The following is a 72,089-nucleotide window of genomic DNA, read 5'->3' on the forward strand; positions in this document are numbered from 1 at the left end:
AGGTGAGGTGGAGAGAGAGTGAGGTGAGGTGGAGAGAGATAGAGCTGAGGTGGAGAAGTATTTTGCTTTCCCCTAAATAAAATTGTCAAACAAAATTGACCAAGTCTTCACACCCCGGAAACTAATTAGCTTTCCCCAAAGCGCTGGCCTTTTGTAATAATTGCAACTTTTGTCTTCCTTCAATTCTTCTATTCTCTTCATTGGGTAAATTGTTGATCAACTTGAACTATCAAACACATATTAAGTTCACCTGGGATTCAACAACTGAAAATAAGTGTAGTTCATGGAACCCGAAAGATCCAAGAATTTCAGAAAAAGGCATCCTATATGAACTCTCTAGCTTATCCATACATTATTGGGAAGTTTTATAGGCGCCTCTTTTAAGTTTTAAAGGCACCTCCTTTCACAAATTCCCTCTCAATATATTAATAAGCTTCAAATGGTGTATTTGGATTAAATGGTTTCATCGGTCAAACGAATATAGGTTGTCTACTAACCTTTCACAATAAATTACTTTGAAGTTTGAACACAGTTCGGTTTCTATCTTAACTGTAAGCTCCTTTATTGGAGTTCCAAAATGTTTGGGATGAAAGATGGCCTATTTCGGCTCATTTTTGCATTTACACCAATAGTTATTCATAGGGTTTAGGTTTATGAACCAAACAAATGATGTGGAAGGTAAAAACACGTCAATGATCTACTTATACACCAATAGTCAAATATCAGAAGATATTTCAGTTTTAGAAGATACACACTCATAGATAGATCGTCCAAACCTATATAAGCATACTAGGTTCACATTAAAAATAATCTAAGGTTCAATTTCTAAACTCAAACTTTGAATTCATTTTCTTATTTACAAAAACACCCTACTGGTTTGAGCGTCAGAATAGTTTTTGAGATTTTGGTAGGCTCTGTTTTCATCAAACTCACAAAAGAAATTCATCATCTGATCGAAGATCTTCACCATGAAGAAGATAACCGTGAGTACTACTATTCCACATCAATTAATGGAATAAGCAAAAAAACAAAAAAAAGAGTTGACATATGAGTGGAAAGCATTATAAGGAGAAGTTATTTAGGATTTGAAACATTAGATGTCAATTATATTTGAAGGGGTTCACCTCCATTTTCCTTTTCTTCACCATCACATCTTTTTGTGGCATGAATCTGTGTCGAAATAGAATTCCAATGTAGGATAGGCACTTCATTTTGGATCTACCTGAAAACCTTACCCTAATTAGGGGCCTCTCTTTGAATCTCTAAGCCAAATTTCGGAAAATATAAGGTTTTTACTCAATATTGAAAAATGAGTTTCTATAGGTGCCTCCCATAACGATTGTAGAGCCTCCGGTCTGTAGGCGCCATTGAAAACTGCTAAAGGGGCCTCCCGAGCACCCCTTCTTCTTTTGCTTCTCTTCTTCGTTACTGTTTTTTCTTCTACTTCATCTCTTATTTTTCAATTTTCAATATGAAAATCAATCAAAATTTAAAGCAACAAAACCAAGTTGGTAAGTGCATCTGCACTGCAATGCGGAGGTCTCAGATGTACAAATCTAGAAATATTGAACGTGGGTATAAATGAAGTAGTTTTTGTAGGCTTTTAGGTCATGTAATCTTAAGCAAACTGAACCCACAGTCCCCAAACCGAGAGTTCTCAAAACCAGACCTTAAACTTGGAGATTAAACATGTCTGAACTTGAAGGTAGATTAATGAGCTAGGTTTGGTTTAATCTTCATTAAGCTCTAAGTTGATTTCCTCAAAAGAGACCGAGAGATAGAGAAATTGGAGACCGCTAGGTTGAAACTAGATAGAGAGAGAACCAAAGGGAATTGACTATGCTCAAACACTCTTGAGAAGTCCTGTATAAATTTTGGGAGGTGACTATAGACGCTCCTTCCACTAAAGTTGTTATGGAACTCATTAGTGATATATCATGATTAATGAGTGAAGCTGTTATATAGATCTCATTAGTGATATATCAACTTGATTGATTGAACATCTGTAGTATGAATAGCAAAACTCAATCAAGTATTCATCAACTCTCACAAAATGTGCCTTTTCTTTTCTTGATGATTACAAAAATGTATCATAAGTAGTTCAAATAACCTACTTATTAAAGTACTTATAAAAGTACAAATAACCATTCATTATCAAATTAAAGTTTTCAAAGACCCTAATTGGGAAATAGCTATATGAATCTAATTTGGTAAATGAAAGTTTTCAAAGACACTAATCCCGATGGGGGGGGGGGGGGGGGGCTAAAGGCCCCCCCAACGAAAATGCTGTAGGCTTGGGACTTCTCATTTGTGTGTAATTCGAAGGCCTACAACATTTTCACTCCGGGCCTTTAGCCGCACTCAATCCGGATAATAATTCAAACTCCCTCCGTCCCATTTTGTTTGGGTGTTATTCCTTTTAAGGAAGTCCCAAAATGTTTGTCCACTTACTTTAAATAAGACTCATTTATTACTAGTTTTAATGAGGTTTCCTAATCTACCCTTACTTTTAATACTAATAAAAAGTTTCTATTGGTTCTACACTAGTTCCAATGTAGTTTTCAATGTAAACTCTAAAGTAAATATGAGCAATTTAGGAAAATACATTTAGTTAGGAAGCAATAAATGGCAATCCTTAATAAATTGGATCTCCCAAAAGGTCAAACAAAATGGGACACGGAAGGAGTATAACCAAAACAGAAACACAAGAAACATAAAATACTTTATTTTTTATTCACACTTCATAGACATCATCCTCAAACCAATTTCAACAAAAAAAAAAAATCATCCTCAAACCAATTTCAACAAAAAAAAAAAAATCATCCTCTAACCAATCCTATTATCCATTAAAACAATATTTCAAATTTCTACTAAATCCAACCAAATGGCTTGAACTTACCACTTTCTCTGCAACAGGACCTGAGTTTTCTTCATCATTATTTAGAAATTTTAGAGAGGAATTCTTTCTTGAATGTTGATTGGAATTCAATCACTAACCAGAAATCCAGCTTTTGGCCCAATTAACCCCAACAAGTTAATTATTTTTTGTAGGAGAATGTGACTAATGAATGATTTCAATTCTTAAATCTTACTAAAACTCTCATTTTCAAGTCCCATTTGAATCTCTTGGACTAACACTATGAAGGAATTCAATCCAATTCCTGAAACCCTAATTCCCAAATCCTCAATTAAACTCTTGATTCATGAGATTGGTAGAAATAATCTCAAATATATGAACATCACAAGCTAAGTCGACCCACATTTATAACCAACCCATTGGATCTTCATCATTTTGGTTCCTCCCTAAAATTTCAGTACCACCAAACAATAGTAATTACTAGTAACCCAAGTTACCATAGACATAGTAAACTAGAAAAACCCTAATTAAATTCATTCATAGAAACTCCACAAGTACTAAAAAAAAAATCATCCATAATCTATAAATAGGCAAAACCCTAACTCTAAAACCCTAAAAAACAATTTTCTCAACTCATTCACACAAAAAACATAATTAAATAGTCCAATTAATTAGATCAAAGAGGTTCATCATCTCTCCTCCCTGAAGATGCTGGAGTAGCTGATAATGATGCCAGTAAATTAAGATGTCCCTGTTCAATTGGAAAATAATTTCCAAGCCTAACCCCTTGTGTTTCCCCAATCTCATGATGATGATGTCTTTGTTGGTTCTGAGAAAACCTAGCTGAAATAAACGGCTGATGAGATGCCATCATAGGCGACGGCAGCATCATCTCCGGTGCCGCCGCCGAGAAACTCCAAACCTGACCAAAATCCGGCCGAGCAGGTACAGCCCAAAAACCACCAGTTAAGGCGGAAGAACCCACCGCCGCCGCTGCCTCAGCAGCGACGCCACTAACAGTAGAAGAATCATTCTTTTCATTATCACCGGAAACATTATCATTATCATCATCGTGATCGTTATGAGTTCTAAGACGCTTACCAAGTAAATAAGGAGTTGAATTGAGAATGTGAGAAGTTGATTTTTGATCTAAAGAAGCAGAAATTGAAGAAGGACGAGGTGATGATGAGAGAGAAGAAACAGATGAGAAACTAGCAGGAGTTGTTCCAGTACCAGTTGCTGCTATAATAGAAGGTTCAGCTTGACGAAGAAGCCATTCAATAGTTTGACCATCAGATTTATGACCTAATTCTCTAGTTAATTGAAAAACCCTAGCTGCACAAATGATAGGCATACGAATACGTCTTCCACGTCCATCAACTTTACTATGACGATCCTTCACCGGTGGTTTCTTAACAGTTAAAGATCCTTGAGGAGGGTCCATTATTAAAGCTCCTCCTCCTCCGCCGTGACCGACGCCGCCGTCGGTATTATTAGTCATCACTCTAGTTTTTTCTCTCTCTCTCTCTCTCTCTTTAAAGTTTGTAATGTTGAAGTGGGGTAGAAAGAGAGAGAAAGTAAAGAGGATAGAGTGGTGGTGGTAGGTTAATATGCTAGCTGTATGTGAGTTTGGAACTGGTGGTGGTATGAGTAGTTGTGAGTTGTGAAAGAAGAGAGAGAGAGAGAGAGAGAAAGGGGGGGTCTAATGATTGAGAGGATAGAGACAGAAGGGAAAGGCACATGGGGAGGTGGGTCCCACCGGACGTCCCAAAGGACCCACCTGACTTCAGGTACTATTGCTGCTGAAATCAGTCTTCGTAACTGACATTTGGTTGACCACTTATTTACAAAGTTGGCCTCATCTTCTTCAATACTGTAATACTCTATTTTATTTTAGGAAGAGACTGTTGTCAATGGATATCTTGTTGTATTCCTATTCAATTTTTAAAAAATATTCAAAATTATTCTTTTATCACATATCTGTTTCTCGAATGCGGGTACACCAGCATCGGATCCGATAAATATTGTATCCAACAAAAAATATATAAAAACAAAAAAATATAAATTTTATTTAATAATAACATACGAAATAGATGGTTGAGATTTATTATTTAGATATAGTGGTTAAAAATTTAAAATATAATAATCGAATATTATTTGATGTTCATTAATGTTATCGAATATCGGATACGGATATGCCTATATAGCCATATCTGATCTGATAAGCTAACGTTTACAGCCCCCGTGTTGTGCATAACACTAGACTTCGTCTTTAATTGGCCAAATCAGGTGAAAGTGTCCTAATAACGCCACTGAAGTAGTCCAAAAACAATGCACGTCTAAAGAGTGATTTGTAAATTTTCAACACCCAAAAACAAGAAAGTAGAGATGTGTACATATGATACTAAAATCTTCTAAAACCAATGGTGATAGTAATATATAAAGTCTTTCAAGACTTAGTCACTACACAAGGAAACAGTATAGTAGAGCACTAGCTTAATTTAAACCTCCAAGCAGGGTTATAATCCTATCGACCACGACTCAGAAGTTCGCGAATAGAACCACCTGCGGCTCCACGTTTCCGAGCCTAACAAACCATTCAGAATAAAGAGCACAGAGTTAGGTACATTCTCGAACAAATAGATAGAATAGGTATATGAAGTTAATCAATTCTTCATGGTTATTACCTTATCATTGTTGAACAAATCATCAGCCATTGCTTCCATTTGTTTTCGCTTCTTTTCTTCTTTTACATGCTCAGCTACTTCCTCGTTTCCATACTCAGATTCTCTGTCATTACAAAAAACATATCAGATACAAATTAACATTTCTCCATTACTGTGGTTTCTTCTGACAAGACAGGTTGAATCCATGTCTGCGAAGGTTGCCTGCACCCCATCCATCCATTCTAAGTAACTAAAATTCTTATTAGTTATTATGTTTTATTGGTAGAATTTGCAATAACTGGAATGAAGAATACCAGCAGTTACCTGTATGGGTATTTTGAAAATGGAATAAGATCTCTGAAGCTATTCCCGGACTCCATGTCTCTCTGTAAGCACATTCCAGAGAAGAAACTAATGAGGAAGATGTATTTACACTTCTAGAAAGTAAACGAATTAGAATGTTAATCAGATACATTTTCATCAATTACGTAATGAAAGGTAATGGCACGGTGAACACTACAAATTTCAAGCATAGATTAAAACAGACACCAATATAACTGCATCATGAAACTCAAAGCATAATATTGCTGTTAAAGGATCTAAATGGTATTTTAGGATACGAAATGAGTCAACTAGGAATGAGCCAAAAGGCAACTCACGTGCCATTACACATTTTGACTGTCATAAAAAAGACTAGATATACATTTTGTTGGTTTTTAATAACAAAAATGCTATAAGTACATAGAATTTTTACTTAATCTTTGACATGCTGACTCATCCGGGTAAAAGAACGGTCCAAATCGTAGTCAATCTTCGAAAAAAACTATTTTTTTAGTGAAAGTGAGTCAACATGTCAAAGATTAAGTGAAAATTCTATGTATTTGTAGCATTTTTCTTTTTAATAATCTGAAATCTGGAACAGAATATAGCATATCTACAATCTTAGTTCTCTTGCTCAATTTAATCTCTCTAATGAGTTAGATCTTAAAAATAGTTTTTAAAAAAAAACTTATCTAAAAAGTAGTTACCGACTCTAATGCATGTGTTTTCAGCTAAGAAATGAGCCTGAATTTGAGAAGAACACTTTTTTAAAGATCTAATTTCACCAGAAAGATAAATGCATTTAGGAATATGCGCGATGCAACTAAATTACGCGTTACAAAAATTCAGATTCAGATCTCTTAAAAGAAACCAGACCCAACCTCCACCTAGATTGTTATATTCGAAAGAGAGAGCTTACCCTGCGAAAGCGTTTGAAATTCACAACTCCTCCAGATGCTGAAGAACGGAATGAGTATGGTGGGTTTTTATACCTAACTATCAAATCTTGACTGTATATAATATCTGAATTTCGAACACCAGATGCATCGGATTCATCATCCTTTACCTTTTTCTCTATAATAATGCCATCCTTAACATTGAAACTTGGAACTCGAAAATTTTCTATTGGGCTTCTGCAATGGCCAAGAGTTGGTATTGCCCCATCCTCACTTTTTATGCCTTCCGATTGCAAAGTTGTACCCCCGCCGAGAGTAGCAACTGTTTCTATTTCCGCCTCAGAGTCTGCTACGATAATTGGTACTGCTTTATCGTCGGTTCTGATTGATTCGGTTTGCCCATTATTATGAACACCATGAGTGGCAGCCGTGTCCATTTCTACATCAGAATCTGCTACAATGGTCTCATCCGTGGAGCATGAAGATGAGACAAGTACTAGAAAGAGGGAAATCAGGTTAGCTAACCACTTAAATAACAGAGTTTAGGAAGCAAATAAAATGGCGTCACTGTACTAGGGAAAATAATTCTTCAAGCATTCACAAAGTAGTTTCCGTTAAGTAGTTAAGAGATTATAAGAGAACCAAATTCCAAAGAAGACGCGTACAGGAGATTTGTCGAATCCGAACTTTTACAATCTATTCCAGAATTCGAACCCATGACCATCGAATTTTGTCTCTGCCAGGCTTCGATTTTTGACCATCCAATCGAAGGAATAACACAAAGAGGTGGTTGCAATCATGGTGAATAATTTAAACTCTGAAACCTAGGCAGATTCTATTTGTGTATATATTGACTTCTGAATACTATTAAAGGCTTCTGCATCAGAGTCTCAGGTATGTGGAGGACTCATCAAGGTAAGCTAAAGCATTCTTTTTGAAACTTCGAATCATGTTCATGCTCTTGAACATAATTCAAAGCATTTTGAGTCATATTCACGCCTCTTAAACCTCACAAGCGGAAAATATTTCGTTACTGGAACCGGTTAATTTAACTATGTGCAACAACGTCATGGTATCGGGTTCTGATACATCCACCAATACAACAAGAAGGCAAGTGAACAAACAAAAAAACTTACTTGGAGGTTTTTCTATGGTAGATGGATCCAGATGTCCAGATAGGATAGCAGAAATCAAATTTACGTCAGTTACTCTTGGTAGCGAACGGAGGTGTTGATAGGAATTAAACTGGTCTTTCGATACTACAGGGATGACTAGCACCATATGATTGTCTCTTCCATCTTCCTGTGTCTGCGAGAAAACAACCATCATTTTGGAGATGAGCAACAAAGAAATGCAAAATCATATAGGGAGCTGTTTCGAGATAACATTCGAACAACTACTAAACTATCTTGTCTAGATAGCTGAATGTGAACTCTCGAAGTTTAAATTTACAGTATCTAGTCTGTATGCACATTAGAATGAAAAAACTTGTTCATGACAGCATGACGAGCAATATGGCAAAAACATGTTCCAGGAAGCACAAGTAGGGAACTACTATGGAGGTTTAGACTTACATAATTTGAAAAAACATCTAGAAGTTATCTCCAAACACAGTTTCTACTAAACAAATATAGTTCCATTCATAAACTTGAAATGAACTCGAACAAACATGATTCTTTGGTGCCTTAAGAATTCAGGTGGGCATTATTTATATATCGAGGAGTGCATCTTTTCCTCCCTTCGGATATCCAATTACCACTTCGACTAAGAAACCGAAACCTAATCAAACTAGGAACATTCTAAAACTTGTACACTTAAATTTAAGCAACAAGTATACACATTTTTTTTTGAAAGATTAGACGAATATATTGAAGAAAAAGGGTTTTGCAAAGAAAAAAGACAAGCTGAAAACTTGGGGGACTTGTTACATCATCCAAGCATCCCAGTTAGCAACCATGTCAAAAAAAGAAACATCCTTGAAATCTTTTAAAATCCTAGACCAAGCGAAAATAGTTCCTTTGATGTCTTCTGTGTCAACTTTGCTTGTCAGGTTAGCCTCCTTGAAGATCTTGTTTTTCCTATCCTTCCAGAGATTCCAAATAATTGTCGCTGGTATTAGTAACCAAATTTTCGTCCTTGCCTTTCTTACTTTCATTCCTGACCATTGCTCCAAAAGATGGTCCAAAGAGATTGGGCAGCACCACTGAATCTTAAAGGTGTTGAGGAAGAAATTCCACAGGTCTTTTGCTACCTGGCAATGAAGGAAAAGGTGGTTAATCGATTCATCCTCTGATTTGCACAACACGCATCTATTAATCAGAATCAGCCCTCTTCTCTTCAGATTATCCACAGTAGGAAGTCTCTGCAGAGCTGCTGCCCAGATTGTGAAGTTAATTCTCATAGGGACCTGATTTTTCCATATCATCTTGACGTCAGCTGAGCTTAACTGAGCTTTCTTGCTAGAAACTCTGATGTAAAAGTTTTTCACACTTAAAGCTTCCTCGTCTTTGACTCTCCAGACTCTACAGTCGGCTTCGGTCGATAAGTACTTAGTCTCAAGAATGGCCAGAAGATCAGCTACCCTCTGAACTTCCCAATCATTTAGATTCCTACGCAATTTGATATCCCAGGTGTTGTGAGTGAGGCTCTAGGATTCCGCACCAGTCTCCTGATTGTTATGAGCGATCAGGTAGAGTTCTGGGAAAGAATCGCACAAAGTGCTATCTCCAATCCAGATGTCATTCCAGAAGCTAATCTTGCCATTGCCGAGCTTCCACTTTGTAAGATTGAGGTACCTTTCGACTTTATTTTGGATACCCCTCCATACGCCACAGCCATATCGCCTTCTGTTTTTGTTTGCCTTCCAATTTGATAGCTGATTGCCATATTTTTTGGAGATGACCTTGGTCCAAAGTTTACCTTGTTCCGTCTCAAATCTCCACAGCCATTTAGAGAGCAGTGCTTTGTTCATCTCCTTTAGATCTTTCACACCTCCTCCCCCTCATTCATGCTGTGACAGATGATGAACCATGAAACCCAATGCATTCTTTTCGCTTCCACCCCACTATCCCAAAGGAAATTACTCATCTTTCTTTCCAAATCCTTGAGCGTACCCAGAGGGATGGAAAAGAGAGGCATGAAATACAGAGGTAGAGCCTGGAGTACTGACTTCAAGAGGGTAAGTTTGCCTCCCAGACAATGATTTTCCTTTCCACACAGCGAACTTTTTGTTGAATCTTTCAATGACTTCAACAATTTGTATACTGACTTCGCCAATTTGTATACTGACTTCAACAAGTATACAAATTAACTATAAAAAACAAGTAAACATATAGTAATTAAGTTGTCACTGGGTGAACCTCACTTCCGTTGGGCAGTAACATGTATGTCTCTCCACTGCAAAGAGCTGTACTTAAATCTTCTTGTTTTAAGAAATAATTAAGTTTTTGGCTTGCTTTGCCAAGTAAGGTGAGGCTTGGGCTGGGTACTCAGCTTAATCATATCATCCATCCCAATTTGGAGGAATTCCCATTAAATCCCATGTATTCACTAGGAAAGCTTGAGTACAACTTCTTTTCCCCACCAATTTGCGAATATTTCAAACTTCTGTGAGTATAAGACTCCTACATTCCCGTAAGAAGTCCTAGATTGGATCTTCCAAATTTTTTGCCGATGGGTGTGTAGGTTGCAAAACCTGTTTTACAAACAGCGGAGTCAACACATCTGTTGAAACGATTGTGTAGTCTTCCGCTATCAAGACTACTTTCTTACAACTAGTTATAGACTACCGCAGGGATTGGTTGGGGTTGCATAATAGTTCTAGCGTGACACACCAGCAGAGGCCATAGTCCTTCCTTTTCTAGGATAACCTGGCTTGCGCAAGGAAGTAGGTGGAAACTACTATGGATTTCACAGTTGGATTAATAAAAGAAACTTCAACTAGAAGTGTTCTCCGAAACACAGGTTATACTAGAATCCAAACCTATTTTAACGAACTTGAAGTAAAACAAACACTATTCATGATTCTAGTTGCCTTCTGAAATTCTGCTCATTTATATAGGGAAAGTAACCTCATCTTCCCTTTACACTTCTAGTTACTTCTCCGTTAAACAGAAATCTAATCAAACTAGGAAACATTCTACTACTTTACTTAAGCAACAACTAACTAAATAAACTTATGAAAACAAAAACGAGTTAAAATAATATAATTACGTTGTTAGGCTAAATCTCGCAGCCAAGCTGGAGCTGGGTCTTTCTACTTGGCTACATGACATTAGATATGATCAAAGATACTTAAGTTCAAGAAATATAGAATAGTGAACAAAAGATTTCTTCGCCCCTAAGAAAATAACTATTGAACAAAGATATATAATATACATTTGGAAAGAACCAAGGTATGTTGATGATGTGCAAGTAGTTCAGTATGTATCCTTATAAATAATAAGATATTCTCTTAGATGTAGCTACACCTCCAGGCACACAATAAAATTTGGATTTATTTTGTTGCATTGGTAGGGAAGTTCAAAGACTTATAATTGTGAATGGGGATTCAAAAATATATGAATGCTTCATTTCTTCATAATTATTACATTTTAAGAAAACGGAGAGTTCATTCCGCATAGAACTATAAAAGCAAGGTATTAAATTCCCACCGAAACATTTACATTTCCGAGCCAACCGAAACGAAATCTTACTTGGATGTTTTCTTTGCATTATTTCCACCGAAATGACCGAAATATTTCTAAGAACAATATGTTTCGCCAAATATTTTGGAGAAAATGAGTAAGAAAATATCAATATATTAGATATATCATATATTACGTTATTCTAATAGAAATAATGGAAATTAAACTTGTAACGTTTCGTATCGGTTAAGTTGGAAATGAAAATATTTCGGTAATTTTGGTGGAAATTGCAGAAAATATAATACCTTGAGTAATAGACATACAGACTATAAATATCTAAATATGATAAGAACAAAACTCATACTATAAGCTTAACATTTCACAACAACGTCTTAACAAAATGCTATTAATTTGCCTTATTACACTTCATTAGTCATGATTAGAGTAAAGTAACAAACATACATCTTGTGCTTCCCTATTGTTCAAAAAAATTAATCTTGTCTTGAAGAATTGCATCATATTCTTATCATCTGCTTAATGTTTTCATCATTTCTATAAATTTATACTTATTCCCACGATGACGGCTACATTTTTACGAAATATTTCCATGTCCACACCTACCGAAATATAGACCGAAATCGAAATTTAATACCTTGTAGTCTTGTAGCATAGCAAGTAGCAAAGTGCTAAAAGTAGGTACTATATCTTAGACACCGTACCATCCACTTAACTAATGGATCAAATATTGGGAAACTCAGTTCTTAAAGTTCAAGCAGAAAGTGTTTGAGAACTTTATAGACAAAGCTCATCATCTAGTGGAATGTAAGCAGAGTGTTGTGAACGAGCAACACCAACAAAGTGACCTGTGCACACGGTAGTAAAGTAATAGATTTTGCAACTCACTTGGCTACTTGAACAAAATTCAGCAACCGAAAGAGATTTTGAGCCAACGATATCCAACAAGGACTGCAGCTGGTCACCAAATTTATACTGCATAGAGATCAAAACATCTGTCAGATCCACCGCTTCCCATATTGTTAACATGCAATGTAAGTGGATCGAGAATATCACCAAGTACAAGTCTCCAACTAAGAAGGTATAAGCCGCCAAACAGTTTTCCCGCGTTTCAGGGCCTACAACTTTTACAGGCAATCCTTCTAGAATCAAGGTCGGGACACAGCTGACGAAGAAGATTACTACCTTTATCAGCTCATTTTTCTGAGATGCACCTTAGTAACGAACTTGTTGGAAAGTAGTAAAGCCTACCTACTGCAAACTGAACAAAAACTTACTCGCCGAAGCTTGGAATATCACAAGAAATGTTTTTCTCTGCAAGAACCTAAGAATCAAGAAATGCGAGATTAGTAAATAAAGGTAAAGAAATAAAATACTAATCAGGCATGAATGAATAATTAATTATGCTAGATGTGGACGTTCAATACTTCAATCACAATTAATATATTTCTCCGAGGGACTGAAAACACTTTGACCATACAAGAAATAAAGTTAAGGTTTAACTTGAATAATTAAGAACGACGTATCAGAAGATGAATAAACTAACAGCTTAAAAAATAACATGACATTATAGAAATTATTATTAACATAGATATTTTATTTTTCTTAATTAATCCTAATTCTTCAAGAATATAAATAGAAGATATATTCTTCTACTTGCGTAACAACAACAAGCTTGTCAGGCTCTGCACCTTGATTTGTATGCCGCTGACATTTGAAAAATATTCATGTCGATGTTGTCCTTTAGCATACTACAGAACCAAGGTATTGGTGGAAATTACCAAACTAGTTCCTTTTCCGGTCAACCGAACCAAAATCATACTTGCATGTTTTCGTTGCATTATTTCCACTGATATGACCGAAATAACAAAATATTTCTAGGAGCAATACATTTCGAAAAAAACTTGGAGAAAATGAGTAAGAAAATATAATTACATTGAATATTATATTGATTTAAACTTAAATATACACAAACAAACATATAAAAGAAGTGTAAGATAGTCAAGTTACGAAATCGGTCTGTAGTCTGTACATGATGTGAATTGGGAATGCTGTTTTAATCTATGTTTAGCTGTATTTGTTTTCTTTTCATTAAGTAAAAACTTGACTTCATTTTACTTGACCGATTTTTTTTGTTATCTACCTCCGCTCCACCACACTTCTGAAACAAAAACCATCACCATTGTACCTCCACAACACCTTCACCGCCAGACAACAACCACTGCAGCTTCACAACCACAACAACCTCGCCCCGCCACCATGCCTCCAACACCACCATGCTTCCACCACCTCCACCACCATCATACTTTCACCACCGCCACATCTTAACCACCACCACACCTCAACCACCACCAAGCCTCCAGCACCATACCTTGGAGGCTCCAACACCACTACAACCACCACCACCACCTCTTCCACAAAAGTCACCAGGAAAATGTAACTTATGCTATCAAACAAACTTTTTAATTTATAAGTAACATATTTGCCAAATGTATATTTGATAATTTATTACTTGATTAAAGCAAAAGTACTTGTACCACAACCAAAATACTCCTACTTTTGGTTGCCAAAGGACACCTTAACTGATGTAGGACAGAAATGGGAAAATGGAATTGAAGAAGAAAATAGCTTGATTATATTATAGATAGGCACTAGCATCAGACTAGTACAAACTAGGAATCACTCCTAGAGCCCTTAGGCATCACACCTTTGGGGTATTTGCATCACACAAACACATAAAGCTTAAGTAGCTGCTGGAATACTCTCTGTCTCTCCTCAAACAGCAGAATAGAGGCCTTATATAGACATAAAACCCACCCTTGACATCTTTACTTCTAGACTTTTGAACTTCTAAACTCCTAGGACACTAAAAGACATTATAAAGGACATTTAAGACATTAAAGAGACACTAACACATTAAAGACATTGAAGAGACACTAAAAGACGTTAAAGACACTTAACCATCCTAATTAATACTTAGAAACTAGTAGAATTTCCACAAAGACATGTGGATCAGGCCCACATTATTCAAGTTTCTAAGTGGGCCATTCATGTAAGACACGCCAAATTAGAATTTGGGTCTTGCAACCCTTCTTTTGACGTCTCCCATATGCCTTAAAAAGTTGCTGTCTTTCATCTCAATCATTAATACTTCGAATTGAACAAGAACAACTATATGACCAAACTAGGCAAAGTAGATTAAACATTAATGTTTAGGGAACTAGTGTTTGTCGGTTGGGGCAAATTTCAAAACCATGTAAACTAACTATATAATATAGTATAACTAAATCATATTTGATATTGGAAGAATTCAGAGGATAACGTGCCTCCGAGAGGACCACAGTATGTTAGTTTCTATTTTCATATATGAAAGACTAAATAACAAGAAATTTCTACTTTCCAATAACAATTGAGCAATCCTTGTTGAAATATAAATCATCTCTAGCACACTATTCATAATGGACCTTATAATTAATTATCAAGACCACTACAAATTCTATTCTACCTCGTAATATTCCTACAGTGATTGGCAATATCCTGTATCAAAAACCTACTTTGCAGTTGAGGATTGTTAAGATGTTAAAAACCGAAGACTTGTGAAGACAACACGCCAAGCAAATGGAAGGAACAGTCCCCATTTCCAGAAAGTAATTAAAGGCAGAGTTGTCTTGATTATCATGGAATGAGGAACATTTTAAATTAAAAGATAATCGTCTTACGAACCTTCACCCATCTATTGAGGATAATAGGTTTTCGGGCCACAATAACATCAACCAGATCCTCTTTGACTGGGGCAGAATCATCAACAAGTGCGTGCGTGCACTCCACACTCCAATTATGAGAAACACATGCCCCTACATACAAAGCCAGTATCATCTTAAAGGAAAGATTGCTTAGAAGATATAACAATCAGCCAAAGGGTATGCACTTGATAAAGCACAAACATCCATGATCCATCTTGCAAATGTTGGAAGTAAGATTTCTTGCACCTATTGCAAACTAATGTTCAATGCTAATTGGTGGTAACTAAGGGTGAATAGGATAAAACATAAGAGAACATCAGAAAAGCGAGAAGAGCGAGTCCAAGTTCAGAGAGAGGATAGAGAATCGGAAGGGAGAAGAAAGTAGAGAACCAAATAGGTGAAGAGAGAGAGATAAAAAGGAAGGATACTGGATAATAGGATAGAACAGGGGAACAAGAAGAAGAAAGGAGATTTAAGAGTCCCAAAATTTTGCACTATGCAGTACCTTTAGGACTAAATTCACAAGTATATGCTTAAACCTGAGGCCCCACCGAAACCACTTGAGGTATGTAGAGAGGCAATAAGAAGCCCAACCCATTAATTCTGAGTAGGAGATTGAAACATTTGAAGAAAACTTGTTCACTGGGAAACAAAGAGGGGGGTAAATAGATGGAATGTGTAAGAAGGTAACCAGAAAAGATATTCTTTTTGATTGACGTGCTACAGTGTTCCTTTGCAGCTTCTGTTACGATATCATCTCTACAACAGAAGGGGGTCATACTTGAATTAACAAAAAGTACAAGGGTAAAGAGAAAACTAGTCAGAAAAAAGGGGTAGAAAATTGGTGACCAAAGTGAAATTGTACATAAAATAGGGGTCAAAAAGAGATGAGCCCAAAAAGTAATTGCAAAACAATTGAAGTCATGGACTCATCTTGTGAGTTGTGACTCCATGAGTACTAGAGAAAAGAGGAACACATCTTGGCTGAATTCTCTTTATGTCCAAGCTTAGACTAACATGGGATAAAATATCAAATTTCACCTTTGGCTTGCGCCAAGGGTATTTAATACATGGCTCTGCCCATGATCAGAGGAAATATCAAATTTCACTAAAACGTTTCACAAAATGGCCCTCAGAGACAAAGAAAAGACTTTTTCACTCATAAAACTTCTTTCTGCCTACATTTCCGTAGCTACCAAAAGAAAATTAAGATGGAGTTACTAACCAATTAAGGCAATATGTTCTCGAAGCGAACGATTCATGTCGGTTGGCTTTGAGCAAGTAACGAAAAATACAAGAGGAAAGAAAGAAAACCTGAAAGAAGCACATAATTTGTTATAGAGATAAGAAGCACATTTCTGTAGCTACAATACAGACACAAACGTTAACTCCATAACCGAGAGCACAACTTAGTTACTAATTAAATCACCTGTAGGTCGCATTACCAGTCCCAAATGATATTAGGTCTCCATCTTTTAGAAGTGTTTCTTTATTTGGATTATCATGAACCTTTGCCTTTGACCCCAATTTCTTGTTAATGAATGTCCCGTACTTTGACAAATCTCGAATTAGGATATCAGAGGAAGAATTACAGGATTTTCTTTGCAAAGGATCTAAGGAAGTCATTGAACGAACAACAACCTCCGCATGGATCCGCGATACCCCTTTGTCTGTATTAATAATCACATCACAACCTGCAAAGTTACAAATATACTGTCAAATAAACTTTCTTTCCTTCTAAAGCAATTATAAAATCAAACTATAATTATCTTACAAACATACACTTGACCGCAGTCAGGATATCTACTGGACTAATTTAAGGAAAGTCACAGCGGGTTTACTCAGATATTACTAAATAGGTCATATTTCTTCAGAATTGGACCATGAGCACCAACAATGAGATCAATATTTTCAATAAAAGACGAACCTTTGCACAACATAGTTCTACTCAATATCCTTAGTAAAATGCTAGTCCAAATTAACATTTACTTTCTTATAGAAGCTAATTGTCTATACATTAGGAGTAGGAAATAGATGGGCATGGTTGCGTGTGCATGTACAAACAAGACTAGAATGGAGCTGAAGATACAGGCCTTGACCCAGTATTTCTCTAGATACAGTTGAAAAATGTGGCAGATGGCAGAGATGAACATTCCAATATATGTTGTTACAATTTGAAGCTTGATGCTTTACAGTTACGCTTGCAACTAGATCCCGACTCAGTAGGCCCAAGTGAGTTACCAGGGAGGAACTCATAAAATACTAGGCTGGAATGTGAATGTGGGACTCGGTTCCGACTAAGTAAGACACAGCCCCGAGTTTGTTGAGTTTCCAAGGAGTAACTCGAAAATACTAGGCCAGTTTGCAACAGAGCACGGCCGTAACAGAAACTCACTCTTCTTAACAGAGAGGTTCAATCCCTGCTAAAAGGGTATGAGATTATGTAATAACGTGGTAGCAATCCTTATGTGCTTCAGCTAAACAACTGAAAAGAATAACAAGATCTGAGTTATAGCTACCGTAAAGAACATTAAGATTCATTGGGTACCTTTTCGGCCTACTTTATAAGTCCCCTTCGAAAAAATAAGGTACTTCTGTTCACCTGGTAAAAGAAACATGTGAAGTGATAATCAATTAAATTTGAAGTAGAGGCCATCAAAAATTACTGTTAGATTCCATGCGAAATAATTAAATGAAATTCAGACAGAAATTTAATATTTTTCAATCAGCAATTAGTTGATAAAATAAGAACCATAGAGATTCTACCTGTTTTTCAGTCAAAACATGTCATTTTCCAACATAAAATCATCAATAGTATCGGTATAACGACTAGTAGCGAAGTACACGCATGTAAGCTTTCTTGTGATAAGTACAGGAACCGCAAGTATTAGAAGAAATACTAGAACATTATGACCCTCACTTAAAACAAACCCTAAATTTACCTACTACTTCCGACATCAAATTGATCAAGCAAAACACACAACCAAAACCCTAGTTCACAAATAACTTGATAAGAAATGAAACAACTTCGATTGTAGAAATTATGAACAAAAAAGTTTAATAGTCACTCAGTAAGAAGCTCAAAAACAACATTCACCTGGGAGAGATTCAACGGGAAATAGACCCCAAACCATGTTTTTATCTTCAAGAATCTTCGACGGAGACAAACCCTAGTGATTAAAACTCATAAATTGTTCCAACAGATTTTGGCGCCGGCTCCGTCCCTCTCTCTCTCTCTCTCTCTCGCACAGGGGGACTGGGGTTCGTTGTATAATGACGCCGAAATACGAATTGTTTTGGAATTAATTCCCGCTTGGATCTCAAAATGTGACCAAAAGACTGTTTGGACCCCTTTGTTGCCTTTTTTTTTTTTTTTTTTTTTTTTCCTGTGAGATAAACAAGAAATTTCATTAAGAGTTAATTCCTATTTGGCCCCCTAGTTTGTGACCAGCTTCCTTTATGGCCTCTTATTTTCTTTAAATTCAAATTTAGCCTCCTATTTACATGTAAATGCCATAACTACCGCTTCCATTAATACATTTTTCAAAATAAAATTAATTATAACACATGAAATTCCACCTCACTTCCACCTCATCTCTCTCTCCACCTCACCTTTCTCTTCTCCGACGAAGGTCGCCGGACGGAAAAAATTTCGGCCGGCGACCTCAAACGTAAAACAAAAATTAAAAAAAAACTCCAACACACATTAAAATCCTAAAAATCCTATCACAAATTTAATTACGAATCTAATCTGAGACAACTATAAAGAGAGAGTATTACCTCCTTGAATCTAATAATGTTTGGATGCCGAAGAGATCTGTGATTAATGATCTCTCTCGCCACATTTTCATGGATCTGAAATCAAGAGGGAGTGAGAAGAGAGAGCAACGAAATTCCCTTGTGACCTCGTTCGATATAATAGTCAACAGAAGTCAATGGTGGTCATGGTGTATCTAAGGTATAAAGGAAGTGTAGAAGAGGTGTAAATATATGTGTTGTATTTTAGATAAAGTGTGGTCTGTCACACTAGATCAAGACTTGTAACAACCTAATAACCGTCTCTAACAACCCTAACAAACTTCTCTAAGTTTGTCTATATATTGTAATATCTCTAAAATCAATACAAGGTTTTCTTCATTCGTTTATGGTATCAGAGCCCTAGAGCTCACAAGCGAAAACCGATCCTTCTTCTTCTTCATCTTCTTTCTACTGTTTCTCTCACTAGATTTCTCGAAATCATCTTCATCTTTCTCGTCTTCTAAACTCTCTTTCTCTCTCTACAAAATCAAGCAATTTTCTGATTCAAGCATGGATTATCCAAAGATTAATTCAGTCCCAATCAATTCAATGGCTAATGCTATACCAATTAAGCTCCAAGGTAATAATTACATCGCCTGGAAATCCCTATTTCTCCCTATACTCAAGAAATACAAAGTTCTTGATTTGGTCGAAGGCACAAGACCATGTCCCTCTCAATTTGTTGATGATGATTCTACAACTGTTAGTTCATCGTATATTGAATGGATCGAAGAGGATCAATCTCTTCTAATTTGGTTGAATTCAACACTTTCAGACTCAATAATTCCATATGTTGTTGGTATAACTACTTCAAGAGATCTATGGTTAAGTCTTGAAGAAAACTTCTCATCCTCTTCTACTGCTCATGTTCTTCAGTTACAGAACAAATTAAGAGAAATAACTAAAGGAAATCAATCAGTTTCAGAGTATTTAGGTCAAATTAAGAAGATCACTGATGGTCTTGCAGCAGCTGGTTCTCCTTGTTCTAAAAATGAAGTTATTATTACTATGCTAAGAGGTCTTCCATCTGAATTTGATGCCTTCTCTGCTGCTATAAGAGTAAGACATCCTCCTGTTACTATTAATGAATTACATAATCTTCTTGTTAGTGAAGAAATTACTGTTTCGGATAGGATCAAGAGTACCTCTAATTCAGTTAGTCAAGCATTTCTAGTCTCATCTAATCGAAATAGCTCATCTAGAGTTTACTATGATAATAAGAAACCTCAAGGAAGAGGTAGTGGTCGTGGTAATTTTCAATCTTACTCACATCCACAATCTAAGCCAAATCATCCAAATCCAAATGCAAATTCACACAAAAATCAGCACAGTTCAGGCAATTCAATCAATCATTTTTCTGATAAGCCACCTACTAGATGTCAAATATGCAACAAATTAGGACACAGTGCCTATGAGTGTTATAATGATATACTTCTCCATTCAAGGAAAGAATCCCCCAAGAAACCTATCAGCTATGCTTGCTACAACAAACATTAATGGGTTCAATCCCTGGTATGCTGATACTGGAGCCTCTGATCATATCACACCTGATTTGTCTAATGTTGCTTCAACCTCATCCTATGGTGGTCATGCTACTGTGAATACTGCTAGTGGTCAAGGTATGTGCATCTCTCACATTGGTAATTCTTCTTTTCAAGTTAATAAACATGACTTTACTTTGAATGGCATTCTTCATGTTCCACAAGCTTCTCATAACCTTTTGTCAATTCATAAATTCACTAAAGATAATGGTGTTTCTGTTACTTTTGACCCTGATAAATTTCTTGTGAAGGATCTTCAATCACAGAAGATGCTTTTCCAAGGACCAGTTAAGGATGGTCTTTATCCAATTCCTATTCAAATTTCAAAATCTCCTCCTGTTCAAGCTCTTCAAACCACAGCTTCATCTACAATTTGGCACAAAAGGCTTGGATATCCTTCCTTTCAATCTATTCAAAGAATAAAGCACAGTCTATCTTTTTCTGATTCTTGTAATAAACCTATGTTCTGTGAAGATTGTCAATTAGGAAGAAGTACTAAGCTGCCTTTTTCATTATCTTCTTCTTCTTCTTCTAGACCATTTGAGTTACTACACATAGATGTATGGGGTCCTACTAATGAACCTTCATTTTCTGGTTTTAAGTACTATGTGAATGTGATTGATGATTGGAGTAAATATTGCTGGGTTTTTCCTCTTACATCTAAGTCTGATTTCAGATATGTTTTTCTTGAATTCAAAGCTAGAATTGAGAATCATTTTCTCTGCAAGATAGATACTATAAGGACAGATAATGGTGGAGAGTTCCTTCACAAAGAACTCAAATACTTATTAGCTTCACATGGTATTCTTCATCAGACCACTTGTCCTCATACACCAGAACAAAATGGTGTTGCTGAAGTTAAGCATAGACATCTCATTGACATAACTAGAACCCTGTTAATACAAGCTTCTCTTCCTTCTTCTTTCTGGTGTGAAGCCCTTCTCACTGCTAATTACTTGATAAACAGACTTCCTACTAGGTCCATTGAGTTTCTAAGTCCTCTTGAGAAGCTCTATGGTGTTACTCCTGATTACTCAGTTCTTAGGTCTTTTGGGTGTGCTTGCTACCCATGGCTGAAACCTTATACAAATCATAAGTTGGAACCTAGAAGTATTCCTTGCATCTTTTTGGGATATTGTCCAACACAGAAAGGATACAAATGTTTTGATCCTAAAACAAATAGAATCTATACCTCTAGACATGTTACATTTGATGAAACATCTTATCCTATGTCTAAGTCTCCTAATTATACTCCTAAAGCTCCTGCTCCTTCTATGAGTACTATTTCTTTACCACCATACTCAACACAACCTACTCCTGCACCTAATATCTCATCCCCGGAGCCCCATCCTTCTCCTGCACCTAGTGTCTCATCTCCTGAGCCTACTTCCTCTCCTAGTTCTAATGTCCCATCTCCTGAGCCTCATTCTTCTCATGCACCTAATGACTCATCTCCTGCACCTAATGACTCATATCCTGAACCTAATGTCCCAACTCCTGAATTAACTTCTAATGCTCATCCCATGTTAACAAGGTCTTTACGATATACCTCCAACTCCATACAACAAACAAACTCACATACCCGACCACCATTCTCTCTCTCTATACTTTCTCTCTCTTTGCAATATAGACTTTCTATCTCTTTGCAATAAAGACTTTCTATCACTAGAAAATGGAAGTTTAAGAACACACAATTGATCGATTGATTGATGAATGGAGAAGAAGATTTTTGGGGGAAGAAATTTGAGTCACTTTTTTTATTTCTCTTTGTTGATTTTTTATGATATGGGGAAAAAAGAAAATAAATGGAAGTATGTATTTGAGAGTGCTTTTTGATCTGGAAAAACAATTATCAATGACCCACCACCAAAAGATAATTGATTAATCGGAAAAGCTTGACTGTCCGATAGATCGGTGAATTTCGTTTTCTATTATTCTGAAAATCTCAACAATACACATGTTTAAGTATATGATGTTCCAAGGTCAACAAATTGGAGTTCTCACTGTGCACACGAAGGGTAAAAAATAAATTTAGGTTAGTTTACTGGGTTTGATTTGATTTGAGGATTTTTACAGGAGATGTTGAAGATGGGTTTTAAAGCTTTGAAGATGGGGATTTTTACAGGAGATGATGAAGAATGAAGATGGGTTGTAAATCTTTGGAGTTTGCTCTATAGTTGTAGTTTTTTATGTTTGAAGGTTGCCGGTGGGAAAATTTCCGGGTCGGTGACCTTCCAACATTAAAATAAAAGAAAAAATTCCTCTCCTCTCTTTCTTCTTTCTTCTCGAGCAATTGCTAATCCTTCTTCAATCCTCTCCAAATTACTTTTCATCTGTAATTTCATCAACAAGTTAATTAATCAAAAACCCACTTTGTTAATCAACTTGTAAAACTAAAAGAGTAGATTTCACTTACTTTAATGAAGTTATTATCAGTAGTAGTTGAATTAATGGAATTTGAGTGAAACTCATTAAAGAAACCAGTATTTGAAGGTGATTCAGCAGCAGAAGTATCAGAAGGAGATGGTGTTGGAGATGGTGATGGTGATGGTGATGGTGATGGAGGAGAAAGAAAGTAAGTTTTTTTCAAGGGTTGTTGAGAAAGAAGAAGATTGAAACTATTAGATGATTGGGAAGAAGAAGAGAAGTATTTAGTAAGATAAATTTGATTTGAAGGAAAAGAAGAAGAATATAAATTACTAACTTGATGTTGTTGATTAATTGTAGATAAGAAGAAAATTAAAACAACAATAGCTACGTATACAAAGATGATTATTTTGCAAACTATCAAGTTTGTTGTTGCCATTGCCTTCTTCTTCTTCTTCTTCTTCTTCTTCTTCTACAACTTTCTCTCTCTAGTTTCCTGTTGTAGTAGTCTTTGGTTTAGAAACAGAGAATTGTGTGGGGAAGTAAGAGAGTTAATATTGAGGACTCTGTTGTAGGGGAGAGTTTTAAAAAAAAATTATGTTGAAGGTCGCCGGCCGGAAAATTTTTCGGCCGGCGACCTTCGTCGGAGAAGAAAGAGGTGAGGTGGAGATAGAGATGACGCGGAGAGACATGTGTGGTGGAGAGCGAAGTGAGGTGGAAGTGAGGTGGAGATAGAGATGAGGTGGAGAGACATGTGTGGTGGAGAGGGATGTGAGGTGGAAGTGAGGTGGAAAGAGATATTTACTAATTAAATCTATTTTAAAAATGTATTAATGGAAGGGGTAGTTATGGCATTTACATGTAAATAGGGGGTCAAACTTGAATTTACAGAAAATAAGGGGCCATAAAGGAAGCTGGTCACAAACTAGGGGGCCAAATAAGAATTAACTCTTTCATTAATACGGAAGAATTCAATCCAATACATTACGTGGTTTAAAGACTTTTGACTCTTTTGAGTACAACATGAGTTTATTATCGTAAATGACAACATGAAACTTACAAAAGTAAAGACAACATGAAGGTAAAAGAGTACAATATTGCAGAATCAAAATAAAAAGACCCTAAAGATCAATAAAAAGATCTTAAAGATCACAAGTGAGAGGACCAATAAGTAGAGACGAAGGTTGAGTGATCCATAACTATATTGCTTGTTGTTTATGTATAATCTTCCTTCCTCCATTAATATTTTCTTCTTATCATCAAGATAAGGAAATTGAAAAATACCTTCTAGTTTCCTCTACTTTTTTGTTTTCTTGAAAATGTCTCAAAACTACTAACTGATTCCGCCATTCTCTTCCCTATTTATCTCCCAGAATCGCTCTTGTTTGAAACTGTGTAATTGAAAGAAGCAATTTGGAGAGATGTGATCTCATTACAGAGAGAAGAAGAAGAAGAGATGATGAAAATTGAAGAACTGAAAAACGAATTGCTCTCTACTTCCAAAAAGATTACTATAGATTAAAAGAAAAATATATACATAACAAGGTGGTTTTGGAAAAAATATATGAAGATCTCGGAAACTGGTTTGGAGAGGCGCTTTGGAAAAAATTTGAGAAGGTGGTTTTGAGCCCCCTTTGTTGAGTTACATCAAAAAAAGTTAGAGAAAGTTAATTTCCATTTTTCTTTTCTAGATTTACCTTTATATATAATCTAATATCTATTATTATTTATTATAATTATTTTTATTATTTATTACTATTATTATTGTTCTTATTATTATTATAGTGAAGAGGGAAGACAGGTTCCTCTTTCTCTCTCTCCATGCACACTCTCTCTCTCTCTTTCTCTTTGTTACAACTAGTCATGGAGGTATGATTACCATCTCATTTTGACAGATTCAATGAAAAAACAAAAAAGAGAACTAAGAAACAAAGATCAAGAATAGTTAGAATATGAGACATAATAAAAGAAGGGATAACGCTACTCAAACTCCCAAAGTACAGAAGAAGTCAAGAAAGTAGGCGCTAGAAGTCAAAAAATTTGTAAATCACTTTTACTTTGGGTGAAATGACACAAAATCCAACTCTCAAAGTGCCTACTTTCTTGACTTCTTCTGTACTTTGGGAGTCTGAGTAGCTTTGTCCTAAAAGAAGATAAAGAATAAAGAAGAGAAATTATATTGAAGTAAGGGTAAATCTAGATATAGAAAGTCAAAATTAACTTTCTAAGTTTTTTTCATAGGAGTTGCAGTGGCGATGCATCTTTGGAGAAACGGTGATGGAGGTGGTTGAGATGTGGTGGTGGTGGTGGTCGTAGTGGTGGTGGAGGTGAAAATATGGTTGTAGTGCTGGTGATGGAGGTATGGTGGTGGAAATATGGCGATGGTGGTGGAAATATGGCGATGGTGGTGGTGATGATATGGTGGTGCTGACGGTGGAGGTATGATGGTAGTGGTGGTGGTGATGGAGGTATGATGGTGGTGGTGGTGGGTGGTGGTGGAAATATGGAGGTGGTGGTGATGGAAGCATAGTGGCGGTGGAAGTATGGTGTGGCGGTGGTAGAAGTATGGTGTTGGTGATTGAGGTGGTTGTGGAGATGAAGTATGGTGGTGATGATGGAGGTACAATAATGGTGTTTGAGGTGTTGTGGTGATTATAGTGTGGCGGGGATGGAAGTGCGGTCGTGGTGGTGGTGGAGACGCGGTGATGGTGGTAGTGGTGGTAGAGACGTTGTGATGGTGGTAGTGGTAGTGGAAACGTGGTGAAGGTGGTGGGGGTGGAGGTGTGGTGGCCGTGGTGGAGGTGCGGTTAGGAGTGAGCAAAAATCGTACCAACCGATCGAACCAAACCAAGTCGAACCGAACCGATCTGGTTTTGGACCGATAATCATCGTTTGACTCGGTTCGTCCGAAAAACCAAGCAACCCAACACAAGTTTGGTGTGGTTTGGCTTCGGCTTGGGTTTATAGAAACCACCCAAGCTGCACCGACCGAACCCTTGGAGTTTTATTATAATAAAATATTATACATATGGATAGAGAAAAAGCTTTCCCGGTGAAGGGTTATCCCTTCACCGGGTGAGATCTATATACTTTTTATGTTGAAGTTTATTGTTTTTTTTGTTAGATCTAACCATAGTTTTGGAGTAACAAAAGGTTGAAGAAAATATGAAAGATGATGTTGGAAGGAATACAAGGTTTATTCTCTCATGAAGGTAGTATTTGTTTTCCTGTATCTCTTCTAGGGTTACGACATAAAGAAAAGCAAAATCGACATCAAGGAGAGATGAATCGGCAACAAACTATAAAGAGAAGAATCAAGAAGAAATGTTGTATTTGATCAACAATCTTATTCCACATACTCTTCAAATCTCAAAGTTCTCCACCTATCACTGTGTTAGAGGTATAGTACTCTGAAATCCAAGAGATCATGGATTCGATTCATATGGGTGGTCGTCATAACCCATATGTAAAAAATTTGTGATTATATGGTATAAATAATGTAAAGATCTTGATCTTGTAATGGCCTTTAAGGGTCTTAGAATAGCCTTTTAGGGTTTAGTAATGGCCTTTTAGAGGTCTTTGTATGTGTAATTATGGCAGTAATAGTACTCTCTATAATCATCATGTTGTAATTTGCATTTGTAAACACATGATGTTATCAAAGCCATGTAAGATGTTTGGATGTACTCCATCATTAATGAAATTAAAGTTTCTTTGTCAAAAAAAAAAAAAAAACATATGGATAGAGAATAAGAAATCCTACACTTTAGTACTAAATTCCGAGTTATCCTTGTTATTTTAAATTAATAATAATTTAATAAAGTTTTTTTTAGTGTTCAACTGAAAAAAAGCAGGAATAAGGATTTAATCCTTATGCAATGAAATGAATAGCATCATTTTAGCATTTTCTCTAAATTGTGCTCGGTTAAACCAATAAACCGAACTCAGCCGAGCAAACCGGGCCAAACCACCTGAATGATCGGTTTGGCTTCGGCTGGCGATTTAGTCAAACTGCCACTTATTAGTTCAGTTTCGGCTTGAGCCAAAACTGAAAAAATCAACCATTGCTCATTTGCTCACCCCTAGGTGCGGTGGCAGTGGTGGTGGAGGTGCCACAAAGGTGGTGGTGAAAATTATATTGTGGTGTAGCGGCGGTAAACAAGAAAAAAAATATAGTCAAGTAATGTTCGTGTATACATTGAACTTAAGTAACTTAACTTTGAAGTCAAAACCAAAAATTTTGAACTTCAAAAAAATGTCAAATTTTAACTTAACTAAAGTCACAAATTTGTTTTGTCAACAATACCTAAGGGAGAAACATAATATATTGACGACAAAAGTTAAGGCAGTGAATGAGAAGATGGCAGTATTTAAGATATTCATACAACCACATATATCCGGTTAATCATTGCAGGTATAATTAACTTCTTTTTATTGCGTAAATCATAACATAGGTGACTTAAATAGTTAAACCTAACTACTTTATCTCAGTATAAGTACATAAAGTTCAAACTTTATGATGTTACCGAAATCTTAAGTTAGAGAGTAATCTAACTCATGTCACTTCTTCATATAAAGATCTTGTAGTGATTGCTTGTTTATAGTGATAAATTTTCAGAATGAATGACGAGAAAATGCAATGGAGTCTAAAGCTTGTTTAAGCAAAACTAATTGAGAATAGTCCCACATGGGAGAAGAGGTTACCAACCAAGAATATAATGAATAGGTCCTCTCCACTAATCGCCTATTGGTTTTGAGTTGGATGACCACAAACTTAACATGGTATCAGAGCTAGGTCCACACGTGATAGGCTTAAATGCCACACGTGATCCACGTCACCCAAAAAAAACACGTGTTAAGCTAACCACACCACACGTGAAGGGGCGTGTGAGAATAGTCCCACATGAGAGAAGGGGTTACCAACCAAGAATATAATGAATAGGTCCTCTCCACTCATCGCCAATTGATTTTGAGTTGGATGACCACAAACTTAACACTAATATGTATGTACAAGAGTTTTTGGTTGTTTATTACTTGGCTTCTTGTGATGTAACATGAAGGATATCTTTTGGTTGGAATATTTGGTTTATAATGTTCGTGAAATATTAGTAATATACTTTCTAAACACATGCTGTCAGAAATATCATGATTTCCCGCCATTATACCACTGCTTTTTGTTTTTCAGAAAACATTTCGTCGGAAAAGCATTTCGTGTCGTCGAAAATAGTCTTGATTTTTGTAGTGGTAAAATTCGGCCAAGAGTGATCCTGGTTTGGTCGATGCCACCCGAAAGGTGTTCACCCAGGTATAGGTGACATCAAAGTATTAAATTTAGAAAGTCAGGATTACATCCACATGAATAACTCATGTAGCTAAGCGATACCAATGTTATTTATCCAAGAAAACGATAGAGACAAAAGATGCTGGGGGGCGGGGGGGTTAATTTCTACGCATTAAGAAAGAAGGATAAAGGACTAAACATCTAAAAAGCTTAAACTTATAGCTAATGGTTGGTAGGCTAAGGTTTTATTTCCAAAAGCTTAAACTTATAGCTAATGGTTGGTAGGCTAAGGTTTTATTTCCAAATGTGAGGGAGATCAGGATTTTGGAAATCCATCTTCAATCATGAATACATATGCTTGCTTGGTCTCGACTCCCAATTTTTAAGCATACTCGACTCAACACTAGATGTTCTAAGTGCTAGATATAACTAAAAGTCATAACTAGTCGAATCAACTTAATCTGCATCGAGTATATAGTCTTCAAAGGAAATGACAAATAAAAATGAATCATGTTTGACATGAATCATGAAATAAGCTTAAATGTTTGACTGAAATGAATATCACATCAAAATTGAGAAACAAATTGGTCAAACATATGCATCAACTTTATCAAGATTTCATCCAAGAGATTTAGTAGCTCATGGATTGATTCTTAAGTACACATTCAGTCGAAAGTTGCTGCAGCAAATGTTGGTCAACTTTGACTAAGTCGATAATTCAATAGATTGACTGAAATACACATTGGGCGACACTCGTTAAAAATCATTAGAGGTGGATCTGACAGAGCCCTGCCACCTAATCCCTGACATGGGAGGCGGCCATGAGTCTCATAGGCGCATTGATGCTTGCTCTGGCTTAGAGAAAAACCAAAAGAAGAAACTGAGACTGCTCTGACAAGACCTTTCTTCTGGGTCTCCAAACAGTAAAGGAGGTTCGTGGAAACTTGCTTGGCACCTTGAGTCCCGTATTTGCCTCGAGGCATGGTGATATGCATTCGGAGTGGGGTTTGTCGACCTTGAGCCTTACCCAGGTTAGAGACTTAGAACAAAAAGATCAACTAAGAAGAGCTCGGTCTTTACGAATTTAGAACGACGGAACATAACAAATTGACGTGGAAGGCCAGAAAAACCAACGATCCACTTTTCATACACGAACCTTTAAATGCCGGAGTATTTGTCAGTGTTACAAGATACACATCAGATATTATCCTCCTAACAACCATTAACACGTAGCTCTCATCAAGAAAAGTGCCTTACCACCACATCAGGACACCCCGACCATCACGACAGATCACCCAAACCTATATAAGCATATCGTGTTTGCCTTAATATAGGTGTAAATGTCCAATCATAAACTTAGACTTTGAATTTATTTCCTTAAACTACAAAAATACCCTACTAACTTGAGCGCTATAACGAGTTCTAAGTTTTTTGCAGGCTTTGTTCCACCAATTATTAAGTGAGGATTCATCATTTAATCGTGGATCTTCATCATCAAGATTATAATCAAGAAAACTATTTTTCGACATCATCAATTTGGCGTTAGAGGAAGGGGAACATTTCATCAACCTCCTAGCACCCAATTACCTCGGATCTGGCATTTCGTGCGTGAGAGGAATCAACCTCCTAGCACCCAATTACTTCGGATTTGGCATTTCGTGGCCCCGAAATTCAACAACTACATTCTAGTTGACCTTGAATCCATCATAGCCTCTAATGAAGATTTAGCGTCAGAGATTGCACGGTTGAAAGAAGAGAACAAACGCGACACTGTCGTCATGCTATTAATTCAATCCACTCTACTGAAACTATAGGAAGAAAGAGATCAAGTGAAGAAGCAAAGAGAAATGGATGAAAGAAGGGGTGAGCAACAGTCGACCAAACCGAACTTGGCCGAACCAAACCGAATGATTTTTGGGCCGAACCGAACAATGTTAGGCTCGGGTTGATCGAAAAAAAGATAAAAAAATCTTGATTTGGTTTGGTTTCGGTCGGGGTATTTGTAAAACATCCAAACTGAACACACCGACCAATATATATATATATATATATATATATATATATATATATATATATATAAAATTTATGTATTATAATAAATTATATAATACTATAAATTAATAATCATTACTTAATAAGAATTGTGAACTAAGAAAAAAAATTTTTTAGGACTTCAAATCTATAATAGTTTGAAGACCACTTTAAATTTTAACTTTCATTCTTCTTTTAAGTTCATTTTTTGTTTCTCATGTTTGATTTGGTCAATCGAGTTCTGCCATACCGACAAACCGAATTCAGTCGAGTCAAACCAAACCGAACCGAAAGAAGTCGGTTGACGATTTGATCGACTCGTTTTTGCCCGATGATTTAGCCAAACCGCCATTGATTGGTTTGGCTTGGGCCAACCCTAAATAGTCCGCAACCGACCGTTGCTCACCATTAGATGAAAGAAGTGAGTCATTTCAATCCCTCATAAAAAAAATCTATTCGCTACTCCGGCTTGAGCCTCTACCCTACTCATTGGAAATGATAAAGATTTTAGTGGTCATAAATAAGCTTTGGCACGAAGAAAGAGAAGAGACCGCAAGGAGAAAATATGAGGTAAGGGTGAAAGAATTAGAGAGGTTAAAAAATGAGCACAAAGAAGTCACCACCATAACAGAGCGAGGGGGAAGGGATGTCTCTTCAATCACAATGATGGAAATTTCTTCTAAAAAAGACAAATCTTTACTCGGACCCCTGGTAATGCAACAATTAGCTAAGATGAAGAAGAAAATAGTTGAGAAACAGACGTCAGTGCTAGGAATAACAATAGAGCTTCCTCTCAACCTGGAAATATCAACATTGAACGATGAAAGACCTTGAGACTTCAAGTGCCGAATGCAGAAACCTACGACGGATTAGCCGATCTAGAATTTTTCTCCATAATTACATAACTCTCATGATTCTAGCAACCACAGACAAGTCGACCATGTGCCAGTTTTTTCCACAATCTTGATGGGAACATCAAAATCTCGGAATTCTACTCTGCTGCTAGGATCTACAAAAGTTCGTCTCACCCGCTCTAGATTCTTAATGACCCGTTGAGGAAGAATGTAGCGCCCCAAATCCCAAATCTCAGGCTAACCGCCTTGAAATCGAAGATTGGAGACCTTCAAACTGGATCCACGAACAACGCCTACCATGAGTGCACAATCAATACCTGAAAAACAAAATAGCTGGGTTAAAACCCAACTGCAGTAGATTTCCTCAAACCTAAGTCTCTTTTAGGCAAGTTCAATCCCCAATCAAGGAAACATTGCATTCATATTCATTATTGACGTTATCTGAAATTTAACGTGACAACTAAAATAATACAGCGAGATTTACCTCATACATGTAGAAACTAACAATTTATATTCTTGATTATTAGGTTTTCAATGTCCTCGCAGTCTAATCCAATACTAACTCTCATAATACAACAATCTTTCTCCTTTTTAATAGATATAAAAAGATCACACTATTAACCAAGATAGACCTTTATAGAACCCTAACTTGACAATTAAGTCGACAAAACATTATGCCAAAATACACAATCATCAAACCCTCGTCGAATGATATGACAAGTTGACATAATAACATCATACAACAAACATAAGTTGAATGAGAGTGTGGTCCATAAGGTCATCTATTATGTTAGCGCCGACCCTATACGCTCCATACCTACATCGCATCTGATAGAGAGGGTCGAACCAACCACATAAACTCATACAACCCTCCATCACATTACACACATAATAGCACCATATAACAAACATAGGTCGAATGAGAGTGTGGTCCACAAGGTCGTCCATTGTGTTAGCGCCGACCCCATACGCTCCATACCTAAATCGTATCCGGTAGAGAGGGTCGAACCAACCACATAAACTCATACAACCCTCCATCACATCACACACATAATAGCATCATACAACAAACATAAGTCGAATGAGAGTGTGGTCCACAAGGTCATCCATTGTGTTAGCGCCGACCCCATATGCTCCATACCTACATCGCATCAGGTAGAGAGGGTCGAACCAACCACATAAACTCATACAACCCTCCATCACATCACACACATAATAGCATCATACAACAAACATAGGTCGAATGAGAGTGTCGTCCACAAGGTCATCCATTGTGTTAGCGCCGACCCCATACGCTCCATACGCTACATCGCATCCAGTAGAGAGGGCCGAACCAACCACATAAACTCATTCAACCCTCCATCACATCACACACATAATAACATCATACAACCATAATAGCATCACACCACAAACATTGGCTAATAAAGAATTACAAACAAGTTCACCAAACCATTCAAGCCAACAACACATGACAAGTCAAAATGGATGATGCTCATAATAGATCTTCACGTGGAACACAACCTCAAACAAACAAATAACAATAATAGTTAACAAATGTAGACTCACCAATATAAGGCATCATCTACCTAGGAAATACATTGCTTAAAGAATAGAAGCTATGTGAATTATCTCAATCAATTCACTCATTGGAGATTGTCTCGACACCTAGTACGAAAACTACTATAACTCCTCACTCGGAACTCCAATTAACTCACCGTTTGAACCAATAGAAAGTAGACAAACATATCTTTCCAACTATATAAGATACACACTGAGATTCAATACCAATCAATACCAGATCTAATTTTAATCTAGACCGAAATACAGTAGGGACTGCTGTGACACCTCGTACGAAAACTATTATAACTCCTCGCTCGGAACTCCAATTAACTCACCGTTTGAACCAATAGAAAGTAGACAAACATACCTTTCCAACCATATAAGATACAAACCGAGATTCATTACCAATCAATACAAGATCTAATTTTAATCTAGATCAAAATATTGTTCTATATAGATGTTTTTATGGAATTCAAGATAGAACTAATATCTAAATCATTCAATCATTCTTTATAGAACTTAAGTGATTAACAATACTAAACCTATCATGAAATAAATTGAAAAATCCTACAAAAGAATTAGGAGATAGGAAATCTGCCTCTTTTGCCTTAGATGACATCAAGACCACAATCATGCCTCTTTCTCTCTCTAGAGAACTCCATCTCTATCTCTTTTCTTCTTTATTCATTCTTCATTCACTAAGAGTGACTTGTTGAAGATTAAGAAGATATACCAACCATAACATAAACAATACATAGATTTCTTCAACTTATTCATCAAAATCTTCTACAAAGAATACCATTTCTCTTTCTCTCTCTAAGTTTTGTTCTAAATCTACAAAAAGAGCTCTACACTTCTTTTTATATAATCAACTCAAGCAACCCTAATTTTTCCTTCTAAGGCACTTCTATTTTATAATACTCAAGCCTAGGGGTGAGCAGCGGTCGGTTTTTTTCGGTTTTGGTTCGAGCCGGAGCCGAACCAATAAGTGGCGGTTTGACTAAATCATCGGCCGAAGTCGAGCTGATCATTCGGCCGACCGACATGGTTCGGCTCGGTTTGGTTCGACTCGGTTGAGTTCGGTTGATCGGTTTAACCGAACACAATTTAGAGAAAATGATAAACTAATGTTATTCATTTCATTGGATATACGGAAAATAAAAATTAAGAATTCATCGTACTTTTCCACCATTACAAACAAAAAACAAGTAGAAGTTCCAATGCAAAATCTATATTTTTAAGTTACTAACTAAGAATGAGTTGTGGTACATAGAACATTAGTGAAGACTTACCTCTAAAAACCTTTCAATCAAGTTGAATAGGCTGTTATTGACGAAGCCAACAACAACTAGGCAGGAGGACAAATTTAGACTTGGAAGATTTGATTATGATTTTCCTAATTTTTTTCCTTATTAACTTTACAAAATTATTATTTCCTCTTTCCAAGGAGTTCGGTCGGTCGGTTTGGGCGGTTTCTAGAAACCCAAGCCGAGGCCAAATCAAGTCGAATTGGGTTGTTCGGTTTTTCGACCGATCCGAGTCGAACGGTGATCGATTCGGTCTAAAAATTGATCGGTGCGGTTCGACTTGGTTTGGTTTGGCCGATTGGTTCGGTTTTTGCTCACCCCTACTCAAGCCCACACTAACTTACTCTTCATATTAGACCCAAACCCTAATTGACCTAAAGTTTTGCTATTTCCACATAATTTGATATATATATGATACAAATAGGGGCGTTACAGAGAAGCTGAAAACTAAGAGGATAAGTGCAGAAAGAAGATAATACTGATTTGATAAGTACTGTTCGACCAGCTTGAATTATAAATTTCTATTTCCAATTTTCCAGTGATTTTCTTCTAACCATTGATGACTTCTGATTCGGTTGCCTGGTCTGAGGATGAAAAATCCCAAGTACTTTGCTTGGTCTGTCATCAAAGGAGCCTGGAGTTCGGAGATGTAGTCCTCCTTGATGTTGGGACTCCCTTGCCGAAGTAGAGTGAAGATTTTGTAAAGTTTATTTTTTGTCTTCTCATAGAGGTCCATGATCTGTAAAATAAAGTCGAGATTTTCATTTGTTGCTTGAGCAAAGAGGATCAGGTCGTCCGCAAACGTAAATGTGTGATGGTAGGATAAACAAATAGGGAGAAAACGGACATCCTTGCCTCAGGCCCCTAGTGGCCGTGAAGTCCCCTACTAATTGTTCATTAAGTTGGATACTAAAGTGAGAGGTGGTGATACATGATAGGATAAAGGAGAGCAGATTACCATTTATACCTGTGGCCCTGAGGGCGGCCTTTGAGAAACTTTAGCTGACACGGTCATAAGCCTTGGCCATGTCCATTTTGAGTGAAAATGCTCCATTTTTTGCTGTGGCTTTTTGCATGGGGTGTAACAGTTCTTGCATGATAATAATGTTTTCCAATATTTGTCGACCCGGTACAAAGACATTTTGGGTCCACATTATACACTCGTCTAAGTATGGCCCGATTCGATTAGCTAAAATTTTGGTGATGAATCTATAGACCGAGTTGCAAAGGGAGATCGGTCTAAAGTCTGAGGCCATTCTCGGGTTTCACATTTTAGGAATTAAAGTTAAAGTCGTAAAATTAAGAGTTGGATTGATAGAACCTGAATGAAAAGATGATTGTATGAATGAGATAAGCTCCTCTTAGATAACGCCCCAATTATGCTAGAAAAAAGAGTGGGGGAAATCGTCTGGGCATGGATTTTTGAGAGAACCCTTATCCATTACGACTTTCTTACTTTCCTCCGGCGAAGGGACCCTTGAGATGTAGCCCAAATGATTGGTTGTGAACACCTTGTATGCATTTAATATATCGGTCGATGGCTGATCTATGGATTATGCCTGGAATAAATTCTGAAAATAGCTCACAAATTCTTTTGCTATTGCCTCCTGGTTCAATGTTTGTTCACCTGGAGTAAGAGTCAGATCATATCTTCTGTTTTTTAATTTGCCTTCTAGTAGACATGGTCATATGAAAGCTCCTTTGTGTTTCGGTCACCGTTTAACACCCATCTTGATTTTACCCGCGGTTCAACCTTTAACCTTTGAACCTTTGGTTCCTGAATCTCACTTTCAGTTAAGAGTCGATTCATTTGGAAACAAAGATTGGATATCAGCCCGACGCTTTCTAAGGATATTAGAAAAATGTTTTCTAAGAATAGAGAAATTTTGGTCAACTCAAACAACTATTGCGTTTTGTGAATAAAACCTGGAGGTTTAACTAAATAAGGTAAAATAATATTGAAAACAAGTAAAAAACCATAAAACATTTCATAATTATTATTCAGGTAAAAAAACATATAAAGACCAAAATACCCTTTTGTCATTTTGCGTAACTAATTCTTTTATGATTTTTGCTTTAAACTTTAAATTTATATAACTTTTTCTTGAAACGTCGGGGTTCTATGAAATTTATACATTTATAGAGAATTTTTCATTAGCTTTCTAACAAGATCTACTTTTAATACATTTTTTTTGAAAAAAAAAACACAGAAAAAACGTCATTTTTTCCTTTCTTTTTGTAAACTGGGTTTTCAAAATGTAAACTGCAAACCTGATTTGCCAGCTACGCAGAATGTAATCATGGGTTGCACATCTTGCAAACTTAATTTGGAAATTTTGCAAACTCGATTTGCAAATCGATAAAGAAAATGAAATTTCTTCTTCAAATCCAAAAAGTTTATTCTTCATCATCATCAAATAAACTAGGGTTTCAGATCTGAGTGCACATAATCATCATCATCAACATCAAATCCATTGTCAATATCAAATTCATTATCATCATCATCATCAAAATTAGGGTTTAGGTTTTAAGATAGAGAGATAGAGAGAGAAAAAGAACATAGATTTGTTCAGATTCATCATCATCACAAGAATGATAATAGGTGTAATCTTCAATCCTGGTGCATCATCACAAAAATTTGTGTGAGATCTCCATTTGTGATTTTGTTGGGATTATATGTTTAGATCCGCTGTGTTTAGAGAGAGATGAAGATGAGAAGAAAATGTTGATTTAGGGAAGGAGATGGAAAGTCAACTAAATTTAGAGAGAATGTGAGAGATTCAATTGAGTTTAGAGAAAGAGAAAATAACTGAAGAAATATAAGGGGCAGTTTTGTAAAAAATCAAGTACAAATTACCTGACCAATAATTACCCATAATATTTTAAACTTTATTAGTCATTACCTATAATATTTTGGTAACTTCTAGTTAATAGAAAAAGTTACTCTACTTGCTTTTTGGGTTAATATGAATAAATTTTGGGGTATTTAGCGATACCCCTCATCCCTAATGTCCAATTAGGGATACCCCTTTTTTAATTAGATATAAGGGATACCCCCTTTTTTGTACTTAAAAGTACGAAACTACCTTTATTCTTATTGTTTCTTTTTTTCTTCGATATCTTATACCTCTTCGATGTTATGTTTATCAACTTATTTTCGTTTCTCATAATTTTTTTTTCTCTTATCTATCTTTTTTTAATTTACCAACAACATTATCGAAAATTTAAAATTGATATATCACAACGACCGACATATTGTATTTTCTTTTCTTCCCTTTTATATCACTACGACCGACATAACACTCTAACTTTGGTCTTCTCGTGAATTTTTCTATCTAGTTTGTAAATTCACGACTAACAAAACACTCTAATTTTACTCATTTTAAAAATTTTGCAAGTTCATTGAGTAATTTCATTTGAACTTTTTTATTTTTTGTTCGATTCATAATCTCAATTTCCTTTAGTATTTTTTAAATGTATACGAGTTATAATTAATAAAAAGAACAATAGATATCAATAGGTTTTCTTCAAATCGGTCACATACATCAATTTTAACGTAAAATAAAAAACAAATAGAAAGTTATTTTTAAAAAAAGAAATTACGATTTTTATTTCGAATTGTTGTGATTTATCAATTTTAAGTTTTCGATAAATGTTGTTGGTAAATTAAAGAAAATGGTTAAGAGAAAAAAACTATGAGAAACGAAAATAAGTTGATAAGCATAACATCGAAAAGGTATAAGAGATCAAAGGAAGAAAAGAAACAATTAGAGTAAGGGTAGTTGTGTACTTTTAAGTCCAAAACAGGGGGTATCCTTAATATCCAATTAAAAAAGGAGGTATCCCTAATTGGACATTATGAATGAGGGGGTATAGCTAAATACTCCATAAATTTTTGATCCAAACAACTATTTTCTATAGAAATTGAACCCTGAAATTGTAATGTTATGGGCAAACTATATTTCACAAAATATTATATGTTTATCTGGAATAACTCATTGACTCAATAATATGAAAACTATTTCTGGATGTATTCGACCGCCTTCAGAGGTCCTTCGTGGTCAAATAGGTGGTTCAACATATTTGAAGCAACTAATTAAATGATTTTGCATTCAATAACTGATTTTCAAGGTTAAATCTCAATTAACTACCGAGAAGAAATTATATATAATTAACACAATAGAAGATTTAAAATATTAGTTTTTATACTCACTATTTTATTATAGTATTGATAAACATAACACTGCAATATTTTGTAAGAAAATAATTCACTAGTGTCACATATAACATACTACCAAAGAAAGGATGATATCAAAATGTTTAATTGGAACGAGGTTCAAAGCCAAGATGATTTACTTCAGTAACCCTGGAACGAGGGGCAACACCAAGATGATTTATTTCTGTACGGCTCAGACGAGGGGACCATGACAAACCATTTGTTCTTGTAGTGCTAGGCATAGAGGGGCTCAGACGAGGAGACGACCATAACAAACCATTTGTTCTTGTAGTGCCAACCCTGCAACACCACCAAAACTTTGGGGTGCATTCACATGGTTTGTCAGCATCTCCTCCTTCGATCATGGTTATGCCAATTAAAAGCACGAGAAGCATAGCGTTCAAAATGAACCTTGTCGAAAAAACAACGTTAGAATTCATGATCGCCTCGGTTGAAACTTTCGAACATGAAACTCTTGATTTTCTTTGTAGTTCTAAACAAGAATGCTTAGCTATTTATAAGAGTCAGATAGCTGGATAGATCATAAAGATTTGGTTGAAAGACAAATCCTAAAGATTTCGTGGGAAAAATTTGATTTTCTCAATTACTTCAGAAAAATTTGGTTTTTAATAGATTTGGAGAATGCTAAACATCTCATGAGTCCAGGTGAGACAAGTTATTACTTACCAAAGTTTGACTAAAATTTAGATTGTTCGTGTTGAACTCAAAAGAAACTGCTCATACTTGGACTTGTTTAAATTAATGGCTGAATCCCTAGGTTCTTTAGCAACTTCCATAAGATTTAGTCACTTAGAAATATCGACGAAGGATTTTGCGTGAAAGATTCCATTTAAAAGATTCTTGGAAGAATTAGTTAGTTGTTAGTTGAAACATGTATAGTTATAGAACTTGAATGTTCTAATCAACCAAGAGAAAGATGAGAACGAGAAAGGCTAGCTAACCAAGAGGAGATATTAAGATATAATCAACTTTGCTTATTGATATTGGTTTACAATGTGGGTATATATAGAAATACACGAGTCCTAAATATAATACAATTAGAAACCCTTATACAAATAATTAGAAGGACGTGGAATACAATAAGTAGAACGAGGTGGAATACAACAATAATTAGAAGGAGGTGGAGACCGGTCGGCGGGCCTTGGACGTGTGCATGGTCGGACCCTAACGGATCGGGTCCAATACCTCTAATACTCCCCCTCAAGTTGGAGAGGGAACGACACCCAACTTGCAAGTAGTCTTCTTAAAAGCATCTGCGCCAATCAGTTTGGTGAATATGTCAACAAGTTATTCGTTGGATGGTGTGAAACGAGGCGCAATTAACTTGGTCCTAATCTTCTCAAGAACCAAGTGACAGACGATCTTAATATGTTTGGTGCGTTCATGAAACACTGGATTGTCAGCAATATGGGGGGCAATACGGTGTCACAATGAACTGGCATAGGATTAGGGCGAGGGACACCAAAATCTTCAAGAAGATATTGAAGCAATTGGAGTTCACAAGTCAGTGAAGCCAAGGCTCTATATTCAGCTTCAGCGGAAGAACGAGCGACCGTAGTTTGTTTCTTGGATTTCCAAGAGAGAGGGCTGGACCCTAGAAAAGTAATATAACCCGTAGTGGAGCGATGGGAGGGTGAGGGACACCGAAATCTTTAAGAAGATATTGAAGCCATTGGAGATCACAAGTCAGTGAAGCCAATGCTCTATATTTAGCTTCAGCGGACGAACAAGCGACGGTAGTTTTTTGGATTTCCAAGAGAGAGGGCTGGACCCTAGAAAAGTAATATAACCCGTAGTGGAGCGATGGGAGGACGAGCAACTGGCCCAATCAGAATTGCAGAACCCAGATACTACTGTGTGACTGTTGGCAGAGAGGAAAATACCATTTTCAAGGGAACCTATGAGATATCGAAGTAACCTATGAGCGGTATCCAGATGCGAGGAAGTTGGTGACTGTAAAAATTGACTTAAATAATTTACTGAAAAAGTAATATCAGGCCGAGTCACCGTGAGATAGAGAAGACGACCGATAAGGTGGCGATAAATAGATGGATTAGAAATGAGGTCCCCAGTGGAATTGTGAACGTTCAGCTTCTGTTCCATGGGGAAGGGAGAATATTTGGAACCAATGAGGCCAGAATCGACGATAATGTCAAGGGTATATTTTTCGTTGACTTAGAAAAAATCCTTGAGAGGAGCGTGAAACTTCAATACCTAAAAAATATTGTAGGCGATCTAGATCTTTGAGGGAGAATGTCTTATGAAGAAAAGACTTTAATCTGGAAATAGCTGAATCATCAGTACCTGTGATGATTATGTCGTCAACATACACAAGAACATAGAGAGACACATTCTTAGATGTATAGTTGAATAAAGAATAATCGGCAAGGGACTGGATAAATCCATGTTGTATTAGTGTGGAAGAAAATTTCGCGAACACTGGCGGGAGGCTTGCTTTAGACCATAAAGGGATTTGTTTAACTGCTAAACAAGTTGCTCCCCCTTTCGCGAAAATCAAGGAGGAGGTTTCATATTAACTTCTTCATCGAGATCGCCTTAGAGAAAGGCGTTGTTTACATCCAATTGACGAAGAGACCATCTCTTAATGGAGGCAAGAGAGAGAAGAACACAGACAGTGACCAATTTTTGCCACCGGAGCAAAAGTGTTATGATAATCAAGCCCCTCGATCTGAGTGTACCCTTTGGCAATGAGGCGGGCTTTATAACGTTCAACAGATCAGTCTGAACGATAATTAATCTTATACACCTATTTGGAGCCAATGAGGTGTTTGCCTGGTGGTAAAGGGAACAAGAGACTAGGTATTATTTGATTCCAGAGCCTTGATTTCAGATGTCATAGTGTCACGCCAATTGGGAGATTCCATAGCCATGGCGAAGGAGGAGGGTTTAGTATGAGAAAGAACTGAACTAATGAAAGACCTATGAGTCGGAGAGAGACGATTCAGAGAGGGAAACGGACTGTGGAGTCAGTCGAAGAGGTGCACATATAAGCCGAAAGGTGTTTCGAAGGAAGGCGATTTCTGGTCGGACGACCTTGATGATCTGCGGGTATAGTGACCGACATAGAAGAAGCGGGGTTGCCCGCTGAAGAACCCGAACATCTGGTGTGGGCTCATTAGGGGCTGATGGGCCTAAAAGGTTACCCTAAAAAGGTTTCCACCCGCAAGTATACGGGCGTCAAGTAATAGTTCCGGTAAGACCGGTTCGTTCCTCAGAGACTAAGTTAAATTGATTCTAACCTTAAAACTATTGAGATTTAAAAATGGTTTGATGGAGGTTTAATAAAAATAAAACAAAAAAATAAATAAACAAAGAAATAAGTCGGTATTCAGAAAAAGGGAACCTAGGGTTTTCGAATCCGTTTTCCTAACAATTCTAAGGACAAATTAATTTTGGTCTAATTCGATAGTTCTTTGTATAACTCAGGTTTTCAGTCCATGAACGGTCTAAAAAACCCGGAAGATATTATCGTTAAAATAATAAAAACTGTAATAAATTTATCATTAGAATAATTATTTAAACTTCATCTAAAACCCTAGATATAAAGGACTTAGCTACTCATGCTAGAAACGATAAATATTTGAAGTAATAGAAGAAAAAGAAGAAAGAAACTTACTTTTCTGTGCTTCTGCCACCAAACAGACCCTTAAGGAATTGATTTCCTTCTGTTTTTCCCGGAAATATTTTCCTCTCTGGAAATTTATTTTCTCACCTTCTCCAACCTCCTGTTTCTCACTCCAACCTCCTGTTTCTCTCACTTTAATCTCTCTATCTATGTTATTTCTTGCTCTCTCACTAAACAGGAAACAACAAAAAGAAAGAGAAAATCGAAAATCAAATTAATTTCAAAAAGAAACTGAGTTTCTGTTCTTCTCTCTCTCTACAATAATTCTCTGTCTCTCTTTCTAACTTTCTATCTTTCTCTTTAATCTCTCTCTCTCTCTCACTAAAATAACAGAGATTATAAAAGGAAAGCAAAAAAATTAAAAGCTAAGAAACACTTCGAATGATCACTCTCGGTTATCTTTCTCTCTCTACTGCTCTTTTCTCTGTTCTGTACTATCAAACCCGATATCTCTCTGTAATCTCTCTATCTCTCACAAATAAAGAAACCACAATTAAAGAAATAAAACAAAAACAAAGAAATCGAAATATAAAGATGGTGATGATCTCGGTTCTCCCTCTTTCTCTCTCTACTTTTCTGTTCTGAAACCGATACCCAAAACCGTGATGATACCTCCTGTTTTATAGACCCAGCTCTCCTTCCTTAAATTCGAATCAATCTTCCCATGATATTAGAGAAAATCTCTTTCTCTCTCTATCTCTTCTCGGGTCTCTCTCTTCTGTTTCGATTCTCCCTATATCTCCTTCTCTCTACTTCGACTTTCTGTTTTAACCACCAGCTTCCAATCCCTCTCTACTCCTGATTTGCCCGTTCCTAGATCCGTCTCTCTCGGCTCTCTACAATCTCTAAACTGTTTAAATTTCTAAAGAAGCCGGGAGAGAGGATAATTCGAGTTTGCATGGTTGTTAAGTGAGCAAGATTGCGTGCAACGCGGCCTGTTGGAGCAGGTACGACAGTGGCCTCTGGATCGCTAGATCAAATCTGACAAGCATCTGCCGTTGGATGAAAAATCCCGTGTGCAGGAGCACCGAAGTAAAACAGATCGCAATGCACCGAATCACGGCCTGTAACTCATCCCGAAAATACCCGAGAGACCCACCAAGCCTCCCGACAGTATACCACAAACTCCTGGTACCGTCAGATCGCGTCATATCCTCCTGATAGATCTGCGCCACGTGGCTCTAGGTGTTTTGGTCAAATGATTTTGACCCCAATCTTTGACCTTGAATATTTTATTGATCCGGACTCCGATTTGACTTCCGTTTTCGCCTACGGGCTCGTCTTGGACTCTACTTTCCATCCGAACACTAATCTTGACCAAGAAATCAGAATCAACAAATGACCAAAATGCCCCTAGTCTGTATTCTTTCTGATTTTATCCGGTTTGCACGCGTAACTCTGAAAAAGGGTACCTGAACATAAAAGAGAGTAATTCGTGAGAGTAACTGCTCTAGAGAGACTAACTCGTCTAAATTAAGAGACTCAGATGGGACATTTCCATGTCTCATCAAACATCCCCAAACTTAGATTTTGCTAGTCCTCGAGCAAAACAGAAAAATAAAACTAAACCCATTTCACCACTTTCGTAGGGACCCACGATTGCACTTAGCCCGTGCAACAAGCCGTTAAACCTCCAAGTTGCCCTGGAGGACGAGTTTTGTCTCGTGAGGGTTTCCAGTGAATATACCCACAAAATTCAAAAAATCTCAAAAAATGCAGAAGGGTCTAAATATGATATGGACTAAAAATGTTCATCCGGTAGATTTTCGAAAGTTAATAGAAATGAAATCTAAATCAATCGAACCATACAAACGCTAAAAATCCCTCACTAGTAATCAAGACTCGAAGTGCACGTGACCAGCCAATATGAGTATCATTTCGGTTCTGAAAAGACAAGACCTTGATTACCGTCTCGATACATTTCGCCTCGACTACTGCCTCACGGTCATACACTCAAAAATCAAAGTCACTCAAGAATGGTTCACTCTATGTGTTAGTATGAATATGAAGGAAAACTCAACACATGAAAAAGACGGACTATAATTTTTGTGGACGACTGATCTCAAAGAAGGAAACAACCACTAATACAGGATGGGGAAGCTAACCAACTCTTCTCACCTGATCTACTATCTAAAAATGCTTCCTAGAGGTAGATAGACACTAATGAGGATCTGACTAGAACTCCTGAGAACTCGACGTCTTCAAATCTTCAAGGGATAAACACTCAAACAAAACTACACAGGCACTTTTTTCTTTCAATTTTTTTTTCTTTCATTTTCATTTTTTCATTTTTTTTTTTTTTTTTTTTTTGCTACTGACTCTGGTAATAAAACTCAAGATACATAACATACTTTCTTCACATTATTCTTTCCTTGGGTAAAATTCTATTCACTTTGCTTCATGCCTTATTCTCAGGGTTCTAAATGATGAAGTTCCTATCTTCCTATAGTTGACACTGTTTTCAAGTTTCTCAGACTACAAGAGAAGGTTTGCATTCCTGATGACATCCCTAGTGGTTGTAAAATTTGAACTCAAGAGATCAACTGAGTTCTAATGAATATTGCGAGGTTGAGTAGCTCTTCATTCTACTCAGAATTAGCTCAGAAGAAATCACTCAAAGCAAAAGAAAGGCTCAGAATCTCACATGGGTTAAGTCTCCACTAATGATCGATTAAGTGCTCTTAGAAAAGTCTACTCTTCACCTATCTAATACTCACATGGCTAGTGCACAGACAACTTCAAGACTCGAAATTCATGGAAAAACCTTTAGCAAAAGCATAGTACAACCAACTAGACTCTATAACTATTAACAAGCATAAACAACTAGACTCACGTTTCTAATCCAAAAATTAAAAATTTTGAACCCTTTTGAATTTTTGAAATAAGGACTAAAAATTCAATCCCCATCCCCAAACTTAAACCGAACATTGTCCTCAATGTTCTGAAGACTATGCAAAATAACAGGATTAGGGAAAGATGTTACCAGATTCAGAAGTCCTATGCATGGGTTGCCTCCCAGAAAACGCTAAGTTTAACGTCTTCAGCCAGACGAAACTGATCATAGCGGATCAGTTTTGATAGACAGGATCTTCGATAGGAACGTCCTCTATATCGGTCAACATCTCTAAAAATGGTTTCAGCCGTTGTCCATTCACTTTGGACACACTACCATTTCTGTCTTCAATGTCAACCGCACCATAAGGATACACAAACTTGACCGTGAAAGGCCCTGTCCATCTAGAACGGAGTTTACCAGGAAATAAATGCAAACGTGTGTTATATAATAAAACTTTCTGACCCGGTGAAAGTGTTTTTCTTAAAATAATTTTATCATGCAACATTTTCATCTTATGTTTATATAACCTAGCACTCTCATATGCATCATTTCTCAACTCCTCCAACTCACTGAGTTGCAACTTTCTCTCTCTACCCGCCTTGTCTAGCGAAAAATTCAATTGCTTCATAGCCCAATATGCTCTATGCTCTAACTCAACGGGTAAGTGGCATGCTCTGCCATACACTAGTCTATATGGAGACATTCCAATAGGGGTCTTAAACGCTGTACGGTAAGCCCATAGTGCATCGGTTAGTCGTAAAGACCAATCCTTCCTATTGGTGTTAACCGTTTTCTCTAGAATGCGTTTAATCTCCCTATTCGACACCTCGACTTGACCACTAGTCTGTGGATGATATGGGGTAGACACTTTATGGGTAATACCATATTTATTCATTAAAAGCTCAAACTGCCTATTACAAAAGTGTGTGCCCTCATCACTAATAATTGCCCGCAGTGTACCAAAACGTGAAAGTATGTTTTCCTTCAAGAAAGCGATCACAACTTTGTGATCATTCGTTTTGCAAGCTACCGCCTCTATCCACTTAGACACATAGTCAACTGCCACTAGGATGTACAGATTTCCAAATGAATTTGGGAAGGGACCCATGAAATCGATGCCCCACACATCGAAGACCTCAACTACCAAAATAGGATTAAGGGGCATCATGTTCCTACGTGAAATGCTTCCCAACTTTTGGCATCGTTCACATGCCAAACAATATGCATGGGTATCCTTAAATATAGACGGCCAGTAAAAACCACATTGCAGAATTTTGGCAGCCGTCTTTTTACTACTAAAATGCCCTCCACATGCATGATCATGACAAAAGGAGATGATTTTCAATTGTTCCTCATCAGAAACACATCTCCTAATGATCTGGTCGGGACAATACTTAAACAAGTATGGGTCGTCCCAGAAGAACCGTTTTACCTCGGATAAAAATTTATCACGATCTTGCTTGGTCCAGTGTTTGGGTATTTGACCAGTGGCAAGATAGTTCACTATATCAGCAAACCAAGGTAATCGGGAGACACTAAAGAGTTGCTCATCAGGAAAACTCTCTCTCATGGGTAACTTGTCTTTGACAGACTCGACTACAAGTCTAGACAAGTGGTCTGCTACTAAATTTTCGGAACCCTTTTTGTCCCGAATTTCTATGTCAAATTCCTGTAGCAACAGTATCCATCTAATCAGCCTAGGTTTTGCATCCTTTTTAGAAAGGAGATATTTTAATGCAGCATGATCAGAGAATATGATGACCTTAGACCCAACGAGATATGATCTGAACTTCTCTAAGGCATACACTACAGCTAACAACTCTTTTTCAGTGGTAGAGTAGTTTAGCTGTGCATCATTCAACGTCTTACTGGCATAGTATATAACGTGAAGAAGTTTATTCTCACGTTGACCTAACACGATTCCAATGGCATAATCAGATGCATCACACATGATCTCAAATGGAGTACTCCAGTTGGGAGGTTGAACAATAGGGGCGGATGTAAGCATAAGTTTCAGTTTTTCAAAGGCTTCTAAGCAAGGACCATCAAAGACAAATTTGTTCTCTTTTGCCAAAAGATTACAAAGAGGTCTAGATATCTTGCTGAAATCTTTGATAAACCGCCGATAAAATCCAGCATGTCCTAAGAACGATCGAATATCTTTGACCGTTTTAGGGACTGGGAGGCTTTTTATCAACTCAACCTTTGCTTTATCTACTTCAATGCCCTTTTCCGAAATGACATGCCCTAAGACTATTCCTGAGCGAACCATAAAGTGACATTTCTCCCAATTAAGAACTAAGTTCTTCTCTTTGCATCGTACCAACACAAGTGTGAGGTGATGCAGACATTGATCGAATGATGAGCCAAAGACTGAAAAATCATCCATAAAGACCTCGAGAAACCTCTCTACCATATCTGAAAATATGCTCATCATACATCTTTGAAAAGTGGCGGGTGCATTACACAGCCCAAAAGGCATCCGACGATAAGCATAAGTTCCAAATGGACAGGTAAAAGTGGTTTTCTCTTGGTCTTCAGGGGCTATAGGAATCTGATTATAGCCAGGATAGCCATCTAAGAAACAGTAGTAGCTATGCCCAGCTAGTCTCTCTAACATCTGATCAATGAAAGGAAGAGGAAAATGGTCTTTCCTCGTGACCGTGTTCAATTTCCTGTAGTCAACACAAACACGCCACCCAGTGGTCATCCTGGTGGGTATTAACTCATTTGCTTCGTTCTTGACTACAGTAATGCCTGATTTCTTGGGTACAGTTTGAACAGGACTGACCCAAGTACTATCTGAAATAGGGTATATGATACCCGCACCTAATAATTTCAGGACTTCAGCTCTAACTACCTCCTTCATGTGAGGGTTAAGTCTACGTTGCATTTCCCTCGACGGTTTAGCATCCTCTTCTAGGTAGATATGGTGCATGCAAACAGAAGGACTTATACCCTTTAAATCTGATATTGACCACCCTAAGGCCTCTTTGTGGTTTCTAAGGACATCTAACAGTCTACTTTCCTGTTCTTTTTCTAACTCAGAAGCAATAATGACAGGTAGAGTTTCAGATGGGCCTAGAAACGAATACTTTAAATTGTCGGGCAAGGGTTTCAATTCTAAGGAAGGTGGTTTTTCTGTGGATGTAGACAACTCTGGGATAGATGGACCACTGAACTCATTGGTCAATGATAGTTGATTTGTCTCTAAAGTTGGCGAGTCAATTGGCTTTGACAAAATGAGGGGTTCAACTTTCGCTTTCCACTTATCAGTATCCAGTAATGGGGTAGAATCCAGCAAAGCATTTACCTCATTGATACTTCCCTCCTCATCAAAGTCTAAGCCAAAATGAGCCAACAGTGTTTCTAAGGGATCCTCAGATAAAGTTTCAGGTAAAGAATCCTGAACAAACATATCTATCAGATTCAACTCGGTAAAATCCTCAACATCATCTGGAAAAAGTCCAGCTTTATAGATGTTCATCTCTACAGTCATGTTTCCAAAAGATAATTTTAAGAGTCCACTCCTACAATATATGACAGCATCTGATGTGGCTAAGAATGGTCGTCCTAAAATGACTGGAATCTGACTCTGGGTATCACGAACAGGGTCGGTATCCAAGATGATGAAATCTACAGGAAAGATGAATTCACCAACTTTTATTAAAACATCTTCCACTATTCCACGTGGTCGTCTAATAGACCGATCCGCCAACTGGAGAACTATAGGAGTGGGTTTTATTTCCCCTAAACCTAACTGTAAGTACACCGAGTAAGGAAGGAGGTTAACACTAGCACCTAGATCTAATAATGCTCGTTCGATCTCATGTTCTCCTATGGTGCATGGTAACGTAGGACTTCCTGGGTCTTTGTACTTAGATGGAAGGGTTTGTTGGATAATAGAACTCACTTGATTAGTCAAGAAGACTTTCTTATGCACGTTCATCTTACGCTTTCTAGTACATATGTCTTTAAGGAATTTAGCGTAAGACGGGATCTGTTTAATGGCATCTAATAATGGAATGTTAATACTAACCTATTTGAACATTTCCATTATCTCCTCAAACTGAGATTTCTTCTTAGGTTCTACCAGACGCTGAGGATAAGGGGCTCTAGGGACATATGGCTCAGGTACAATGGGCAGGTTTTCAGACTCAGGAGCCTTCACAGGCTCTTTACTAGGGGTACTAGTTGGTAAGGTTGGTGGTTCAGAGTTTTGTTCATTATCTTCGGGAACTCCTACCTTATTGTCAATTGCCCTACCACTTCTAAGGGTGGTTATTGCATTGGCCTGGTCCATTTTACCCTTCGGGTTTGGCTCTGGTTGGCTAGGAAATATACCCTGTTCTCTCTGCCTAAGGGCTTCTCTAAGTTGACCTACCTCGGTTCTTAAACTAGTTACAGCTTGGTTGGTCTCTTGTACAGTCTGGTTAGTCTGTTGTAAAGCCTGGTTGGTCTGTTGTATAGCCTGGTTGGTCTGTTGCATAGACTCTCTATGGGTTTTAGCTAGTTGCTTCATGGTTTCCTCTAAAGACTCACTGTTTTGAGAAGGATATTGGGTACTAGATTGACCCTGGTTTTGAGCATAAGGATTCCTAGGAGCATTAAACCCAGGATGGTTCATTGAACTACTAATCTGGCCCTGACCCTGACCCTTTGACCAAGAAATATTGGGGTAATTTCTCCAACCCGGATTATAAGTGTTCGAATAAGGATCATATTTCTGACGGTTATCTTGCCTAGAGTTTAGATAAAGAGCATTAGCATGCTCTTTTTCGTCAGGAACAAAAAATAAGGTACACTTATTTCCAGTATGAGATGGGTCTCCACAGACCGAGCACGGATAAGAGATGGATTCATTTCCAACACTCATGACTTGAGTGGGATCCTCCCTGAATGCTTTAGGCTGACCAAGTTCTAGGGCTTCTATCCTTCTCGTCATGGCGGCGAGTTTAAGATCTGACTCATCAACTCTATAGATGCCAGCTTTATTCGGAGTAGGATTAGCCCTAGTAGGAGGTCCTCTAGAAGTTTCCCATTGCTGGGATTTCTCAGCTAGATCTTCCAGAAAAGCCATGCAATCATCGGCGTGATTTATGAGTAAAACCGCCACCACAGAATGATTCTACCATGGATGTAGTTGGGTAATTTAGTCCGTCATAGAGAATCTGGACTAATCTGATTTTTTCAAAACCATGGTGTGGACACTGTAGTAAGATTTCTTTAAATCTCTCAAGATATTTATAGAGAGATTCGTCTTCTTGCTGCACAAAACTGTTAAGACTTTGCCTTAAAGAGGTAGTTTTGTGTTTCGGGAAGAATTTCAGAAGGAATGCACTGCTCAATTCTTCCCATGTAGTAATGGAATGGGGTTGTAAGGCATACAACCAAGATTTTGCTTTCTCCTTCAGTGAGAAAGGGAACAACCTAAGTCTCAATATTTCGTCAGGCATATTGGGGAAATTCATAGTCCCACAGATTTCTTCGAAATCCCTAACATGGTAGTAGGGATTCTCGTTCTCAACCCCACGAAAAACAGGGAGCATTTGAATAGTGCTCGGTTTCAACTCGAATTGAGTCGTGCATTGGGGTAACTGTATGCATGACGGTTGACACGTTCTAGTGGGATTCATGTAATCCCTAAGTGTCATAGGCTGATTTCCATCCCTGGCTTGGTTTAGATTCTCACCCATAGTGTCACTCAAAGAGAGACTCGCTAAAAGATTACTTAAATGTGCTTCTCTACTGATGAAACGACCTCTCTTATCACGATATCTTTTGGGCATAAACTAGAGCCCAACGACCAAGGATATTCGAACCAAAGAATCACTACGAGGAACCTATAGGAAAGCAAACACAAACAGTCTGACTCCACCAAGCAACCTAAACAAAATCTAGACAATAGACAGGTTTGTCAGATTCACCCTACAAATCTAGACAGCTCCTACTTCTCCACAACACTTGAACTTTGACTGTTTATAAAGGTTACTCGACCAGAGTAGTCGGTAGACAATTCTCCAGGAAGACAACCAACGATGAACGTTGTGATAGCCGTCTTCCTTCGGCAAACGTTTCCTCTTCTCGAGGCGGCCTTTTTGACAAGAATTGTTTACAAACTTTCCTCTGAGAATGCCTAGATAAGAGTCAATTTCCCGAGTTGTTTTTGAAGGGTCTTATGAGCTCGATACCTTAGGGGCTGATGTCTAAATAATATTTTAGCTTTTTAAGTAAGGTTTGGGTTCGTGAATGTTGTTACCTATGTGGGCAAGAGAACGGTGATGAAATCCGTTTCTTATCTTGTAACTGGGTTAGTGCCCTTACTAGAATGATTACACTAAACAGTTCGGTCACAGCAATTAAGCACACGAATTCACACCAAAAACCCACTGACAGGAGATTCGTGGGTGTTCAAGAAATTTACCTCCCGTTCAAGACGGGCGATGACCTTTGTAGATGACCCGCGAATGTTCCGAGACTTCGTTTTGGTTTTTTTTTCGGTTACAATTTAGCCCTTTAAATTAGGGTCAAAACTTAAAAAAATAAAAAAATAAAACTAGAAAGTCTAAAAAGTCTCTCTCTCACAAAAAAAATAAAATAAAATATAAATAACAAAAAATGTAAATTCTTCTTCTTGAGCTCTTCTCCTTGTTGCGCCTTCTCCTTTGCTCCTTAGTGTTTTTCTACACCAAAAACGGAAAAGCAAGTAAAAGTGTCCAAAAATATAAACTTACTAAAAAAAAAAAATAGAAATAAAATTAGATTAAATTTAAACTAAGTCCCCGGCAGCGGCGCCAAAAACTTGATGGGCCTAAAAGGTTACCCTAAAAAGGTTTCCACCCGCAAGTATACGGGCGTCAAGTAATAGTTCCGGTAAGACCGGTTCGTTCCTCAGAGACTAAGTTAAATTGATTCTGACCTTAAAACTATTGAGATTTAAAAATGGTTTGATGGAGGTTTAATAAAAATAAAACAAAAAAATAAATAAACAAAGAAATAAGTCGGTATTCAGAAAAAGGGAACCTAGGGTTTTCGAATCCGTTTTCCTAACAATTCTAAGGACAAATTAATTTTGGTCTAATTCGATAGTTCTTTGTATAACTCAGGTTTTCAGTCCATGAACGGTCTAAAAAACCCGGAAGATATTATCGTTAAAATAATAAAAACTGTAATAAATTTATCATTAGAATAATTATTTAAACTTCATCTAAAACCCTAGATATAAAGGACTTAGCTACTCATGCTAGAAACGATAAATATTTGAAGTAATAGAAGAAAAAGAAGAAAGAAACTTACTTTTCTGTGCTTCTGCCACCAAACAGACCCTTAAGGAATTGATTTCCTTCTGTTTTTCCCGGAAATCTGCCAAACGCACCCTCTGGGAAAACGATTTTCTCGTCTTCCCGGAAATATTTTCCTCTCTGGAAATTTATTTTCTCACCTTCTCCAACCTCCTGTTTCTCACTCCAACCTCCTGTTTCTCTCACTTTAATCTCTCTATCTATGTTATTTCTTGCTCTCTCACTAAACAGGAAACAACAAAAAGAAAGAGAAAATCGAAAATCAAATTAATTTCAAAAAGAAACTGAGTTTCTGTTCTTCTCTCTCTCTACAATAATTCTCTGTCTCTCTTTCTAACTTTCTATATTTCTCTTTAATCTCTCTCTCTCTCTCACTAAAATAACAGAGATTATAAAAGGAAAGCAAAAAAATTAAAAGCTAAGAAACACTTCGAATGATCACTCTCGGTTATCTTTCTCTCTCTACTGCTCTTTTCTCTGTTCTGTACTATCAAACCCGATATCTCTCTGTAATCTCTCTATCTCTCACAAATAAAGAAACCACAATTAAAGAAATAAAACAAAAACAAAGAAATCGAAATATAAAGATGGTGATGATCTCGGTTCTCCCTCTTTCTCTCTCTACTTTTCTGTTCTGAAACCGATACCCAAAACCATGATGATACCTCCTGTTTTATAGACCCATCTCTCCTTCCTTAAATTCGAATCAATCTTCCCATGATATTAGAGAAAATCTCTTTCTCTCTCTATCTCTTCTCGGGTCTCTCTCTTCTGTTTCGATTCTCCCTATATCTCCTTCTCTCTACTTCGACTTTCTGTTTTAACCACCAGCTTCCAATCCCTCTCTACTTCTGATTTGCCCGTTCCTAGATCCGTCTCTCTCGGTTCTCTACAATCTCTAAACTGTTTAAATTTCTAAAGAAGCCGGGAGAGAGGATAATTCGAGTTTGCATGGTTGTTAAGTGAGCAAGATTGCGTGCAACGCGGCCTGTTGGAGCAGGTACGACAGTGGCCTCTGGATCGCTAGATCAAATCTGACAAGCATCTGCCGTTGGATGAAAAATCCCGTGTGCAGGAGCACCGAAGTAAAACAGATCGCAATGCACCGAAACACGGCCTGTAACTCATCCCGAAAATACCCGAGAGACCCACCAAGCCTCCCGACAGTATACCACAAACTCCTGGTACCGTCAGATCGCGTCATATCCTCCTGATAGATCTGCGCCACGTGGCTCTAGGTGTTTTGGTCAAATGATTTTGACCCCAATCTTTGACCTTGAATATTTTATTGATCCGGACTCCGATTTGACTTCCGTTTTCGCCTACGGGCTCTTCTTGGACTCTACTTTCCATCCGAACACTAATCTTGACCAAGAAATCAGAATCAACAAATGACCAAAATGCCCCTAGTCTGTATTCTTTCTGATTTTATCCGGTTTGCACGCGTAACTCTGAAAAAGGGTACCTGAACATAAAAGAGAGTAATTCGTGAGAGTAACTGCTCTAGAGAGACTAACTCGTCTAAATTAAGAGACTCAGATGGGACATTTCCATGTCTCATTAGGGGCACCCGCAGATGGATGCTGTGAAGAAGCGGAAGTGCCTGCAGAAGATCCCGAACAACTGGTGTTGTTGGGCTCGTTAGGGACACCTACGGACTGATGTTGGGAGCTGGGAACAACAACATCGGCAAGGGAAGCCAACTGATCAGTCGTGTTGGTGGAAGGAGAGGACTCGCCCGACGGGACATCGTGGTTGGGACGGTGAACGATGACATCGTCAGGACGCCGGAAAGTGAAAGAGCCATCATCCGAGATTGAATAAATGGAGAAGGAGTAGGAATGGTCGGTGAAGAAGAAGGATCATCGGCTATTGGAAAAGTGTCCTTCTTGAAAACAACATCACGAGAAGTGATGATACGATTTGTGGAAAGGTTAAGAACCTTGTAGCCCTTTTGAGCATGAGGATAACCAAGGAAAATACCAGGAAAAGCTCTTGGATCAAGCGTAGACTTAGTGGATGTGAATTTAACATAGCATAAACATCCAAAAACACGAAGATGGGACAAATTTGGTGGAGAACCAAGTAATTTTTCATATGGAGATAATCCGTCTAAAACCGGAGTAGGAAGTTTATTAATAAGATAAACGGCGCTGAGGACACATTCTTCCCAAAAAGAGAGGGAAAAGTGTGCTTGTAGACGAAGAGAACGAGCCACTTCAAGAATGTGACGATGTTCCCTCTCAACAACACCGTTTCGTTGAGGAGTGTGGGTACAACTTCTTTGATGAAGGATCCCACTATCAGAAAAAAAAAAGTAGTGAATTTGGAGTTGAGAAACTCCGTATCATTGTCAGAACGAAAAATCCGAATGGAAGTCCGAAATTGAGTTTTAACGTAGTTAAAATTTTTGGAAAAGAAAGAGAATACATCAGATTTGGCTGACATTAGAAAAATCAATGTACACCAATTAAAGTCGTCAACCAAAGTGAGAAAATAACGACTTCCAGAAGTAGAGAGGACTGGAAAGGGTCCCCATAAGTCAGCGTGAACTAATTCAAAAGGGTGAGAAGTAGTTGAAGTACTAATCGGAAAAGGTAAACGGGAAGCTTTAGAAAGCGGACAAATAGTGCATGGAACTTTATTAATATTATTAATAAAAGAAAAATCCATACAAGGTAAACGACTAGCTAAATACTTAAAACGGGAAGGAGATGGGTGGCCTAGACGCCAATGCCATATACTAAAAGAAGAAAAATTATCAAACGGTAAAGAAGACGCTAAAATACGAGGTTCCATGCATAGAAAATATAATCCATCGTATTGATCACCAAGTCCAATCGTCCTTGTCGTTGCTTGGTCCTGAAAGACACAAGACATATAATCAAAATTAACATTACAAGAAAGAGACTTTGTAATTTGAGAAACATAAATCAAATTGAAGTGAAAAGAAGGGATATGAAGAACCATTTCTAGAGTAAAATTTGATTTGAAAGTGACAGAACCAATGTAGTGAACCCAGGAACGTGAACCATCTGGTAGACGAACATAGAAGTTTGATGGAGCAAGAGTGTAAGAAGTAAACAAGGAAAAAAGAGAGCAAATATTCCTTGCGGCTCCTGAATTAACAACCCATGGCTTACAGTATAGAGACATACTTGTCAAGTTGATGAAGGGAGAGGTAGGATCGGTTGAGGTAGGCTGTTGGTCGCGGTTTTAGAGAAGAGGGACGAGGTGGTGATATTGTTCAACCGACATTGAAGTGGCTGTAAGCACCTCCGAGTTTGTTGGACAGTTGCAACCGAAGTTGACCTAGCTTTGAGAACATGATCTGGGTAACCATGAAGTTGATAACAAGAGGCCCTAACGTGACCATGAAGACCACAATAATCACATAAGGGTCGTGGATGGTTCAAGCGTGATTTATCACCTCGGTCCAGTCGGTTTGGACGACCCGACCGAAAGCGGGAAGATTGGTCCGATTGACTAATGCCAAGAATGGCCGAGTCTGAGACCATGGGAGTGTCAAACATGATATTTTGCTGAACTTCTTCTTGCTTGCCAAGACTATGTATCTTAAGAAGAGACGGGAATGGATCCATGATTAATATTTGACTACGAATAGCCCAAAACGGTCATGTAGTCCTTGCAAAAACTCCATTGCTCTTTCTTGATTCACACGATCAATAAGTGACTTGCCATGATTGCGAATACATGGTTCGATAACCATTAATGATTGTAATTCATATTGAAGGGATTTCAAAGTAGTAAACTAAGTAGAGACATCAGACGACTCTTGCTTCAAGGAAGAAATTGCTCGTCTTAGTTGGAATACCTTATGACCATTAGTTTGATGAAAGCGATCAAATAAGTTACGCCATATATCGGCAACGTTGCCATGATAAAGAATGGAAGAGCGAAGACTAAGATCGACTAAATTAATAATCCAACTTGCAACCAAATTGTTTCGACGTTCCCAAGAGTGAATATCATTGGGAGAACTAGGTTTTGGGAAAGAACCATCAACAAAACCTAGTTTATCTCTGGCTCGAAGAGCCTTCTTCATACCCCGATACCAAGAGGCATAATTATCCCCAGAAAGAAGTGAGGTGATGAGAATTGTGGTGGGTGAATCAGAGTGATGAACATCAAAAGGTGCATTAAGTTGAGTAGTAGTACTAGCAAAAGTGTTAACGCCATCGGTAAAAAATCGATTTCTAAAAAAAAAAATAACTTGGCTCTTATACCATGTGAAGTTATAGAACTTGAATGTTCTAATCAACCAAGAACAAGATGAGAACGAGAAAGGGAAGCTAACCAAGAGGAGATATTAAGATACAATCAACTTTGCAGCCAATCCCAATACTAACCGTATAGAGGACATCTTCACCACAGGGGAGAAAATCTCATCAAAATCAATACCCTTCTTTCGCTCAAATCCTTTCACCACTAGGCGTGCCTTATACCGTGGTTGTGAATTTCTTTCTTCGGTTTTGATTTTGAAAACCCACTTATTTTTAAGAATCTTCTTATTCTTAGGTTTTTCAACCAACTTAAAAGTGTTGTTCTTATGCAATGATTCAATCTCATCTTGCATAGATTTCAACCATTCCTTCTTGTGTTAACCATCTAAGGCTTCTTCATAACATTGTGGTTCTCCACTATCAGTAACCATCACATACTCGTGTGGAGGATACTTGGTAGATGGTGCTCTCTCTCTAGTCGATCTTCTCAATTCAGCTGGTGGTTCATGTTGAAATTCCATTCCTTGCTCAACATCATCACCCATAGGAGCATCTTCATGAGCTTCATCTTCATGATTTTGTTCTTCACCTGCATTATCATGCATAACCGTAGAAGAGATATGTGGATCTAGATCAATGAGATCATTACTATGATTATCATGCTTCTCAACTTTCCCGAAGTATTTCAGTGTTTATACCTTGAAGTAGTTCTTGGAGATTTGAAGACGTCGAGTTCTCAGGGGTTCTAGTCATATCATCACTAGTGTCTATCGACCTCTAGGAAGCATTGTTAGATAGTTGATCAGATGAGAATAGTTAGTAAGCTTCCCCATCCCGTATTAGTGGTTGTTTCCTTCCGATGAGATCAGTCGTTCACAAAAATTTTAGTCCGTCTCTTTCATGTGTTGAGTTTTCCTTCATACTCATACTCGCACATTGAGCGAACCATTTCTGAGTGACTTAAATTTTTGAGTGTATGACCGTGAGGCAGCAGTCGAGGCGAAATGTATTAAGAAAGTAATCGAGGTTTTGTCTGTTCGGAACTGAAATGATGGTCATATTGGCTGGTCGCGTGCACTTCGGGTCTTGATTACTAGTGAATGAATTTTTAGTGTTTGTATGGTTTGACTGACTTGGATTTCATTTCTATTAACTTTCGAAAACTTACCGGATAAACATTTTTAGTCCACATCATATTTAGACCCTTCTGGATTTTTCAGATTCTTGAATTTTGTGGGTACATTCACTGCAAACCCTCACGAGACGAAACTCGTCCACTAGGGTAACCTAGAGGTTTAACGGCTTGTTGCACGGGCTAAGTGCAATCGTGATTCCCTACGAAAGTGGTGAAATGGGTTTAGTTATATTTTTTGTTTTGCTCTAGGACGAGCAAAATCTAAGTTTGGGGATGTTTGATGAGTCATGAAAATGCCTCATCCGAGTCTCTTAATTTGGGCTAGTTAGTCTATTTTGAGCCTTTACTATGATGAATTGCTTGTTTCTCTTACTCAGGTGTCTTCTAAGGAATTGAGCACGAAAAACAGATAAAAACGAGAGAAAGACACTTAAAAGGGCATTTTGGTCATTTGGAGATTATGGTTATTTTGGTGAACATTAGTGCTCTAGTGAAAAGTGTAGCCCAAGACGAACTCGTGGGTGAAAACAGAAGTGAAATCGGAGTCCAGGTGCGAAAATTATAACAAGTCAAAGTTCGGGTCAAAATAAGGTCAACATACATCTTTCAATAACAGGTGGCACAAATCTGAACGTTCATTCAAAATTTCGGTACAACTTCGGTTTCGTCTCGAGACCACTGGTCTTGATCACACGATCATTCAATTTGAACAGACCTATGTAATCTCCACCGTGTGTTCTCATCTAATCCGGAGTGTTACATCAGCTTTATTCGGCTGCAACTCACTCGATCATCCCATCTTAACTGCCAACTTCAGCTCCAGCTTGTGCTTACTGGTTGGGCCACATCAAATCACGGGTTTCCTCTTTCTCTCTTATCCTCTCCATTCTTCATTAAGAAACAGTAGAGAGAGAGATAAAGAATCGAGAGAGAAAGAAATCAAAGTAATTATAGAAAGAGAGAGTGATCGTTGGACAGCAATGAGAAGTTGGAAAGGAAAGAGAGATAGATGGAGCTGGGATTATGGTGTGATAAATATGGTGGGTTCGTGATGAGAATTGAACAAAAAAGGAAAGGGATAGAGCTCTCTGCCGGATATATTTTTCTAGAGAGAGAGAGAGATATATATTCTCTCGGCTATAAGAAACAAAGGGCTTCATCAACCAGGGGGATCTCCATTCAGCTAGAGCTAAGTCAGCTTGGAACAAAAAAAAGAAAGACAGAAACAATCATAGTTCGGCCATTAACAGTCACAACCGAGAGCTAGAGAGAGAGAGTTTGAATCTTTTCTGTTTCTTCTTCTTCTTCTAATCCTTCTCTTTGTGAGAGAGAAAAGGATAGATAGAAAGAGTTAAGAGAGAGAGAGAGGCAGGGCCGGTCCTGAGTTTTTGGTGGCCCGAAGCGAACTCAGATTTTGAGGCCCTTTAAAAAACTTTTTAAATGTGGTATGTCATCCAAGTAAAATTTTGATCGACGCTTCGAGAAACAAGAAAATCTTTTAGGGCACTAAATTATGAATGAATGTTGTGGATTTTGTCTCATTTTCTAGGACAACAAAACTTTTTTTTTCTTCTTCGTCTCCTCTAATCCTCTAAGCACAATCTCCGACCACCACCACTATTTATCTTTCCTCTCTTCTCCCCCTTCTCCCCCTTCTCTCTCTTCTTGTTCTCTATATCTGTTCCGACGACGGAAAAGATCCTCCAAAATAGTGTGGTTTGGGTCAATCCCCTCCAAACCAACTAATAATTTGGGATGTTCTCTCAGACTTTTGTATACATGCAGTATGAATCGGGAAGAAATTGAGCAAATGTGACTTTACGAAGACGAAGAGGAATTGAGAAAGAAGAGATGAAAAATAAATAAAAATATGTTCGCTATATTTTTTAAGATAACAACGAAGAATTGAAATGGAAAAATAAATTATAGAAAGAGACAAAAAAAAGATAAGAACGTAATCGAAAGAGAGCATATAAGGGTCAAGCAAGAAACTAATTTTAAACTAGAGGTCGTATAAGAATAGACAGATACCTTAATAAGTGAAAAATGGATGATAATATTAGTTTTTAGAGACCAATTTTAAAGTAGAAGTTATATAAGAATGGACGGACAACTCAATGAGAGAAAAAATAGTGAAAATGTTACTTTTTAGAGTCCAATTTTCATATGGTACGTTAACATGATATATTTGAATTGGCTCACTACATAGTTGGAAGCTTAAGAAGCTACCAATTAAGGGCAAGTTTAGTTTTCTCTTTGTTTAATCATTTCTTTAACCCTCCTGGTACATTGTATGGGAGTTCAACTTTTTTTTAATAAATCTGTTGTGGTAATGTTCCTATAACAGTAAGGCTAATTGAACCGCCGAAACAAACAGCATGTTTCTCTGTCAGGCGGTTTGGGTGGCGGTTTGTTTGGGCGGTTCATTTAGAGTTTTTGTTCCTATAATACTTTATGTTTTCTTTTCATTACAGTACCTGTTTGGGTATAGTGTGAAATTAAAGGAAAAAAGTGGTAATTGGCACAGAACAAGAAACAATCAAATAACAAAGGGAATAACTTTTGCCCATTTAGCCGTATAGGTAACTGGTTTGCTTGAACTAATGAATCACGTGGGTCCCACGTTACTATTGTTCACCAACTAAAGAAAGTGGGCTTCCCAATCCCGTAAATTGTGGCCCATTTGATAAACAAAAATTGAGTTGGGGGCCCTTAACTGGCAATGTAATAGGTTTGGCCCGTGGTTGATGCTCAAGAGAAAATTAGAGGTTGGGGGCCCCTAAATTTGGTGGCCCAAAGCGAGGCTTTGCTCGCTTTGGGCCCAGGGCCGGGCCTGGAGAGAGGTTACTGTTTTGTAGAGAGAGAAAGAGTTTTAATTATTTATAAAATCCATTGAAATCATTTTTTTCTTCTTCTTTCTTTCTTGTTTCTGTTAGAGAGAGAAAGACAAAGCTATATTATTGTTTAGAGAGATAAAGATAAAGTTTAGAGTGAGAAAGAAAGAGAAAACAGTAGAGAGAGAGAAAGACAAAGCTATATTATTGTTTAGAGAGATAAAGATAAAGTTTAGAGTGAGAAAGAAAGAGAAAACAGTAGAGAGAGAAAAACCAGTCGTGGAAAATAATTTTCTCACCAGGAAATCGTTTCCGGGAAGACGAGAAAATTATTTTCCCTAAGGGTCTGTTTGGCTGCACAGAAGGAAATTTGCGAGAAAAAAAGTGTTTTCTTCTCCAATTCTTTTTCTTTCTTTAATGTTATTATTTCTCATTTATCCCACCATGATTATGATCTCTTTAGTGATGAGTAGCTAATTTTCCTTTATTCTAGGGTTTTGATGAAGTTCTAATTATGCATATTACACAATTATTTTGATAAATTAAATGCTTCATGTATTGATTTCTTTCAAACTTTGTTCATGATTTATTCATCGATTAATATTCTTGAGTTGATTTATCATATTTAGATTGACACCTTTAATGATTTATACTTCTTAGTTGTTAGTCGATCATTGAATCGTGACTTGTCTTTCATTACCTCTGCTTCTTGAAGCTTGATCCACCATGTTTAGGTTAGGTTATTTAATGGTGGATACTTGCTAGTTGATAGATAATAGTTAGAGTTGATAAGAACTTAGTATTTTGATTCATAAAAAGATATAAAATTTAATTCGAGGTCTATGCATGATTAGAATGGATTCTGAACCCTAGGCTACTTCTCCCATAAAATCATTTACCATTATTATTTGTCTTTGTTAGTATTATTGTTTGAAATTGCAAGAAAATCAAAATCTGAAGAAAATCCAAATTAGTTATAGGAGTCAGAATAGATTGACTTAGTCTCTGAGGAACGAACGGGTCTTACCGGAACTATTACTTGACGCCCGTATACTTGCGGGTGGTGACCTATTTAGGAAACTTTTTAGGCCCATCATCCTCAATAGTTTGATCTTCAAGAAAGACCGCATCTCTACTTCTAATAATCTTCTTATCGACTGGATCCCCATAAGTTGTACCCGAATTTCTCATCTGCATACCCTAAAAAAATGCATTGCTTGGCTTTATCATCAAGCTTTGTTCTTTGATCTTTAGGTATATGCACAAAAGCCCTGCAACGAAACACCCTTAGGTGTCCATAACTGACTTCTTTCCCAGCCCACACTCTCTCAACTACATCTCCATCTAATGGTGCTGAAGGCGATAAATTAATCAGATAACATGCAGTACGCATTGCTTCACCCCAGAAACTTTTAGGCAACTTAGCTTCTGAGAGCATACATCTGATCCTCTCCACAATAGTGCGATTCATGCGTTCTGCTACACCATTTTGTTGTGGAGTTTTGGGAACTGTCTGTTCATGTCGAATACCATGGGTTTTGCAATGCTCTTCAAACGACCTGATATATTCTCCTCCATTGTCAATGCGAATGCACTTCAATGATTTTCCTGTCTCCCGTTCTACCATGTTGTGGAAATTCTTGAAAACTGTAAGTACCTGATCTTTGGTCTTTATGGCATATGCCAAAACTTTCCTGGAAGCATCATCTATAAAAGTAACGAAATACAAAGCACCACCAAGTGTTTTGACCTTTAAAGGTCCACAAACGTCAGAATAAACGAGCTCCAAAACACTGGATTTTCTTTCAGATGCATTCCTTAGAAAGGAAACTCTGTGTTGCTTTCTTACTAAACAATGAGAGCAAGTGTTTAAATTTATACCTTTCATGTTTGGTAAGTCCTGTCGTTTAGCAAGGATTTGAAGTCCCTTCTCGCTCATTTGCCCGAGTCTTCTATGCCAAAGATCAGCGGAAGAATTTTTTTCAACTGCATTCAATTCTCCTTTACACAGTTTTACTTGAGTCCTGTATAAAGTACAACACTTCTTCCCCCTTGCTATCACCATTGACCTTTTTGTGAGCTTCCACCTTCCATCACCAAAGTGACTGCGGTACCCTTCATCATCTAATACTCTGGTAGAGATTAGGTTATATCGAAGATCTGGTATATGCCTCACATTCTTCAGAATCAATGTACTCCCTGTGCTCGTCTCAATTTTCACTTCTCCAATTCCTACGATTTTTGAGAAACCTATGTTTCCCATCCTGACTTTGCCAAGGTCACCTGTTCTGTAAGAGTTAAAGAAATCCTTACATGGAATAGCATAATACGAAGCACCTGAGTCAACCAACCATGTTGTTTCTGGTTCTGACTCAGTCATACTTAAGCAAGTGTCTCCACAACCTGAGAGTAAGATAATGTCATCACCTGAGGCAACTGCCGCAACATTATCTTGTTTTTCATCATCCTTTTTATTTTCCTTCTTTGGTTTCCTGCAATCACTCTTGTAATGACCCATTTTCCACAACCAAAATATCTAACTTCTTTCTTTGATTTTGATCTCCCCCTTGACTTATCACGGTTATGAGGTTTTCTACTTTTACCTCTCCCCCGTCTTTCTGTAACAAGTGCCTCTGAATGAGACTCGTCTAATGATGATTTCCTTCTTGTTTCTTCATTCAACAAACTACCTGTTACGTGATTCATACACATTATGCCATCAGGAGCAGAATTGCTAAGAGACACCACCAATGTCTCCCAACTATCTGGTAAAGAATTTAGAAGAAGTAAGGCCTGCAACTCATCATCCAAAACTAACTTCATTGCAGAAAGCTGATTTACTAGACTTTTCATCTCATTCAAGTGTTAAGCAATTGAGGTTCCTTCTTTATATTGTAATTTTCCTAGCTTTCTGAACAAGTAAGCCTTTTTGGCAGCTGTCTTCTGATCATATAATTCTTCTAATTTCCTCCATAGACTAAAAGCGGAAGTCTCCGTCGATACATGATGAAAAACACTGGGTTTTATCCATTGTCGAATAAATCCAACAACCTTACGATCTAATACCTTCCAGTCTTCTTCATCTATCTTCATCGGTTTTGTACCGTGATTTTCAATGGGTGCAGCTAGGTCTTTGCAGTATAACAAATTTTCCATTTTTGCTTTCCACATCAAGTAGTTTTCTCTATCTAAACTAATCATGCGATTAGTATTCACTTCCATATTTCTGAACAATAAATCAAACCTTAGCTCTGATATCACTTGTTAGGAAAAATAACCTAATTAACGTTCAGGAATATGAAGATAAACGATGCGAAAGTAAAAGTAGAGACTCCAAGATTTTTTAACGTGGCAAAAAACCCCTCCAAGATAGAAGGTAAAAAACCATGGGACCTAGTCCAGAAATCTTCCACTATAATTAAATAATGGGTTACACAATTAGTCACCAAACCTATGGTGGATAAACCAATTCTTCAAGATGTGTAGAAACACTCTTGGATAACAACTCTTCACCAAAATTATGGTGGATAAACTGAACAAAGAAACAAAGAAATAGAAATCTCTTACTCCTTAGGATTAGAACAAATCCTAGATTACTAAAGGTTGAAGAAGATAACCACAAACTAAATTGCTTCACAAGATTAATAATCTTCATTTCTTCAAACCAATATTCTTCTCTTGCAATCTCTCTTGAAAGAACCACTTCAGAAATCTCTCTTTCTCTGACTTCTCTTTGTTCTGGAAGTTGTTGTGTATAATCTCTTCCCTTTCATTCCCTTTTATAATGATAAATAAGGAGGTTTACCAATAGAAATAGGAATTCCTTTTTAGGCTTGAAAAAAATAGAAGTTTGTATTTTTCCCCGAACAAGGAACAAGGGAAATCTTATTCCAACTAGGAGTCCTTTTATTATAAGGAGGGACCCTAACAAGTTTTGTTAGTGGTAATAATTATGAAAACCAAATCTGTCACTCCTAAGCTATTCAGCCATACCTTTCACACTAAAATCTTTCAAACAAAATCTTCCAAACCAATTTAATACTAAATCTTGAAAACCAAATCTTTTACGCCTTCTACAATATCTTTCAGCCCAAAACTCCATTCAAACCTTACAAATATCTAAGATCTCATGTACAACATACACATAAGTCAAGAGTTTTCTTATTTAAAACATTATAATTGTGATCATGAGTTCTGGTCCGGCCTCTTCCCCAAGGTTCATTCTGAACATTGTGATTGTTTTTCTTTTTTTGCGATTACCATGATTGTAGGAGAAGCTGGCAAACCTTTTCGCTGCCCTGAGCATTGGTTTTGTTGCATGCGCCGCGTTATGGGGATCAAAGATCATGTCTTTACTCCTAATTCATCTTAGGCTTACCTATCTCTTCTTTACTAGCTACCCAAATGATGCTATACTATGTGTTCTTTTAGTGCTTGTTTTCTTGTTAAAATCCACCAAGATTATGTTAATATAAATAAATTAAGTGGATAAATAATTTATCTTTTACATTTTATTGTGTTAATTATGCATTTTGGAATTGATCACAATTCAACCTACTAACTTAGGTTCACATAATCATACCAAAATGATTTGTTGTTAGTATACAGTCAAGAACTCATAGTACATATGTCCTCACAAAGTTTCTGCATTTACAAGAATGAAGCTCAATTGGTGATTGAACTTAACCATGGGAGAGATATATCACTAAAACCCAAAGTTTTTTCACATAGTAGCACATTATGTTAGAACGTTACCGCTTACGAAATTATTCTGGCTAGAATCGGGTTATATTGTAATTGGAAAAAAGTAAAATAAAAATGAATGGCTAATGCTGATTGGTGTGTAACATCGTTTCAATTGTCTTAGCCTTCTTCGACAGTGTTGTCTGAACCATGATTTACTTTCAAGAGATATAAAGAAATTGAAGTCCCTTCCATTGACATTATGTCTTAAATTTTCCTGAAGAAACAAAATCTCTCAGTGGGACACATGATCTACAAAACTTTTCGCTTTGTCTCCTTGGGCGGAAATAAGACGGGTCCTCAGTGTAAACCAAGATATTCACCAAGATCGAATATAAAGAAGCTAAAATATTAAATTTCTTAATACCATTACAGAAATGATAGAAAGAGCGAATTTTGAGATTGAATTGGGATTGAAATCTGTCCTGGATTCCCACGTCAAATTTCATAAGAGGTTGACTTATGGCGCTTTACTTTTAGGAATCAAACATAATTTTTTATGCTCGAGTCCTTCTAAATTTCTATTCTTTATATTTACTCCCTATGTGATCTTGTAATCAACGGTCCAGAGCAATTTTAGCCAAAATTACCTCCCTCCTTCATCCTCTCTCTAAATAGAACGTAGGTGCTGTTATATGGTATGTGGCTGCCCATAAAATCATTAGTTATGTAAGGGGGCTTGAGTGCCTTTAATATACTTTTTCTTATCCAAACTGATATCACCATTCCTATAATACCACGTAGGTGTAGTGTCATCTTATGGTAGTTCATATGACAAGTGTTTGTTGTTAAGTGACAACACATCATGCAAGTGACAACACATGGGTTAGGTGTCATCATCCTACTCCTCCTTCCACCCTATAAATAGGGATTATATTGTATGTTGTTGTATAGAAAAGTTTGAAAGAAGCATTTCAAATAAAGCTTGGTTTAAGATCATCTCTATTGTTTTAGTATGTCTAAATACCTCTATCTCTTTCTCTTGCATTAATTCAATTAAGTTGCATGCAAATATCTATACACATTGGAGAAAATAGACCGACTATTTACAACATGTTATCTGCATGAGTCTCTAGCCAACTGAAAGAAGCCGTTACTCTGTCTATTTGGCGACACCAACACGGTGAAAGGACAAAGGAAATAAGTCGTTACTCCGCTTGGTGAAAAAAGAAGAAACTACCTAAAAACCTTAAAATTTAAGTCTAAACAAGAAGCTTAGATTGTTCTATCTGACATTGCTTTATCTGACATAAAATTTATCCTTTATGATGTGAAGTTTAGATTGAATGTAATTGATTTTTTTGATGAGTACGTATCAACAAAGTTAGAAAATTAAGAGACTTCATGCGATGATGATATAGACAATCAACATTTTTATAGCGCTTATAAGTAATGAAAAACAAACAACATTACACTTCTAAATGATAAAAAAAAACGACATTGCACTTATTAAATGATAGCACTTAGTAAGTGATATTCACTTACTGAGTGATATCACATGTAAGTGCTAAACAATCAAACACCCTCACGGGTCCTTTGTGGTTATAAAGGTGGTTTAGTGAACTCGAAGCAACTAAATAAAAGATTTTGCATTCAATAACTGAATTTCAAAGTTAAATCTTGATTAACTACCGAGAAAAAAATAACATATAATTAACAAAAATGAAGATTTAAAAGATTATTTCTATACCCATTATTTTATTATAATGTTGCTAGATATGACTTTACCATATTTTGTAAGAAAACAATACACTTGTGCCACATATTACATACTACCAAAAAAAGGATAATAAAGAAACATTTAATTGGAACTAGGTTCAAAGTGATTTACTTTAGTAACCCCGGAACGAGGGGCAAAACCAAGATGATTTGTACGTCTCGGACGAGGGGCCTCCCATGACAAACCATTTGTTTTTGTAGTGCTAGGCCTAGAGGCAAAACCGAGATGAATTATTTCCATAGGGCTCGGACGAGGACCCCATGACAAATCATTTGTTCTTGTAGCGCTAGCCATAGGTCCAAAACCAATATCATTTATTTCTGTACGGCTCGGACAAGGGGACCATGACAAATCCTTTGTTCTTGTAGTGCTAGGAATAGAACCAAAACCAAAATCGGAAAACCGATTTATTTATGTAGCGCCATTCCCACAACACCACCAAGACTTTCGGGCACATTTGCATCCGGCATCTCCTCCTTTGATCATGGTTATGCTAATCAAAAGCACGAAGAACATAGCGTTCAAAATGAAACTTGTTGAAAAAGCAGTGTTCATGATCACCTTGGTTGGAATTTTCGAATATGAAATTCTTGATTTGCTTTGTAGTTGCATACAAGAATGCTTAGCTATTTATAAGAGTCAAATTGCTGGATAGAGGTTTAGTTGAAAGACAAATCCCAAAGATTTAGTGCGAAATAATTTGTCTTTCTAAATTACTTCTTAAAATTTGGTTTTTAATTAGTAGATTTTGTTACTACTTACAAAACTTTGACTAAAAATTAGAATGCTCAACTCAAAACTAACTGCTAATTTTTTGGCTTGTTTAAATTAAGGGAGGATGGATTTTATGTCCAAAATCAAATGATCAATGGGTCTAGAGCCCAAAGATACTCTGAAATAGAAAATAAATCCACTTAGAGTAAATTACATGTCTAACCTTTGATTTTTTATTACGACCTAACCTATCCTAAGTTAAAAAAATAACCCAAATAAAAGATTCACTAAATTTTTTCTTCAAAAAAAAAAATTTCTTCCACAACAAAAGTTTCATTTTCCGTTTATCGTAATGACCAAACTTTTAGTTATACCTTTTTTTTATACTGATTTGGTTAACACAATATAATTTCAGGAGAATTGTGTTAGAATAAAAAAGCTGCTAGAGAATTATAAGTAATGCAGGAGAATCAATGAAATGCTAGAGAAACATAGTTTAAGACATGTGCAGGAGAATCAGTGAAATGCAAGAGAAATATTAAAAATTTGGTTAACATAATATAATTTCAGAAAATTTTTTTTTTGAATAAAAAAGATGCTAGAGAAATATAATTATTGCAGGAGAATCAAATAAATTCTAGAGATAAAATGGTCCTTCTTCTTGAATAAATTTTTAGAAATTTGTTAAAATCAATAAGATGCTAGAGAAATGCAATCCTAATTTCAGAAGAATTTATTTCTGTAAGTATATTATTGAATTTTTAAAATAAATAAATGCTAGAAAAATTTGAGAATTCTGTTATATATAAGAATATTGTTAGAATCAATAAGATGCTAGCGAAATAATAAAATGATTATTAACCTACTTCTAACATATTCATAACAGATGCTAATAGAATCAAGAAAATGCTACAAAAATGTAGCAAAAACAAATTCAGTTTATATATTTTCATAAAAACAAGATTATAGTGATAAAGATTTCAAAATTCACTGTGTACGAAAGAGTGTTACATTTTAAGTTTGTTGTTATAATAAAATAATTTCTTAACAAGATTCTAAGTTTAATCGACATATATACAATTTTCTTAATGATTTCCAAGGAAAAATATGTTTTAGAGATGGAAATATCGAGGTAGAGATAAAAATCCAATCACAAATTCACAATTTCTTCAAGGTTGAAGAACATAAAGTTAGAGAGAGAGAGAGGAACTCGTTTTAGGTAAATCACGATTGTTTTGGCAGGTAACTTTAGAGAAATATAAATTTTTGAAATAAATATTGACAATAAATATCCACCATAAATATTTCTCTTAAAATTTATGGAAAGAATAAATTTATTAACTCAACCATTAGAAACCTTTGGTTTACAATTGGTTAAATATATATTTATGAAAGGGTAAGAATGGGAGGAAATAAATGGTTTGATGCATGGGACCACTAAATAGTATATTTTTGGACTCATTTTCTATTTTCTGTTTATTTTAGTTTTATATTATTTATTAATTTAGGATTGAATATATGACTAATTACACCCCCTATTTTTGGACCTTAAACTCAAAAATCATAATGGCTGAATCCATAGGTTGCAACTCCCATAAGATTTCATTTGAAAGGATTTTGGAAGAATTAATTAATTGTTAGGAGAAAACATGTGCAAATAACTATGAAACCGACGCAACCTTGATTCATTATTTGTGTGGAATCTATATTGATAGGTTACAAAAGGAATTTACTTTACTGATACCCACAAAAAAAATAAAAGAATTTAATTGGCTCATTTGGCATGTGGGTCAAAAAATATATTTCTGTTCATGTGAAAGGATCACATTAAATCATTTTTGTCGTTTCAGTCACAAACTAACTATAATCTTGGTTTAACGTATGTTTGACGATGCCAAGATTAAATTAATGTCATGAAAACTAACTAACATTGTTTGATGATGTCAACACTTGATTACCCGAGTGGTTGAAGTGTTGATATATACTCCGAAGGTCCCTCGAGGTCCCGTGTTCGATCCCCTGAGAAGGTGGAATTTCTTGATTATTGAACTTGGGGTTATTAGGACATAAATAATGTAGATGGACTTTAGACCGTAGTTAGTTGGGCTTTAGGCCGTAGTTTAGTTGGGCTTTAGGCCTATTTTTTGTTTGATTTTACAGTTATCGTGCTTATCACATCTTTGATGTATCAACGCCATTGTAATGAGTCTTAGAGGGAGTTTGATTTTTTACACACTTAATAAGAGCGGGCCGACAATTTTAGGCCGTTTGTTTTTTCATTTAATAAGTGAAAATAACTTCTAAGTGGTGCCAAAGCAAGTGCGAAAAAGTAAACTACAACATGGAGCTTATTTTTTTGCACTTACTTTTCTAAGTGCTAAAATGACATAAGAGACCTAAACAAGTTTCAAAATTACTAATACCTATTAACACTCTAAAATCGTATGTTTTATAATCCAAGACAAAAAAGTGTGCATGAAAAAGTACTAGAATCTAGCGAAGAGAATTTTGGAGCGAGAAAAAATATTTGTAAGACGAAAAAAGACACAAAAGGCCTACCCTAATAAATCACCTAAAAACCTAAAAATTTAATCTAAACAAGAAGTTTATATTGCTCTATCTAACATGAACTTTATCCTTTATGATGTGAAGTTTAGATTGAATGTGATTGAGTTTTTTTGGTGAATACGTATTAACAAAGTTAGAAAATTAAGAGACTTAAAGCGAGGACAATATAGACAATTAACATTTTTTTAGCGCTTATAAGTGATGAAAAACTAACGACATTACACTTGTAAGTGATACAAAAACACGACATTTCACTTATTAAATGATAGCACTTAGTAAGTGATATTCACTTACTAAATGATTGTTGGAATCGGAGCCGATTTTGGATCGACCCGGCTCATCAAACTCAGAAACACAATGCTTCATTGCGTTAATCTTGTCGAGCTCTTAAACTTAGAGCCAGGAATCACTCGAATCCGATTCCGGATGAATGAAAAATTCAAGTTTGAAGTTTGTACGTAGTTCGGTTAACAAACAGACTAAACAGGCAAAACGGAAAAATTCATTTGGGGGTCATTTGAGCGAAAAGGACGCGATCAGATCTGGACAGTGGGCGTTCCTTCCGCGGGATTGCGCCTGATCGAACAGATTCGGGTCAAGGCTGTTCGGGGCAGCTTCGGGTTTCGCCCTGAAGCGTTGGATCTTCGAGGATCTAACAGTCATCTCTACACCCGCGTCGGGCAGTAGGTGGGATTACACAGATCCTTCATCTAACGGCTCAGTCCATCACCTGTTGGGCAGATTTCGGGCGTGATCCAAGGGTGGTCGTTCCCTCCGCGTTTTCCACCGAAATCTAACTGTCCAGATTGCACCGACTCTTGCGTGGACAGTTATTTCAAGTTTAGTCCTCACTTTTGAACAGTTGTGTCCCTTAACCCCAACAGACATATGTACCCATTCAACTCCTATATAAATAACCAAAAATCTATCTGATTCTCGTCAATTCATTCTCTCATTCTCTTCTCTTCCAACAATTATTATTCTATGTGTCTGAAATACTGGTTGGGAAGTAATTCTAGAATATCTAGAAAAAGAAAGAAAGAAGTTTTGAGTGAAGTGATAATCTTAAAGCGTCTAGAAGATCGAAGTAATTCTCTCATTCTCTTCTCTTCTCTTCTAACAATTAGTATTTTGTGTGTCTAGAATACTGATTGGGAAGTAGTTCTAGAATATCTAGAAAAAGGAAGAAAGAAGTTTTGAGTGAAGTGATACTCTTAAAGCGTCTGTGTGTCTGGAATACTGATTGGAAAGTATTCTAGTATATCTAGAATAAGGAAGAGAGAAGTATCCGAGTGTCTAGAAGATCTATTCGCCTCAATCAAGAGCTCATAATATTTACGAAGGTTCGCCCGCTTTCAGAATATAGAAGGAACCATCTTAAAATTCTGAAAGGATAGTCGTTGTATCCCGAAGGCATACACCCTAACGTTTGGTACTGTTACGGGGGTGTAAAATGTCTTAAGGAAAGAGAATTTATTCTTGCCTCGACTCCATTATCTTTTGTCTATCTCGGTTAATCCGAAAGAAGGAATTACTAATAAAGTCGGTATTCGCTTATCGTGTATCTCTCTATAACTTAGAGAAAGGAAGTTCCCTACTTCAACCCAGACTCTGGCTTAATCAAGACCAGACAGAGTGTAAGTGAACTCAAACCATTAGCAGATGAACAACAGTGATATCACTTATAAGTGCTAAACAATCAAACAACAGCCTCTTAGAGTCCAATCTCAAAAGAGAAAAATATGTAAACTATTTCTGGGTAGATTCAACCACCTTCTAGGGTCCTTTGTGGTTATAAAGGTGGTTCAGCGAACTCGAAGCAACTAAGTAAATGATTTTGCATTCAATAATTGATTTTCAAAGTTAAATCTCGATTAACTACCGAGAAAAAAAAACATATAATTAACAAAAAAGAATATTTAAAAGATTATTTCTATACCCATTACTTTATTATAATGTCGGTAGACATAACTTGGCAATATTTTGTAAGAAAACAATACACTAGTGCCACATATTACACACTACCAAAGAAAGGATAATAACGAAACAATTAATTAAAACTGGGTTCAAAGTGATTTACTTTAGTAACCCCAGAACCAGGGGCAAACCCAAGATGATTTGCACGTCTCGGACGAGGGGCCTTCCATTGCAAACTATTTGTTTTTGTAGTGTTAGGCCTGAGATGATTTGCACGTCTCGGACGAGGGGCCTCCCATTGCAAATCATTTGTTTTTGTAGTGCTAGGC

At 36.9% G+C, this 72,089-nt stretch overlaps 1 protein-coding gene and 2 pseudogenes across 2 annotated transcripts; all 3 read right to left on the bottom strand.

Annotated features, from left to right (window-relative positions):
- Positions 1-3,370: 3,370 nt before the first annotated feature.
- On the bottom strand, positions 3,371-4,535 carry LOC147566433 (transcription factor TCP7 pseudogene; annotated as a pseudogene). Its single transcript, XR_015230456.1, has one exon. The product of XR_015230456.1 is annotated as a transcription factor TCP7 pseudogene (transcript).
- Positions 4,536-5,194: 659 nt separating this feature from the next.
- NBS1 (nijmegen breakage syndrome 1) lies at positions 5,195-24,422 on the bottom strand. Its single transcript, XM_086652941.1, has 14 exons — positions 23,793-24,422; positions 18,221-18,547; positions 17,672-17,725; positions 16,553-16,817; positions 16,349-16,437; positions 15,104-15,234; positions 12,658-12,704; positions 12,437-12,545; positions 12,269-12,355; positions 7,877-8,048; positions 6,764-7,236; positions 5,848-5,909; positions 5,545-5,647; positions 5,195-5,444 (listed from the first exon to the last, which is right to left on the bottom strand). Exons 2-14 carry the CDS (start codon positions 18,255-18,257, stop codon positions 5,385-5,387), a joined length of 1,689 nt encoding a protein of 562 aa, XP_086509067.1. The 5' UTR covers positions 18,258-18,547; positions 23,793-24,422; the 3' UTR covers positions 5,195-5,384.
- A 22,829-nt stretch (positions 24,423-47,251) lies between these two features.
- On the bottom strand, positions 47,252-49,106 carry LOC147566435 (uncharacterized; annotated as a pseudogene).
- Between the last annotated feature and the right edge of the window lie 22,983 nt (positions 49,107-72,089).

This window comes from Eschscholzia californica, unplaced genomic scaffold (assembly GCF_041429995.1).
Source record: "Eschscholzia californica isolate CP2 unplaced genomic scaffold, dmEscCali1.0.p SCAF_1, whole genome shotgun sequence".
NCBI classification, from domain to species: Eukaryota; Viridiplantae; Streptophyta; class Magnoliopsida; order Ranunculales; family Papaveraceae; genus Eschscholzia; species Eschscholzia californica.

What these genes read in the sequence shown, in the direction of transcription:
- NBS1 (XM_086652941.1), bottom strand. Translation starts at nt 18,257, where the DNA reads ATGGTTTGGGGTCTATTTCCCGTTGAATCTCTCCCAG. An exon ending in ACTGGTAATGCGACCTACAG is followed by an intron (nt 16,438 to 16,552) that starts GTGATTTAATTA and finishes TGCTTCTTTCAG; the next exon opens with GTTTTCTTTCTTTCCTCTTG. An exon ending in ATTTCAAACGCTTTCGCAGG is followed by an intron (nt 5,910 to 6,763) that starts GTAAGCTCTCTC and finishes ATGTGCTTACAG; the next exon opens with AGAGACATGGAGTCCGGGAA.